This window comes from Pristis pectinata, chromosome 19, assembly GCF_009764475.1.
Source record: "Pristis pectinata isolate sPriPec2 chromosome 19, sPriPec2.1.pri, whole genome shotgun sequence".
Taxonomy (NCBI): domain Eukaryota; kingdom Metazoa; phylum Chordata; class Chondrichthyes; order Rhinopristiformes; family Pristidae; genus Pristis; species Pristis pectinata.
In genome coordinates, this window is record NC_067423.1 from 38156466 (window position 1) to 38228554 (window position 72089).

General features: G+C 43.9%; 1 protein-coding gene across 1 annotated transcript; it reads left to right on the plus strand.

The window, feature by feature from the left end:
* Positions 1-18409: 18409 nt before the first annotated feature.
* Positions 18410-54955, plus strand: LOC127580584 (N-acylneuraminate cytidylyltransferase-like). Its single transcript, XM_052034171.1, has 12 exons — positions 18410-18840; positions 22196-22338; positions 23653-23817; positions 28660-28790; positions 33434-33528; positions 35045-35186; positions 36428-36527; positions 37865-38226; positions 44813-44909; positions 47002-47360; positions 49097-49193; positions 51268-54955. The coding sequence occupies exons 1-12, from the start codon at positions 18584-18586 to the stop codon at positions 51612-51614; spliced, it is 2295 nt and encodes a 764-aa protein (XP_051890131.1). The 5' UTR covers positions 18410-18583; the 3' UTR covers positions 51615-54955.
* The last annotated feature ends 17134 nt before the right edge of the window (positions 54956-72089 follow it).

Consider the following 72089-nt stretch of genomic DNA (forward strand, 5'->3'; position numbering starts at 1 on the left):
GGAACCCAAGTAAGAATACCTTGTCATAGCAATGATAATCACATGGTTGTATCATGGTCTGGTTCAGCAATTCAAAAGGACAGGAACGTAAGAAACTGCAGAGAGTAGTGGACTCGGCCCAATACATCACGGGCACATCCCTCCCCACCGTCGGTAGTATCTACAGGAGGAACTGACTCAAGAAGCAATATCCATCATCAAAGATCCCCACCATCTTGGCCATGCCATCTTCTTGCAGCTACCATCAGGCAGGAGGTACAGAAGCCTGAAGTCCCACACCACCAGGTTCAAGAACAGCTACTTCCCTTCAACTATTCAGTTCTTGAACCAACTTGCACAACCCTAATCACTACCTCAGTACAGCGACACTGTGACCACTTTGACCACTTTGCACTACAATGGACATTCTTTTCTTTTTTTTTGTTCTAATTGTGTTCTTTCTTGTATAATTTTGTATAATTTATGTCATTATTTTGTGTTTTTCTTGTGAATGTTGTGTATCTGATGCGATGTGCCTGTTACGCTGCTGCAAGTAAGTTTCTCATTGCACCTGTGCACACATGTACTTGTGAATTTGACCATAAACTTAAACTTGACTTTGACTTTTAACTATTGGATTTTCATATAAAAAGCAATCTGATTCAGGGATGGAAATTGCTGTCCTTACCCAGTCTGGCCTGTATGTGTCTCTAGAGAGCCAGCAATATAATTGATTCGGAAATAGCCTTATGAGCTATTCCGTTGAGAAGTAATTAGGACTGGGTAACAAATTCTGGTCTTGCCAGCAATGGCTGCATCCCAAGAAATGAGTAAATAAAGAAAAACATGTTCAATTTGCGAAACAAAGATTTTCCAGTTTCAGGTGACCTAAAAACCCGGTGTCCTTCCACACACATTCACCTCTCCACTAGTTTTCTTCTCCCTTTTTGTTCATTTTTCCCTCACCCTACCCCACCTGGTCTATCTGCCCATCATTGCACCACCTCATCTGGTTCCACCAGCATCTCTCCCACCCCTCACTCATGCTGCAATATACTGGCAAGTCCTCCTTTTCCCTTCCAGTCCCAAAACAGGGCCTCAACCTGAAATGTTGACATACACCTTTTGCTTCCATAAATGCTGCTTGACCTGCTGACTTCTTCCATCGTTCTGTTTTTTTGCTTTTCTTGTACAGTGTTTGAAGTTAAACTTTACAGATTTTGTTCTGGTGCTGCTGTTCGGAAGAAATGAAACATCAATCCTCAAGGACAATGGAGCATTCTGATGCCAGCCTGCACAGACCATGGACACTATCGTTTTTTTGTGTGGAAGTGAAAAGCAAGTCCATGTGCAGACTTTGAACCTATCCATGATCCCGTGTCCGATGGATGATGTTATCGTTGCCATGGCAATGTATGAAATACAGCTCTGCCTTCAATACTATAATTCCAAGCAAACTCATCACCAAACTCCAAGACCTGGGACTCAACACCTCCCTCTGCAACTGGATCCTTGACTTTCTGACCAACAGACCGCAATCAGTGAGGATAGGCAGCAATACCTCTGGCACGATTATTCTGAACACAGGTGCCCACAAGGTTGCGTCCTCAGCCCCCTACTCTACTCCCTATACACTCATGACTGTGTGGCCAGATTCAGCTCTAACTCCATCTACAAGTTTGCAGATGATACCACTTTAGTGGGCTGTATCTCAAATAATGATGAATCAGAGTACAGGAAGGAGATAGAGAGCTTAGTGACATGGTGTCATGACAACAACCTTTCCCTCAATGTCATCAAACAAAAGAGCTGGTCCTTGACTTCAGGAAAGGGGGCGGTGCACATGCACCTGTCTACATCAATGGTGCTGAGGTCGAGAGGGTTGAGAGCTTCAAGTTCCTGGGAGTGAACATCACCAACAGCCTGTGCTGGTCCAACCACGTAGATGCCATGGCCAAGAAAGCTCACCAGCACCTCTACTTCCTCAGGAGGCCAAAGAAATTTGGCATGTCCCCTTTGACACTCACTAATTTTTATCAATGCATCATAGAAAGCATCCTATCTGGATGCATCACGGCTTGGTACGGGAACTGCTCTGCCCAGGACCGCAAGAAACTGCAGAGAGTTGTGGACACAGCACATCATGGAAACCAACTTCCCTTCCATGGACTCTATCTATACCTCTCACTGCCTTGGTGAAGCAGCCAACATAATCAAAGAGCACACCCACCCGGATCATCAGGCAGAAGATACAGGAGCCTGAGGGCACATACCACCAAGCACAAGGACAGCTTCTATTCCATGGTGATAAGACTATTGAATGGTTCCCCTAATACAATGAGATAGACGCTTGACCTCACAATCTACCTTGTTTGACCTTGCGCCTTATTGTCTACCTGCAATGCACTTCCCTGTAGCTGTGACACTTTACTCTGTATTATGTTATTGTTTTTACCCTGTACTACCTGAATGCACTGTGTAATGAATTGACCTGTACGATCGGTATGCAAAACAAGTTTTTCACTGTACCTCCGTACAAGTGACAATAATAAACCAATACCAATACCAAAAAGCCATGCAGTGCTGTTGCAGAACTTCAGCTCTCTGTATGTGCTGCCCTTATACCTGTTGCAATCTAGCGTCCAGTGAGGCTTTGTTGGACTCACAGCAATCCAGCCCAGGGCACCACGGAGAACAAACCTGCTGCACTCCCTCAGAGTACCACCATATGCCCATCTGTACCTACAACCCCAACGGTGCCCTTGCTCTTGCCTAGAAGTGACCAATCCCACACTGCTACCACACCTGCAGCAGGGCATTCTAGCTGTAGAGTTGCTCAAGTTTGTCCTTCAAGCCCATCTTGTGTTTCCTCCAGTGAAAGTCAGCAGCTTTCCACCTTCCATTGCATCAATTAATTTAAGAGGCATTTAGAGGCACTTAAGAGGCATTGAGACAGACACTTAAACAGGCAAGGCATGGCAGGACATGGTCCTAATGTGGGCAAATGGGATTAGTGTTGATGGGGCAAAATGTTGGCATGGTTGCGTTGGGCTGAAGGGCCTGTTTCTGTGCTGTACCACTCTATGACTCTGTTATGGGCCAGTTAGTTTAACATGTATTGTTAAAACAGTCAATAATCAAAGAAGAAATAGTAAAATAGAGTCATCAAAAGAGGTGCAGCATGGAAACAGGATCTTCCGCCCACCAAGTCCATATTGGCCATCAATCGCCCACTTACACCAATCCTACATTAATCCCATTTTTTTATTTCTTTCCATTTCCTCATCAACTCCCCCCACCCGTCCCCAGATTCTACCATTCACCTACACACTTGGGGTAATTTACAGTGGCCAATTAATCTTCCTGCCTACACATCTTTGTGGGGTGTGGGATGAAATCAGAGCACCTGGAGGAAACCCACACAGTCACAGAGAACGTGCAAAGTCCATACAGATAGCACCAAGGTCGTCACGGTTTTAAGAAAGGTAAAGTAGGTTTGACAAATTTCCTTGAATTCTTCAATGATGTAACAAGTGGAGTCGATAGAGAGGAACATGTAGATGTGATGTGTTTGAACTTCCAAAAGGCATTTGACAAGGTGCCACATAAAAGGCTGCAGCACATGATAAAAGCTCATGGTATTAGGATGGTGTGTTAACATGGATTGAATATTGGTTATCACCTAGAAGACAGATAGTTGCAGTTCAGACTGAAATGATGTAACGAGTGGAGTGCCTCAGGAATCAGTTCTTGGCCCTCAATTATTTATGATTTATATTAATGACCTTGAGGAGGAGACAGAAGGTAAGGTATCCAAGTTTGCCAATGACATGAAACTAGGTGGAAGGGTATGTTGCAATGTGGAAATCATGACTCTGCAGTGGGACAGAAATAGATTGGGCTGTGGGCAAAATCTTGGCAAATGGACTTTAACGTGAGGGGGGTGTGGGGTCATGCACTTCAGTGAGGGGAATCAAAAGGCGGGCTATTATCTAAATGAGGAGAGATTGCAAATGAGCGAAGTGGAAAGGGATCTAGGTGTTATTCTGCATAACTCACAAAAGGTTAGAAGAAGTAGTTAGGAAGGCAAACGGCATATAGGCTTTTATTGCAATGGGATTGGAGTTTAGAAATAGGGAAGTGTAGGTACAATTTTACAGGGTGTTGGTAACACCAGATCTGGAGTACTATGCACAATTTTGGTTTCCTTATTTAAGAAAGGATAGTAGCATTGGAGGCAATCCAAATGAGATTCACTATGCTACGTTCTGGGATGAGAGGGTTGTCCTATCACGAGGCCCTAAAGATGTTGCATTCGTTGGACTTGAGAAGACTGAGGGGTTACCTTATTGAAACATATTTATTTATTGGTCACATGTACATCAAAACACACAGTGAAATACGTCTTTTTGCGTTGCTAAGAATGTGCTGGGGGTAGCCCGCTAGTGTCACCACTCTTCCGGCGCCAACATAGCACGCCCACAGCTCCTAACCTGTATGCCTTTGGAATGTGGGAGGAAACCGGAGCACCCGAAGGAAACCCATGCAGACATGGGGAGAACATACAAACTCCTTACAGGCAGCAGCGGGAATTGAACCTAGGTCCCTGGCACCGTAATAGCGTTACACTAACCGCTACACTACTGTCCGAAGGGGCATGACAGGATATGTATTGAGATGTTTCTACCAGTGAGAGAATCTCGAACAGGGCACACAGATATAAGATAAGGGGGTAGTCATTTAAATCTGAGGTACGTAGAAATTTCTTCTGGAAGAGGATGGCGACTCTCTGGAATTTTCTGCCCTGGAGGGTTATGGATGCTGGATCATTGTAGGTATATAAAGTGGAGATTGGGGATTTGAGGGCTGTAGGGGACTGGCACACGAGAGGAGATAAGGCCGTGGCAAACCAACCATGATCATAATGAATAGCCTACTCCTGCACCTATTTTCTTGTGTTCTTGTATTGTTTCTCCCGCTGTTTGTAGAACTGAATTGTGCAATTCTGGTGCATGGGACAAAAATGCATAACAGATAATCGATAACATTGTTCCTTGTGTAACACCAGTTTGACACTTTCTCTACCAAAATGGGTCGTGTAAATGCACCAAACTCAATACGTGAATGTTGCACAAGGAACATGGCCTGGGAAACAATAATAACACTCTTCTTAAACCACATCCTGAGCTCCACTCATTAAATCGACCCACAAATACTTGCAGGTTTGCTGGAGAATGGAATGGAATTCAACTTGATTGAGTGAACAGTGCTGGAATGTTTCTCAACATAGTTGGGAAATTTGAGGTGAGTTGTGCACTGTAGGCCCCAAAATTGGAGCTGGCTGTTCAATGCAACAAATGTGAGAAGAAGACTTGAAGGCAAGGTCTCTTTGGCACCAGAATTGTGCAAAGGGCTCTCACCAGGAGGACCTATCCTGCAAGAGAGCAACCACCTTATAGAGCAGCAATGTATCGGTGGCTGAAATGCTCCAAGAAGGAAGTTACTGAGAAAGTGACGTCTTTTGCAGGCTGTGCTCAGCCCTGGGCTGTGACTGGATTGCACTGCTCTAGATCTACTGAGGTCAGCACAGTTAAGGGCAGCACAGTGGCACAGGGTTTCTCACCTCGTGTTCTCTCTGTGTGGAGTTGGCACTGTCTCCCTGTGACTGTGTGGGCTTCCTCCATGTGCTCCAGTTTCCTCTCACATCCTAAAGACATGCAGGTTGGTCAGTTAATTGGCCACTGTAAATTGCCCCCAGTATGTAAGTGGGTGGTATAATCTGGGGGGAGTTTTGAGAAAGCAGAAAATAAGTAGGATTAATGTAGTGCAAATTGGCTTCTTTATCTATTATCTTAAATCCGTGCTCATCTTCCTGTTAGTGGAAACACTTTTTCCTTGTTTATCTTTGCACAATAGAGGTAAGATACAATGACTGTTCACTATTATCAGGAGCTGTGCTAGTACTAAACCTGTGACCGAGAAGAAGTAATCCCTGTTCACATCGATTGATGTGTGCAATTGTTCAGTTATTTTAGTTACTTTGATTGATTTGGATTGGATTTTTTTTGCTACAAGGCTAAGATCAATTAAAAGCCTCCTAGATAATAAACAAAATGTTTGCCCATAACTGGTGGAGATACATTTGGCTAGCTTTCAAATTATTTGCATTTTGTAACAATGAGGAATATTTAATTCTGTTATCAATTCTTGACATACTTGACATACTTCCCTGGTTTGCACAATACCATACCGTAATAACAATTTTCTTGTCTTTAGGAACTATAGAGTCCTAGAGCAATACAGCATGGATACAGACCCTTTGGCCCAACCAGTCCATCCCAACCACAGTGCCCACCCAGCTAGTCCCAATTTCCTGAGTTCCACCCGTATTCCTCTAAGCCCTGCCCCTCCATGTACCTATCCAAAGTGCTTCTTAAATCATACTCTTGTACCTGCCTCAACCACCTCCTCTGGCAGCTCATTCCACATCCTCACCACCCCCTGCATGAAAAAGTTGCCCCTCAGGTCCCTTTTAAATCTTTCCCCTCTCACCCTAAACCTATACCCCCTAATTTTGGATGAGGATTACAAAAATTTTTTTTTTGCCACCTTCTCCAATGTACATTTTTTTCCTTTTTAATAATCACAACCTTTATTCTCACGTTGGCTTTGGTGGAATTTTATCTAAAGTGTCAGAAGTTGTATCTATGGTTTTAAATGATGTACGCAAGCATAACAGAAAGATATTGGTCCATCTCATTCAGCTTATACTGTTGAAATGTCAATGCTGTTTTCTCATACTTTGTTACTGAAAGATGTGCAAGATTTCACGTGAGCAGTCAAGGTCAGTAAGCATATATTCAAATGTAGACACAACAGACCGCAAATGTTGGAATCAAGCGAGAAAACAAACTGCTGGAAGAACTCATCCCTCACGTCACTTCAGTCCACTTATCACTTACCAGCCTCTGCCTCCCCCCCTGCCCCTCCCCAACTCCCCTTTATACTCACTAACTATCCTCCCTCTACACTTTCAGTCCTGAACCAAGGTCTTGACCCAGAACATCAATCATCCCTTTCCCTCCAGTAATTTCCCCGCCACTGATGTTAGGCTCACTGACCTGAAGTTCCCTGGTTCATTCCGGCAGCCCTTCTTAAATAAAAATACAACATTAGCCACCCTCCAGTCTTCCAGTACCTCAGCTGTGGCTAAAGATGATGCAAATATCTCTGCCAGGGGCCTTTCTCCCTTTACACATTCCACGCACACTGCCCCCTCCCAACTCAACCCATACTCCCCTCGAATTGCAAGTGTGATAAACATACCACCTTTCACTTTCCCCTTCACATTCCACTGCTTACCCTTACCTCTTTGCAATGTAAGGTATACAATGCAAATTGGCCAGGCATGGAGGAACAATAGGGAGTCAGTGATGATGAGGATCCGGTGTCACTCAATTTCACACAGGCACAAGCACAGATATGGCTCATTATTTAGGAGGTACCATTGAGGCATGATCCACGCCTGGTGAGACATTGAGAACAAGTAGCCTGAAGGCTACAAGGACAGCAAAGAGGGAAGCTCTCTTGAGGCCAAAGTTGCACATGAACTCAGGCACAGACTTTAGTCCGGCACACCATGCTGAAGGCATGGTGCATTTCACTGTCAAGGTGCAAGGAGGAGTCCGGCACCTTGCAGAGAACTCAGAGCCCATTCTTTCCAGCCTGGATGTGATGGTCTATGCCATTCGCACATCCATAGATCAAACCAGATGCTGCATCAATTGACTGACATCACATCCTTCATTGCAGTTCAAGCAACTGCCCTGTAACACCCAACCACAGCAGTAGAAGTTTAGGTTGGTCCTGGACTGTTAGCTGGTATCCAGACTCATGTCTTCAATCCTTTGATGTAGAAGTTAGTACTCCGAAGGGCTTGCAATGTCTCCCAGTAGGTCTGAGGAGTAGGAAGAAACCCTGCTGCTGTTCTTGTTAAGGGATCCTTAGCTTTCTGCAAAGTTGTTGGGAATCAACAGCGCGGAATTTTGGAGCAAAGAATGGGGAATTGGGAAACTGGTTTATTATTGTCACATGTACTGAAATACAGTGGAAAAACAGTTTTGAAAGCCATCCATACAGATCATTTCAAAATGTAAGTACATTGAGGTAGTACAAGGGAAAAGCAATAACAGAATGCAGAATATAGTATTACATTTACAGAGAAAGTGCAGTGCAGGTAGACAATAAGGTGCAAGGGCCACTATGAGGTAGATTGTGAAGTCAAGAGTACATCTTTAACGTACAAGAGATCTGTTCAAAAGTCTTACTACAGCAGGATAGAAGCTGTCCTTGGGCCTGGCGGTACGTGCCTTCAAGCTTTTGTACTTCTGCCCGATGGGAGAGGAAAGAAGAGAGAATGACCCGGGTGGAAGGGGTCTTTGATTATGCTGGCTGCTTTCCAGAGGCAGCGAGAAGTATAGACGGAGTCCATTGAGGGGAGGCTGGTTTTTATGATGGACTGAGCTGTGTCCACAACTCTCGCCAATTTCTTGTGGTCTTGGGTGGAGCAGTTGCCATACCATACCGAGATGCATCTGGATAGGATGCTTTCTATGGTGCATGGATAAAAATTGGTGAGGGTCATTGGGGACATGCTGAATTTCTTTGGCCTCCTGAGGAAGTAGAGATGCTGGTGTGCTTTCTTGGACTTGGCGTCTACATGGTAGGACCAGGACGGGCTATTGGTGATGTTTCCATGGAGGAGCTTGAAGCTCTCCACCATCTCCACCTCAGCACCATTGATACAAACAGGGGCGTGTACTCTGCCCCACTTCCTAAAGTCAATGACCAGCTCTCTTGTTTTACTGACATTGAAGGAAAGATTGTTGTCATGACACCATGTCACTAGGCTCTCTAGCTTCTTCTGTACTCTGTCTCATCATTATTTGAGATCCAGTCCATTATGCTGGTGCCTTTTGTGACCTTGTAGGTAGAGTTAGAGCAGAATCTGGCCACGCAGTCATGAGTGTATAGGAGTGAAGTAGGAGGCTGAGGACGCAGCCTTGTGGGGCACTAGTGTTGAGGATAATCCTGGTGGAGGTGTTGCTGTCTAACCTTACTGATTGCGGTCTGTTGGTCAGGAAATCAAGGATCCTGTTGCAAAAGGAGATGCTGAGTCCCAGGTCTAGGAGTTTGGAGATGAGTCTGTTTGGAATTGTGGTATTGAAGGCAGAGCTGTAGTCTATCAATGAAATGAAGGCTGTTGTATTTATGTGTCAAGAGATGTGCTTTAGCAGGGATCCTGATGGGTTTCCAGAAAGAGCAAGACCTGATGCCATGGGTAATGGACTGAGGCTGGAAGATATGATACCGTGAGTCTATATCTAGCCATTCACTGACTTGTATGTGGGACAGTCCTTATTTAATCCCAGTCCCCAGATGTTTGCAAGGTTGGCTGGGCTGGGAATGACTTTGCCGTGTCCAGATTCTGCTCCTAGGAGCAGCCTCAGGATCTGCAGTCAAGGCCACCTGTTTGCTAGTCCAATCAAGTAACAACTGCAGAATTGTTGAAAAAGCATTGAAAGAAACTTCTGATGATAACAGCTTTAAATGTAAAAGGCTAATTTAGAGCATTTTTGTGAGCATTTTCACAGTTCAGTTTGAGCACAATTCTTATCTGCAGTGTAAGGTGAGGTTCATGTTACCCACCATGTATCCTGTTTCTCCACCTGTTCAGGATACGAGTTAAGTTGCTCTTGTTTATTTGCCTAAATGATCAGGTCAAAGGTTCGGGATAGACACCTATGTGAAATGGCAGTACAGGCAGGGAGTGGAGGCACTGTTTGATCTCTCCAAGAGCACTGAACCCAGAAGGTATGAGCCATCTCTGGTAGTAGATCCTCTACCACTCCTTTCTCAATATGAAAAGAGGATAATTCCAGTCTGTCCAGAGTCCCATGTTAAAAGCAACAGCTCTTGAGAGAGTTCTACTTCTTAAGTCTTTAGTACCAGGAATTTGTTGCTTTTGTTTTCTATTTTGGAAATGAAGTACACTGTTTGATCAGGCATGACAAATCCGGCTCCTTAACAACAAGGAATGTTTATGCATGATGTGGGTCATGATTCTCATCCAGAATAAATAAAAGCTACAGGGCCATGAGGAGTGTTAGAGAACACACCTCTAGCATGTGCAAGCACTGCCATCTGAGCGTGACCATCCTGATGGGGGCCTTGGGAGTGGTTAGAAGTCAAACTACACCCACTTAGCCTGAACAACAACATGCCAGTTTGTCTGGTTGACAGGCCATGGTCGGACCTTACCTTCCCTCTATTTCCTCTTTGAAGTAGCTGTTGAATGAGTTGCACTCTCAGGCCTTTCCCTCATCCTTGTAAAGTTTCCCTTTTCAAATCAATTTACTAATGAAAATTATTATTAAACCCATTTCCACCCCTCTCCAAGGAACAGCATTCCAGAGTCCGATACCTTGCTACAGTACAATCAATTCTCCTCCCCTTCTTGCTTTTTTGCCACTAATACTAAAATGCAATCTCTCTGGTTACAGATCCTCCAGCCAGTGGAAACAGTTTAATTTTATTAACAACATCAAGCTCTTTTTATCCTGGACATCAATGCTCAGGAATGGAAATTGCCCCTGGTCCTTCAGAACCAATTGTGCACTTGTCCAATAGTTTTAATGAAAATATAGGTAACCTTGTGTTTCTGACACATTGTAAAGAATTTGCTGAAAAATTATCTCTCAAAATCTTCCATGAGATTTTGTCTGACAGCTGAAATAGTTGTGACCTTGCACCTTATTGCACTGCCCTTTCCCTGTAGCTGTGACACTTTACTCTGTACTGTTATTGTTTTTACCTGTACTACATCAATGCACTCTGTACTAACTCAATGTATCTGCACTGTGTAATGAATTGATCTGTACGATCAGTACGCAAGACAAGTTTTTCACCGTACCTCGGTGCAGGTGACAATAATAAACCAATACCAATACCAATGAGTCAGTTGAATCCCAGACTGCTCATTATATCAACATACAGCTGCAATATTCAGAGTCCTCTGCGAAATTGCATGGAAAAACAATGGATATATTTACAGCATGCAAAGTTATTTGTGTAATTATTCATTCCAGCTTCTGCCTCCTATAGTCTCCTCACCCTCCATCCATGTAAATGCCAATTTATATCAGTTCCTTATCCACTGTATATGCATTGCAGTGGAGGTCAACATTACAGTCACACAGTGTCAGTTTGTTGGCAATGGAAATTCCAGCTAATGCCATTTAAGCTCTGGATGCTAATGTGTAGGGCTCTAGCAATCATTTTTCCAACATGTCATTCCCTGAAGAGAACTGAGAGCCCCTGTATTTCCCCATCTCTACCACTCTCTTTTCTTGGAATGACTTGTTGTATCTACGCCATCTCTGCTCATGCTTGCTGCTGTCCTCAAGGGGAGTGCCTGCTAGTGGAATTTGATCTGGACACATCTTTAGTCCAACTAGAAATGAGTTCAGAATGTACCAGACCAACCCTTGTGGATTATTGGCTCTTATGCCAAATGCAGAGAATCCCAAAAACTCTGAGCTGTCATAATAAGTAAAAGGAACTAAACCAGTAATTAATGCTTGCTATTCCTTTCAAATGGCACTGGTGATAGGAATTTTTCAGGCTATTAAAAATCTTCAGCTGAGTGGACATTAAGAAAGGGCATTAGTTAGAATATTGCTTCAAAACAGCGGCACTGCTCTTAAATCAGCAAATAATCAGATTAAGAACCTGTTATTTTTTAAATTTTAAATTTTATTTACAGCGTGGTAACAGGCCCTTCCGGCCCAACAAGTCCACAGCGCCCATTTTTAAACCCAAATTAACCTACCCATACGTCTTTGTAATGTGGGAGGAAACCGGAGCACCCGGAGGAAACCCACGCAGACACGGGAGAATGTACAAACTCCTTACAGACAGTGACGGGAATTGAACCACGATTGCTGGTGCTGTAATAGCGTTGTGCTAACCGCTACGCTACCGTGCACAGTTTGTGTGCTGCTGATGATGTTAAGGTAGATCCTTAAGCACTCAAAGTTCGAGCAGGCCTAATTTTGCCTCAACTCATTATCACAGTTGCTGGGACTTTACGATGCAGGGGATCCATGATGGCTTTGTGGTTTGGATTCAGAATTGGTTTGCCCATAGAAGACAGAGGGTAGTGGTGGAAGGGTGTTATTCTAGTCAGGAATCCATGACTAGTGATCAATGCTGGGGCCTCTGTTTTTTGTGATATATATAATTGACTTGGATGAAAATGTCCCGAGGTACAGTGAAAAACTTTGTTTTGCGTGCCGTCCATACAGATAATTTCATCACATCAGTACATCGAGATAGTACAAGGGAAAAGCAAAACAGAATGCAGAATAAGGTGTTACAGTTACAGAGAAAGATGCAGTGCAGGCAGACAGACAATAAGGTGCAAGGCCATGACGTGGTAGATTGTGAAGTCGAGAGTCCATCTTATTGTACAAGAGTCTTATAACAGTGGGATAGAAGCTGTCCTTGAGCCTGCCCGTGAGTAATGCTTATGTCTTTATGTCTTGCACTGTACTGCTGCCGCAAAACAATAAATTTCACGACCTACGTCAGTGATAATAAACCTGATTCTGATTCTGGTGGTACATGCTTTCAGGCTTTTGTAATTTCTGCCCAATGGGAGGGCGAGAAGAGAGAATGTCCAGGGTCGGAGTGGTCTTTGATTACGTTGACTGCTTTGCTGAGACAGCAAGAAGTGTAGAAAGAGTCCATAGAGGGGAGGATGGTTTTCATGATGTGCTGAGTTGTGTCCACAACTCTCTGCAGTTTCTTGCAGTCTCGGCCAGAGCAGTTGCTGTACCAAGCTGTGATGGCTTGAATACTTTACCTGGTAATCTCTTCCCACAGCAGAGCTGGGAAAAAGAGTGTCTGTTTCAGGGTCTCCTGATGACCCTTCTAATGATGGGACTTAGATCCAAATGGTTAACTCTTTCTCTTTCCACAGAAGTTGCCTGACCTGCAGACAATTTTTTGGCATTATCTGTCTTTACCTCTGTTTCAGGAGTTTGGTGTTAAACATGCAACTCATGGGGCCTGCCCAATGTAGGCAATCAAGTGTAATTGGGCCTCAATGCTGTGGATTTTGGCCTGGGAGAAGACATTGATGCTGGGCCGCTTATCCATTGAATGGAATTGGAGGATTTTGCAGAGCCAGCATTAGTGGTATTTTTCCAAAGCCTTGCAAAGCCTGCTCAGAAGCACCATGAGTTTTATGCCAGGTCTGCGGTCTTGATTTGCAAATGTCCTTTTCTTCAATTCCTCAAAAGGACAGTAGCAGGACTAAACTGATATGATTTTCATCATCAATATCTGACTTCACTGAGGATCCTGGTGATGACTTTCCCTGTCAGACCCCTATGTAGTTACCACAGTTGGACTTGGTTCCGTTCTTGAAATTGCTCAAAACCACAACATCTCTTGAGGTCCCCACGTGTGTCCTCCTCTACCTACATGGGGGCAGTGAGGTTCTGAGTTTGTGACTGAAGGTTTTTGTGTCAGAGTTTTCAGTTTTTACCAGGGAGACTATATGGTCCTGAACCTTTTTGTTTAGTTGGGATGTGGCCAACTTCTTGTCGTTCAGACAGACTGATCCTCCTGGGAACCTTCAATGCCAGGATAAGAAGGGATGCAATCCTCTGGCAAAATAAGATTGGTAAGGAAGGAGTAGGAAAAACAGATTCCCTCTTTTGACAGAATGCTTGGAGCATGGCCTCATGGTAATGAAGATGTCATAGCAACTTCCCTGGCCTAAGATCTATATCATCTTTTGAGCAACGGACCGCAAAGATGTCCACGTCACTCATGCCATGATATGCACCAATGACTGCTGGGCAAGGCACCTCCTACTTCACACCCTCAACTCCATTGATCTGACCCCAAAGAATCAGTGTCAACAGAAATAATTCTCCAAGGTTAATGCTGAAATTCTCAAGGGCCCCTCAGAGGTAGCTCTTCTTGGATATTGCCCTACATGCAACCTTTCATCTCCTAGCCCAGAGGATGGGCAGCCCATAGGATGTGCAAAGTGCCCACATCCTATGGGCTGCCCTGAAATCCATTATAATTAGCACCAGTGAAGTGGCCATCGTTGCAAAGCTGCCATAAACAGTTTTTCATTACTGAACCAAAAAAGATAATATTCAGCTTATTCCAATATAATTGTTTCTTTCATTCACATTACATTTTTAGACAGCAAAGAGATTGCTGTAGTCATGTGGCTGATTACATGCATCAACAACTTGCTTGGATCTGCAGATTCCGACAGCTCCATGACATTTTTTTAGCCTTCACCAAGGACCACACCTATAAGGTGGTGGCAAAGAGAAGTTGTAGGGTTAGAGAGAGATATCATGCAAGGAGAGGGTGGTCTGAGATAAAAGTCATAAGACCATTTGTCAAATCATGAAACACTCAGGCAGAGTAAACACTTCTAGGAAGGGTAAATTATGTTTCACAAATGTGGTAGAGTTTTTTGAAGATGTAGAAAACAGGGCGGATGAAGGGATGTATCATGTATTTGGAAATCCAGAGGCATTGAATAAGATGCATTATAAAAGGTAAGAGGATTTGGGGGTAATGTATTGGGATAGAGAGGGAAGTGGCTGATTAACAACAGAATCAGGATAAATAGGTAATTTTCCTTCTGGCAATCAATAACTAGTGGGGTGCCACAGGAATTTGTGCCACAGCCTCAAGTGCTTATAATCTACATTAATGATTTGGATAAAAGGACGGAGTGTACAGTGGCCAAATTAAATGATGATATGAAAATAGGTGGGTGAGCAAATTGTGAGGAGGACACAAAGAGCCTGCAAGGGGAAGTAGATAAGTGAAGTGAGTTGCCAAGAAGTTGACAGGTGTAGTATTAATGTGAAGAAATGTAAGGTTATTCATTATAGAAGAAAGAATGAAACAGCAAATTATTATTTAAACTGAATGAGACCACAAAAAGTTGTGATACAAGCTAAGTGTCATGGTTCCAAGTACTGGCCTCAATTCGGTTCCATTGATGATGCCTTGTTGGGCAGCACATGGATTCCCTGCACGACTAATTGCATAATGACACACACCTGAGCCCCATCAGGGACCTAGCATAAGTACCCGGGTTTCTCTAGAACCAGTTGCCAGAGTATTGGTCAATCTTTGGGTACATTTTGTCTCCTGGCTGCTTAGAGTTGTCCTGGTTTCACTGTTCCTCTTAGGATATCCAGTTTTCATGTTGGGACTCCACCTCAGATCCCTGAGGCAAGATTCCTTCCGGTTGCTGCCTGTGGTTTGTTCTGAGAAAGCATCCTGACTCCAGTCTTGTACCAGTATGCTGCATGTGGGTTCTCTGTGAGCTTGCTCTTTGCTCAACATTGTGACACTAAGTTATTGTATTGTATACAATGCAGTATCTTAGCTTTGTACATACAGCATGTAATTAGGAAGTCTAATGGAAAATTGGCCTTTGTTATGAGGAAAATTTTATTGCAGCTTTACAGGGTGCTGGTGAGACCACACCTGGAGTACTGTGTACAATTTTGTTCTGTGTTTAAGAAAGGGTGTAGATGTATTGGAGGCTGTTGGGAGGAGGTTCACAGGGTTAATTCCAGGGATGAATGGGCCTTTACTCATTGGAGTTTCAGATAATGAGAGGTTGTCTTAATGAAATAAGATTCTGATGTGGATTGACAGGGTGGATGCTGAGAGGTGGTTTCCCTCAGATGGGTATCTAGAATGAGAGGGCATAGTTTCAGCATAAGGAGTCACCCATTTCAGACATGAGGAAAATTTTCTTTGAGGGTGGTGAATCTCTGGGAGAGCTGTGAAGGTTGAGTCATTGAATAAAGGTGGTGACTGACAGACCAACTCTCCCATTACTAATCTTGACTAACTTTTCCTCTCACTTTGCCAACTGTAAGGACTTCATTCCATTCTCCCAGTTCCTCTGTTTCTGTTGCATTTGCTCAGATGAGATTTTCTGCACAGGTACCTCTGAAATGTCTTCCTTCTTCCTGAATTGTGGTTTTCCCCTTCCATCATCATGGATAGAATTAGTGGGCACATCTTCTCTATTTCTAACACCTCTGCTATCCCCCCTTCTAGACAGCAGTAACAGAATTCCCCTGGCCTTTGCCCTTCTACCTCATCTGCCCCTGCATTCAAAGGAGCATGATTTCTGCTGGTTCCAACAAGGGGGCACAGTGGCACTGCTAGTAGAGCTGCTGCCTCGTGGCACCAGGGATCCAAGTTCAATCCTCCCTCAGGAGTTTGTGGCGATTGCTTGTTCTCCCTTCTGACCACATAGGGCTCCGGTTTCCTCCCACATCCAGAGGGTGTACTAGCCACTGTAAATTTTGCCTCTAGCGTGTAGGTGAGTAGTACAATCTGGGAGGAGTTGAGGGAGTGTTACAACCTCAGAAGTTGAGGGAGCTTGTGTGGAGAATAAGAAACAATGGGATTAATATCGATGGATTCCATCACCAGACACAAATACATGTTTAAAAAAAAACAAATTGCTGGAGAAACTCAGTGGGTTGAGCAGCCATCTTTTGAGGGAAAGGAATTGTCAATGTTTTGGGTCAAGATCTTGCATCAGGATTGAGAGGGAAGGCAGCCAGTATGAAGAGGAGAAAGGGAAGGGTGAGATAGAGGCTGGTGGGTGAAAGGTGGACTGAGGAAGGGTGAGGGATGATGGGCAGAAGGGGACAGGGAGGGCTGGAGTTGGGAGACAAGGGCAAGTGGCTGATAGGTGGAAGCAGACAAGGGGGACAAAAAGGCAGATGGAGCCAGGTTGGGGGAGGGGAGGGAGAAGGTGGAGACAGGCTGGACGGTGATGTGGGGACAAAATGGCCATAAGTGCTGATAAGTAAGGAAGGTGATAATGGAAATCTTTCGGGGAGAGATGAAGGGCAGATTGAACCCAATTGGGGAGGGGATGAGGGGATTCAGTGGGTGAAATGTCTGGGTGGTAGGTAGAGGGAACTGGGAGGGAAAGAGGAATGAAAGTAGGTGATGGGGGACTGAGGGTAGGGGGTGCTCCGAGAAGGGGAACAAAAAAGGGAGCACTGGAGGTGGATCTGAGAGAGAGGGGAGGACAGGGTCAACTGAAAGTGGGGAAAACTCAATCAGAATTAATGTTACTGATGTGGAACTGAAATTTGTTGTTTTGCAGCAGCAGTACAATGCAAAGTCATAAATATCTATAAACTACAAAAAATAATGAATAGTGCAAAAAGAAAGGAGTAATGAGGTGGTGTTCATGGACCGTTCAGAAATCTGATGGCAGATAGGAAGAAGTGGTTTCTGAATCGTTGACTTTGGGTCTTCAAACTCCTGTACCTCCTCCCCAGTGGTAGTAACAAGAAGAGGGCATGCCCTAGATGGTGAGGGTCTTTAGTGATGGATACACGAGAGACTGCAGATGCTGGAAATCTGGAGCAACACACAGAATGCTGAGGGGACTCAGCAGGTCAGGCAGAATCTATAGAGGGAAATGAACAGTTGACATTTCAGCCTGAGCCAGTCCTGATGAAGGGTCTTGGCCTGAAATGCTGACTGTTCATTTCCATCCATAGATTTTGCCTGACCGGCTGAGTTCCTCTGGCGTTTTGTGTGTTACATTAAAGATGGATGCCACCTTCTTGCAGTACCTCCTCTTAAAGATGTCCTGGATGGTGGGGAGGATTGTGGCAATGATGAAGCTGGCTGAGTCTACAATCACCGGGTTGTCGAGTACCCAGACAATGTGAGGTGCTACACCCACCAAGTGCTGGAGGGACCTGCAGATGCTGGAATCTGGGGCAACACCCACAAAGTGCTGGAGGGACCTGCAGCTTCCAGCATCTGCAGAATCTCGTGTCTCAGAATGAGTTGCAGTCCTTCTAGTTTGTGTTCGGCCTGGCCCCGGCAATGCACAGGGGTGAAGACGGACGGGAAGGGGAGTTGGAGAGACTTGCAGCTGGGAGCTCGGGGAGGCGGCGGCGGCGGTGGTGGTGGGCGGTGGGGTGTAGATGTAGCAGACGCAGCCTACTGGCTCGACGCCAGGGATGGGTGGCCAATAGCGGAGTGTCTGTACCACGTGTCGACGCCAGGACAACGCGCTTATTGGCTCGGCGCCAGGGATGGGTGGCCAATCGCGGAGTGTCTGTACCACGTGTCGGTGCCAGGACAACGCGCTTATTGGCTCGGCGACAGGGATGGGTGGCCAATAGCGGAGTGTCTGTACCACGTGTCGGTGCCAGGACAACGCGCTTATTGGCTCGGCGACAGGGATGGGTGGCCAATAGCGGAGTGTCTGTACCACGTGTCGGCGCCAGGACAACGCGCCTATTGGCTCGGCGCCAGGGATGGGTGACAAATAGCAGGGTGCGAGTATAACGTGTGGGCGCCAAGGCCACAGGCTTGAGGGGAGCGGACGGTGTCTCCCTCCTTCTGCGGACTGGGCCCCGGCCGAGGGGAGGCAGGGACGTTGCTGACCCGCGGAGCACCGGTTTCTCCCGGCTCACATCTGCGGCCTGTAAAGATGAGCTCGGCGTCGGCGAAGCGACGGAGGGCGGACTCGCAGCTCCGGCAACCCAGCCAGTCGCCGCCCCGCAAGAAGCTGCTGGACAAGCCGGCGGCGGCCTCGGCCTCGCCGGGTAGCAGGCGGCACTTCGCCGCCCTGGTGCTGGCCCGGGGAGGCAGCAAAGGGATCTGGCTGAAGAACATCAGGCTGCTGGCCGGCCGGCCGCTCCTGGCCTGGGTGCTGCTGGCGGCCATCGACTGCGGGCAGTTCGACAGGTGAGCGAAGGCTGGGAGAGGAGTTCGGGGGGAGGATGCTGTTGTTGGGGGGTGGGGAGGGTAGGGTTGGGGGTGGGGAGGGTAGGGGTGGGGAGGGTAGGGTTGGGGGTGGGGAGGGTAGGGTTGGGGGTGGGGAGGGTGGGGGTGGGGAGGGGGTATGGGGGTGGGTAGAGGTGAGGGGGTGGGGAGGGTGGTGAGATGGGGTTTGGGGTGGGCGGGTTAGCGGTGAGGTTGGTGGGTGGGGAGGGTAGGGGGTGTGGGGGTAATGGGGGTGGGTGGGGGTGGGGAGGGTGGTGAGATGGGGTTTGGGGTGGGGGGGTTAGCGGTGAGGTTGGTGGGTGGGGAGGGTAGGGGGTGTGGTGGGGGTTGGTGGGTAGGCTCATGTTGTTACATCCAGAGATGTATTGACCTTTTACTCATTTTCGTTCAGGAGAATGAGAGCAATACATAGTGCTGGAGGAACTCAGTGGATCAGGGAGCATCTACTGGAGGGAAATAAACAGTTGACCCGAGACGCTGCCTGACCTGAGTTTCTCCAGCGCTTTCTGTGTGTTGCTCCAGATTCCAGTGTCTGCAGAATTTTCTTGTTGCAGGAGAATGAGAGCTAGTCTTAATGAAATTGTTTTAAAGAGACGGTCTTAACGAAACACGTGGATTGACAGGGTGGATGTTGAGAGATGATTTTCCTTAGTTGGGGTATCTAGAAATTGGGTGGATGAGGTGGCTGCTGAGTTTCAACATAAGGAGTTGCCCATTTCAGACATGAAGAAACATTTATTTGAGGGTGGTGAATCTTTGGGAGAGCTCCACAACATTTGATTTCTCCAGTTTTAAGAAACCCCCCCAATTCCCCTGTTACTTTCCCACTCCCACCAGTCCCTTTTCCACCTATCACCTGCAAGTCGGTCTCTCCCTCTCTCCCTTCACCCCCACCCCGCCACCAAACTGGTTCAATGTGCTCTTCATATCCCTGCTCATCTGGTTCCAGCTATTATCTAATGGTCTCTCTCAGCCCTTCATCTCACTTCTATATACTAGTTATCTTGCCCCTAAGCTCAGTCCTGATGCAGGGTCACAACCCAAAACCTTGATCACTCCTTTGCCTCCACAGATGCTGCTGGACCTGAGTTTTTCCAATGGATTTTTTTTTTGTTTCGGGCAATTGTATTCTGCTAGGATTAGACCTCACTTGGGTATTCTTCACTGTTTGGCAATCTCTACTGCATGATAGATGTATTTATATGTCAAAAAAAATCAGGCATGATTTCATTGCACCAGTCAGTGCTGAGTTTTTCGGCTAAGGTCCATTTTCCTGCACCATCCCATATTCCTGATTTCTTAAAGTCTAGATTTCTGTTTTGAATGAACACCAGGACTGAGTTGGAGCAGGGAATTCCAAAGTTATACCATACTATATCCAAAGAAATTCTTCATGATCTTACTTTTAAATGGCCAACTCTGATCTGACACTTGGTTGTACATTCCTCAGCCAGAGATTTCATCTTTCCTCCATCCAGCCTGTTAAGTTCTGTAAGAATTTTATAGGTTTCAGTGAGAACTCAGTCTTCTAAGTTCCAGAGAATATAGGTTTGAGCTGCTTCATCTAAATAATAGCAAACTTGGATGCAATTTGAATTTAGGCTGCGCTTCCCTTGTGGCAGGTGTATCCTGTTTAGAACACTGTGCCTCTTTGGTCTCCCTACCTAACTGCAGTTTTGCAAGGGAGCTATCTAACTTCAGCAAAATATTTTTTTTTGCAGTACTCAAATTCTCAGTCAAGACCAGTGTATAACTTGGTGTACCTGCATGTTGACTTTCAGTGATTTATATACAAGTTCATATTGGTCCCTCTGGGCATTAACAGTACAGTCTCTCACAGTAGTGATGATGTGTCATTTGAGTAGTTTTTTAAATTTAATTTTTTGCCAACAAAAATCAGTTAAGGTAAAAGGGTTACTATTCTTATCAGAGTAGTACTTGGGAAGGTGTGTCCAGGTTTCACTTTAAAAAAAAAGTCATTCACAAACAACACCCAATGGTGGTTGGAAGCTGTGTCCTGGTTCTAGATAGTGAAGGGATTCACTTAGAGAAAAGTTCAACTGCTGTTGTGTTTTCATTTGTGTGGTTGTAACAAACATTTGAAAATGTGCACATGCATGAAAATGGGTATGTTGCTTGGGAGTGAAGCTTGTGATTGGGTTTCCCTACCCAGAACCCTGAATATATGAAATAATTGTATATACAATCAACTTTCCAATATGGAGTAGCTGAATTCTACACAGGCAAAATTCCAACATTTAAAATGGATCTCTTTGCATCTTTAAAATTAGTTCTGAATTTGCTGCTCTAATCTTGCCTTATTGCCTTGGAAATAAGGGGAGAGAAGCAGTAACAAATTATGGCTTCTCATGACTTTGGTACACTTCATCAGTGAGACTGAAGCTTGCCTGCAAGTGACCGTCCTCTACTCCTGCAAATTTTAACCTGTTGCCTCGCCCCAGATCTCTTTTTTGACAATATCCTTTGGTAGCTTTGCCTAGAACTACCTAGACTCAAGCATCTGGAAATCTTTCCTTGCCACTATTAATGAATGATTCGTGTACAGTATCTATAGTACTGAAGGCATCATTTGAAAATTTGGGAGTGAAGCCAGTGACTTAGTTTCCTTACTCAAACCTGAACGTAATTTTAATTAGTTTGGCATAACATCGTGGGCTGAAGGGCCTGTTCCCGTACTGTACTGTTCTATGTATGAAATAATTGTGTACGTTTAGCTGTTTACTATTCCCACAGATAGTCACTGTTTTGGGCACGGATGGGGATTAACCTTGGATGTGGTAATAGAAGACCATAAGCACCAGTTGAGAGCAGAGAATTTTTTTGAAAAAAAGATGAACATGCAAAAAGTCAACATTATGGAGTGATTTGTTAAATTGGTATTTTTGAATTAGAATCGTAGAAACCCAGGCACATCAAGTTTGTCAGAAATATTAACAAAAGCATTGCCACATCGCTTTCTAAGGCACTTTAATATCAGCAATAGATTGCAGAATTAAATTTGGTTGAAAATGTGGAACTTTCAGTTAAGCAAGTCTTGGTGCATTTCTGTCTTGGGCTTCCATTTTCTTGGGTTACTAAATCAGTTTCATTATACCTCTATAGTTAAAGGGGGTATAAGGAAACTGGTTAGTTTATTAATTCACTGTTTTTAAAAAAAAAATTAGTGTGGAATGTATATTTCAAGAAGTTGTACAGGTTTCAGAATTATACAGTTTAAATATCTATGAAACCATAGCAGCATCTTGGTTGATAATGAAGCATGCTGAAAGAACTCTCGTTTGTTTATGTCAAATAGCATATGGGTTTCAACTGACCATGATGAGATTGAAAAAGTAGCAAGAAAATATGGAGCTCGAGTACACCGTAGAAGTGCAGAAGTATCAACTGATACAGCAAGTTCTTTAGACACTATTTGTGAATTCCTTAAAAACCACAAAGGTACAGTAATTATCATTAACACCTAACAGCTATGGAAATAACAGGGATGGCTCTGCAAGTACGATCAGTTACATAAAATGTAACTTCAAGGCAGGCTGAGGTGTCTGTCCTTTGCAGAGCTGAAACCAGAGGGATGAGTGACGAGGAATGAACAGCACACAAGTGGCCTGTTTGCTCAAGCAGATTCATCCCATTCTTTTCACTGCATGTTGCAGCTTACCTCTTAACTCCTCTCAGCTGAACCTTGCAGTATAACAATCTATTTGTTTGTCACAGATTTACCTTCCTCCTCTTTTTAAAAACTGCTATACTATTTCTTTGCAACACATGTAGTGCTGGAGGAGCTCAGGGGTCAGGCAGCATCTATAGAGGGAAATGTACAATCCGCGTTTTGGGTCGAGACCCTTCATCTGGACACTTTGTTCTGCTCGGGAGTTCCACATTCTACTCCCTTGCGTTGCGTAGGTGCTTTTACTGAAATTCCTGCTGTATGGCCCTAGATTTGATTTGTCCACAGATAGAAATCTCTTTAGGCTTACCTCTTTGTATACTTGGTGGGGGGTGGGAGAAGAATAAGGTCCAGGGGATGCATTAACTGACCTGCAAATAGCTTAATAGAAAATGAGCACGCTAATTATTAATTTACTCTCAATTTAAACAGTTTGCTGGTTACTTAATGCATGAGTTGCTTCAGTGTGATTGATATATATTGGTGGTCTTCACTTTGTCCCCTTTTTCTTGCATCATTAAACTCCCTATTTATCTGGTGTCATTGCTGATGAAGGCTACCAGTCTGACATGTATTGTTTACGTACTGTAAAGATCATGAAATAAAGATCGAAGGTCTCTTGAAAGTAATGTTTTCGCTTTGACCAAAGTATTCTGGCATACACTGTAGCAAACATGTCAGTAAATATTAGATAACAAAAGAAGCAGAAGGCCCTTTTACCTTGTTTCTTTCCCCCTCAGTGATAAAATGAGGATACAATTTATGTATCTTTCTTGGACTTTGTATACCAATGTATACCCACATTATTTTCATTGTGTTTAGTTGAAATATTTCCTTAATATGATGCATGTGCAATTATTGGCCAGAGGATAACTTTGAAAAGACAGGTACTGCTTCTAACTTTAACCTCATTCTGAGTCGATGCCCATTAGTTAATTATGGTCTTCACTTATCCAAGTTAGAGCTGTTATTCTTACCCTAACACTGTTCACCCAAATGACTATCAAATTGCACATGACTGAATGAATGACTGTTTGCAATCTCCATTCCTCCTTGCATTTTATAAATAATCATTCTTGTATTAGATCCGGAGATACACATTGACGTGGTTGGTAATATACAGTGCACTTCTCCCTGTCTCCACCCTCATCATTTGACCGAGGTGGTAAAGATGATGAAGGAAAAGGAATACGATTCGGTATTTTCTGTTGTAAGACGTCATCAATTTCGGTGGCTGGAGGTACAAGCAGGTAGACCACATGCAGTTTATTATTAACTTTAAAATAAATTCTTGGCCTTGTAATTTTGTGTGTTCCTGTTTTAATTGATTACTGTTTTTAAATTCTTAAAATAAATGGGGTTAAAATAAAGTAAGCTTGTTAGTTAAAACTGCAGATGAGTTTCTTGATCATGTATTGTCTGAAGTTTACTTCTAAGATTCTGAGTTTTTGTCAATGTTTTATGAAACCTCTGTTTTGACCACGCATCCCTCCCACCCACTTGCCATTACCAGTGACATCAGTTCTCCACCTCCAGCCCCCACTCTATAAATGCCTTTGCCATTCCCAGCGCTAGCCCACATTCTGTTCCGATTTCCCAGTAGCTTTTGCGTATTCCCTTTGTGGCCCAGGGTCGAGGAGGAAGCTTTCACCAATTCATTTTCTTCCTCAATGCTGCTCTGCCTCAAGCATCCTCTCCAAGTCCTGCCGGAGCCTTGCTTTCTGCATTATTTTTAAAACTTTTGTTCTGAATGCTTTCCCTATCACTTGCCTCTATGTCCAACTCGCCTTCGAGTTTCTAGACCTTGGCACCATCTTCCCAATGTTACCAGGTATTTTCTTCACAATGGCATCATGTATTCTGTTTCAGGAAGTTGTAATGGGAGGCTCAGTAGCACAGCTAGTAGAACTGCTGTTTTACAGTGACAGCAACCTGGGTTTGATCTTTGGCCTAGAATATTGTCTTATGTGGTGTTTGCAACTTCTCCTTGTGACCCCATGGGTTTCCCACAGGCGCTCTCATGTGCTCATTGATAGGTTAGTGTATAGGTGAGTGGTAGAATCTTGTTTGTGGGGAAGAGGAGAAAGTTATTGAGGATGTGGGGAGAATAGCTTAAAGGGAAAACGAGTGGGAGAATGGGAATCTTTTGCGAGCTGGTGAGACTTGATGGGCCTAATGGCCTGTGTCGTAAAGAAATTTGGAAAATGTATTATGAGATGCACTTTTTAGACAATGTAATTTTTATAATGAATTAGTTTCTCTGGCAAAATGCATGTGACTAAATTCCAAGTAAAGGCAGTTTATGTTAAGATGAGTGCTTCATGGAACCTCTACTATTTTTCTCCAATAGTACCAATAAGTTGAGGAATCCTGCATAAACATGAATACTCAGAACACTGTTGTATGAATTAGCGGATAGTAGCAGGGAAACTGCTATTGTATGTGTACAGAGTCTGGGAGGGGTGCAGCACAAAATTGCCCAAACTCTCCCACATTTATTTATGCTGGGAAATCTGCTTCTGGATCCTGTATACAAAATCACGAGGGATGTAGATAAGGTGGACATCCAGTCCTTACCCCAGTGTAGGGGAGTCTGAAACTGGAGGGCTTGGATTTGAGGTGAGAGGAAAAATATAATATGGGGGGAGCAACTTTTCCCACATGGTGTGGTGGGTAAATGGAACGAGCTACCAGAGGAAGGTGTAGAGGCAGGTACAATTAGAATATTTAAAAGACATTTGGACAGATACATGGTTAGAAAAGTTTGAGGGTTATGGGCCAAATGCAGACAAATGAGGTTAGCTCGAATAGATGACATAGTTGGCATGGAGGAGTTGGGTCAAAGGGTCTGTTTCTGTGCCATGTAACTCTGATCCTGTGACCCTTTATCGAGTTTGCGCTGGCTCAGGATTCCCAAAGCCATTTGTTTGAATGCAGGTTTTCTGACTGCAAAGATGAGGCAAATTTTTAATTACTTGTGTTCTTAAAGTTATTTGATTTGAATGCTTCTGAATATCAGTAACGTTCAGAAGAATGGAGTAAACTTGACAGTTTGACAGCTATAAAGCTGTTGCCTTCTGTCAAAGGCCTTCTCAGCTAATTAATAGTTGGGGTTTATTTTGGCCTGCTTAAACAACCAAATTGCATTCTGCAAGGACCCTGCCAAGCTTGATGTGGTTGCTCTTGAGTAGCACGTTCATGCCTAAAGATACAGACAGACAAATGCAGGTCAATTGCATATCCTCAGTTTAGTCAAAATATTGAACATTACATAGTATAAAATGTGACCTTCATAATTCTGTGTAAAACATGAATTAGGATTTTCACACCACTTTTTGTTTAGGATGAAAATATCTTAAAAAAAATATTACATTTAAGTTCCTGAAAAAGCTCTGGGGTAATTGTTAAATAAGATTACATTTATCTTTGCACACAATGTGGGGAAATATCCTGTGTTTCTTAATTTGCTGCAATAAGTCTTACAGTAACGTCTGATAGTCCACTGGGGTCCACCAGCTGGTGGGATTTTCATTGGTATTTTTGGTCATCCAAGCAACCACTAAAAGTATTAAGAATCAACTCTATTGCTGTGTGATTTGTCATTTTACTGCTGTAAATTTGTTTGGCTCAAAAGGCAAATGAGCAACTGAACTTCTGTAATGGAATGGGTGCAGTAATACATTTTGGTAAGAAGTGAAGTTAACTTGTATTTCTTGCTATAAGAATCAGCAAGTCTGTGAAAAGTGTTGCAGTGAAGTAACCTAGTAGGATAATGATGGAAATCATTATAATTTTTTTTTAAATAAAAGGCAACATTCTAGTTTAATGTACAGTAGAACTGAAACCCAGTAAGGTCGTAAGTTGGATCTATAATGGTTTCACTTTGGTCTAGGTGTGCTGCAGAAGTGCTGGTAGTGATGAGTAGAATAGCAATATATTTCCGAGTCAGAATGGTGTGTGCTGTTTGCATGCTTCTGCAGCCCTTGGTAGTAGAGTTTGCAAGTTGCCAAGGTGCTGTCTGAGTAGCTTGGGTAAATATCTGAAGTGCATTTTTGCGATGGTGGAGAAGGCAATGTTCACTTGGGATAACAATGAAGTGGACTGCTGTATCGAAGATGGTGTCGAGTTTTCTTAGCGTTGCTGAAGCTGCTGGTCTAAACCTTGCTGGTGAAGTTGGTGTGAATCTTGCCTTCTGCTGGTTTCTCTCCTGCTCCGTTCATCTTGTCTGGGGGATTTGCACTCAGTTTGCAATGCACATTCCCACTAGACATGTCATTTCACTTCCTAGTCTCCATTATTAACTGTATTGTTAGTTTTCTTTTCTTGGGTACTACGCCCTGTCCTTCACATCTCTTCTCATTATCCCCTTTAAAGAAAAAAGCCTATGAAACAAATTCCCTACTTGCTGGCTCCATCAGGCAACATAGATGACCAAAATGGTGAATAGGACATATAGCATGCTTGCCTTCATCGGATGAGGCATTGAGTATGAGAGTTGGGATGACATGTTATAGCAGTATAGGATGTTGGTGAGACTGCACCTGGAATTGTGTGCATTTCTGGTTGCTATACTATAAAAAGGATGTGATTAAGCTACAGAGGATGCAGAAAAGATTCACCGGGGTGTTGCCAGAACTGGAGGGCTTGACCTATAAGGAGTGATTGGATAGGTTGGGACTATCCTCCCTAGAACGGAGGAGGCTGAGGGGTAACCTTAACTAGGTTTATAAAATCACTAGGGGCATTGATAAAGTGGATGGTCAGGTCTTTTTCAGATCATAGGGGAGTCTTAAAATTAGAGGTTGTAGGTTTAAGGTGAGAGGGGAAAGATTTAAAGGAGATCGGAAAGGCAAGTTTTTCCGCACAGGGTGGTCGGTATGTGACATGAGCAGCCACAGGAAGTGGTACAGGTGGGTACAATTACGATGCTTAGACATTTAGACAGGTTCATGGATAGGAAAGGTTTAGAGGGATATTGGTCAAATGCAGGCAAAAGTGACCAGCGCAGAAAGGTACTGGGCCTCACTCTGTGACTCATGAAGTTAAACCTGACTGCAAATGTGATCCCTGTGTTTAAGCCCAATTTGAACTTCAGACTATTTATCTATTTCCAAGACAGACTAATAATTTTTCCTTCCTTAAACTGCTGACTCAATGCTGCCCTCCTCCCATCTGATGTTCTGTTGCTGAAACGCTTCCTTGTTCTGTTTTCTCCACGTTTTGTTGTTGTTCTTGGCTGGCCTGCCTCCTTAATCCCATCCTCCACAATCACAAGGCCATCCAAACTCACTTGCCCCATGTCCCAACTTTCACCAACTGAGCAAAAAGTATTTGGAATATAAAATCATTCTATTTGTGATTAGCTTGTATGGAGGAGACTGTATTCTGAAGACTGTATCCTACATTAAAAGAAATACAAATCACTGTTTCATCTGGAACAAGTGTTGGGAGTTGTAGGACAGATGGCACTAAAAGAGCACATGCCCTATCTCATGCTCATTATGTGAAGGGATGGTTCAAGAGTGGACTAGTTTATCAGAGGGGCTATGATCTCTTCCAAGCTGCAAGAGTAGGGCAGAGTGTAATGCTTTTGTTGGAGGTATTGCAAATGGTAGAAGATAATTGAACATGGAGACAGGTGGGTGGAAAGTGAGGTTAAGGGAATTCTATTGCAATTTTGGAAGGAAGGGGAGAAAAACTGAGACCAGACGTGATTAAAATGAGAAATTCTGTCAAAGGCCCATTCAGGGGCAGGGAATCCTCAGTGGAGAATAAAGGAAAACATAGTGGCATCAGTGTGGAAAGCGGCATTGTGGAGGAGATGGTGAAACTGAGTGAATGAAATAGAATCCTTATTCTGGATTCAATCTGTAGTAAGAGAAGGAAGTGACCCCAAGACCATTGCCAAAGTACTGGAGAGTTGTGGGAGGGGACCTGACTTTGGGCTGGTAGAAAGGATGCCCATGAATCACATCAATAAGTAGATGGGGCAAGAATGTATATGGGTGCCTGCAGGGATGTTTTTGTTTTGAAGTTTGAAGGTGCAAGGAAGTTGATCTGATTTTTTTGTTTATGTATTTAACTGTCAACAGATGAGGTAACACGGCCTTTAAACTTGACTCCAGATAAAAGGCCAAGGAGGCAAGATTGGCGAGGAGAGCTCTATGAAAATGGATCGTTCTATTTTGCTACGACAAAATTACTTGAGAGTGGACATCTCCAGGTATGTGGCATGTTATAATGTTTTATTAAATGATTCATAACAGAATGGGAGTTGTATTCCTAACTTATTTCATGGCAATTGTTATCACCTAGGCAGTGGACAGATAGGTTGAGAGCTTCCTCTTGATGTGGCAGGATATGCACCTGGAATAGGTACAAGCCCAAGTTTCGTTACACCTCTTTTCTGATTTGAAGTACTCAAATAACAGTGACTTCAAATTTTAAAAGATAAAAACTACTCGACCTCTGCTAGATCCCTGTTGTAGACAAGAATACCAGGACTGGTTTAATGGTTTTCAGGATGTGGCAGGTCTAATTTAACAGTACAAGATTAGAAATATTTCCCTGAACTGTTAAATTTTTTACGCAAATTGCTTTGCTGTCATGTTTGTGATTAAAAGCTATGACATCTTCTTCTAAAAACATGTTTGTAGAATAAGCTTATTTAGAAAATTTTAGGTTGACCTAGGTCATTTCCAAGTGATAAATGATAAGTAACTGTTGCAGCACAAAAGTGTTAACAAAATGCCATCTCTAACGAGAGACTACCATCATTTGGCTTTGAAAAGCATGACTATCGCCAAGTACCTCACCATGAGCGTTCTAGGCACCAGCATGGAATGGAAACTTAGTTGAGTCAGCCACATAAACAATGTGGCTAATAGATCAGATCAGAAGCTGAGTAATTTTTGTCTTTAATTATTTCCATTCATAGTTTTTGGACATCTAAGTGCATGTGACTCTGCTTCTAAATTTGACAGGCTGGAGGGGTTGTTTGGTAATTGAGGAAAACCATATTATACAGTCATGATTTAATTAAGATTTAAATGCACATGCTCTAATTTTTTTATATACTAATTGGGTTTCTATTGTTATTGCAATTTAATACCATGTTTTATTGACAAATCCCTCAGTAACCTGAACAGTACAACATCCAGAGGAGCAGGCTAACTGTTCATGTCGATATTGTATTTGCTAACTAGTCAGTCTTCTGGCAAAAATTATGTTGTAAAATTAATATTTCAAAAATAAGGGATATAAAGTGAATGACTTTGTATTTTGAAAATTTATTTACGTTTCACCAACTTTAATTGCATCTGAATTTTCCATATTTTATTTAGTATGCTTATTATTTAAAGTGAAGTAAAAATCACTTTTGTAAGAACTCTTTAACATAAGCTGCTCACCTGCCTTAATGGTATCTTAGCTGCTGGGTGCCAGAGATCCTGTTGAACTGCCACCTTGAAGAGGGTGAAGAATTATCTCCCAGGTTGCTCTCAATAGCCTCCTGGCAATTCTTGGGCAATCAGGTTGCATGTCACTGACTACAAGCAATTTTTCAGATGCCAGGGTGCTATGGGGCACAACATGAGATTGAAGTGTATGTTGTGTGGGGGATATCTCAGCTGTGCTCATCAGCAGGTTGGGTGTACAGGTAGCTGTTTTTCAATGCTTCATGAGATGTGGATGTCCTTGGCAAAGCCATGTGTAATTGGAATACTTTAATTGCCACTATTCAAAAATGCATTACTGGCTGCACATCTGTCCCTCATGTAAAATGCAATATAATATGAATATTTTTCAAAATTGCTGTGCAAGTTACTTAATTTCCAGGTGGTATGATTAAGAAAATTTGCAGATGTTAAAATTGGTGGTGTTGCTGATAGTGAGGCAGGTAGTGTCAAGCTACAAGGTGATATTTTTTCAGACAACAGATGAATGGAACTTAATCTCAATAAGTGCAAGGTGATCCACTTTAGGAGGTCTAAGGGTGGGACATTCACAGTGAATAGAAAGACCCTAGAGTGTGTTGATGAAGAGGAACCCTGGTGTACATGTCCAAGGGGCACTAAAGGTGGCAGTACAAATAAATGGTGTATAAAGAATACTCTCATTAGCTGGGTCATGGAATATAAGAGTAGGGAGGTTTTGGTACAACTTTATAAAACATTGATTAGGCCTCAAATGGAGTATTGTGTAGTTCTGGTTCCTACATGATAGGAAAGACTTAATTCCACAGGAGGGTGCCGAGACCAGGATCTTGCCTGGAATGGAAATTATGAGAGAGCATGGATAGGTTGGGTGTGTTTTCCTTGGGGAGGAGGTGGCTGAGTGGGGATCTAATAAATGTACAAAATTGGGGCATATAGGGTAGATGGTTAGAAACATTTCCCCATGGCAGAGGTATCCATAATCAGAGGGCATAGGTTTAGGATAAAAGTTTTAGATCTGAGGAAGAACTTTTTTTCACCCAGAGGATGGTTGAAAGCTGGAATGCAGAGTCTGAGGGGCTGCTGGAGACCCTCTCCTCTGCAACCATCTGCCTATGACTCCATGCCAGTTCTTCCTCTGTTGGTCAACCTTCTGTGTAGTACCAGAATGTTTGATATCAAACATTTAGCACAACAGAGATGCTTTAACAGAGAAACATTTGAGTTCATCAGCAGTGTAAAACATACTAGCAAATATTTCCTCTGATATTCACACTCACAAATTTGGGGGCAGAACCTGATACAACAGATTAATTTTTTAAAAACTGCAAATGCCTGTCAGTCTTTCACTTGCACTTCCTCCAATCTAATGTATAGCATTTGGTGTTCACAATATGGTCTCCCCTACATTGGAGAAATTAAGTGCAAACCGGGTGTTCACTTTGGAGAGCCTGAGCTTTTTGTTGTCTGCCACTTAATTCTCCATCCCATTCCTACTCTGACCTATTGGTCTGTGGTCTCCCGCACTATTATAGTGTGGCTCAACGCAAGCTTGGGGAACGGTACCTCATCTTCCTCCTGGGCATGTTGTGGCCCTTGCGACTCAGTATTGAATTCAACAACTTCAGTTAACTTGATTTCTGTCTGTACCAATCATCCATTGATATTGGCTTGGTTTGTTTTGTTTTCCTCCCTTTTTTTCCCCTCTGGGAGTGGAGGTTGTGCCCAGTCTAACCTGTTGGGAATGTCTTCCTGCTCTCCATTTTGCACTTCAGTCTTTGTCTATGTTCTCTAACTCCATTCATTGACCATACAATATTGTTTACTGTTTATCCCCAGGTTTACCCTATCAGTCCCTCCTCTCCCAGCCTCCCTGCAGCTTAACCATCTTCTTTTGTCTCCTTCCCAGTTCTGAAGAAGGGTCTTTGACCCGAACCATGAACTCTGTTTCACTTCCCACAAATGCAGCCGGACCTGCTGAGTATTTCTAGCGTCTTCTGTTTTTATGTAGAACTGATTCATTTTCTTACTTAAGCCATGAATTTATACTTTAGGGACATTGTGTCCAGAAGAAATGCTCATATTTGAGTAACAATCTTTTTGGGCTTTCCTTGCCTGCTTGCAGCCTGTCTGTAAAGTTCTTGTGTGCTTGCTGCAATTTGTCAGTGGTAGAGGTAGCCATTTGCAAGGTGCTGTCAGGCCTTGGACTTTAAGTTTAAGTCATTTTTTTCTTTCATTAGAGTATCTATGTGAATACCATCTGATAGTCTTGAAAATCTGCTTGTCCAACACCAAAATACCAAGCATGCTGCATTAATGGGGTTTTATTCTAATAATGTGGTATGTGAATTGGACACTCTCACTATGACTGGACAGTGGCAAAGGGAAGGAATGTTTAGGGTAATACATGGGCTGTCAATCAAATGAATTGCTTTTTCCTGTATGCTCTTGCTGCTTAAATATTGCAAGATTTGCATTAATTCAATCTAGTGGAGAAAACTCCTGACAGCTACCTTGTAAATGATGGAAAAGTTTTTGGAATGTTAGGTTTTGGCCTCAAGCTTTCTCTTGCAGCCTCCTTTTATGTGGCTGGTCCAGTTCAGCTTGTCAATCACAATCTTTGGATATGGATGCTGGAGGATTTGGTAATGCCATTGAATGTCAAAGGCAGGTTTTTAGCTTTCTGGATAAGGTCATTGCCTGACACATTAAGGTGCAAATGTTATTTGTCACTTATCACACTATGCCTGGATGTTGTTGTCATCTTGTTGCCTGTAGGCAAGAATTTCATCAGTTTCTGTGGAGTTGTAAGCATTGTGCAACCATCAGCAAATCTTCCCAGTCCTGACCTTGGGATGGAAGGGGGCCCAATCATGAAGCAGGTGAAGGTGGTTGAACTTGGATGCCTGTACCAAGGAATTCCTGCAGCGATACCCAGGAGCTGGATGTATAGTAAAAGATCTGTAGACTGTTTTGAAGAGGAGTAGGAATTTGCTGTGTAGGAATTGCTGCTGTTTTTTGCACTGCAACGATAACTACAAATCAAAAGTACATTCATTGAGAAGAATGTTTAAAAAGCAAGAATGCAGAGCTAGATGAATTTAGGGAGGCATGTGGAAAGTGAGACTAAGGTAGTTTTAAAAACTGGGATAGAGTAAAGCAAAGTGGAGGCTGAAGGAAGGGCACCAGACTTGAGATAGTCACTGAAATGTTACTTTTACTAATCCATTAAAATGAAGCAAATATCTCCACTAAACCAGAGAAATGTTGCATCAGTGGTTGGATATTGAAAGAGCTTTAATCCATTAAAGTAATATGTTCTTTGTTTGCTATGAAGAGGGTGTCCTTTTGGGCAAAACAACCATAAAATGTATTTTAGGCAGTGGCATATTGATTATCTAAGATCTTGACCATTTATTGTCTTTCTAACCAGGGTGGTAAAATGGCTTACTATGAGATGCAGCCGGAGTATAGTGTGGATATTGATGTAGACTTTGACTGGCCCATTGCTGAACAAAGAGTTAAAAGGTAAATTTCACACGCAGCAGCTGAATTATTATCTGTGAGTATGAAAAGTGTTTTTGGGAAATTGTTATCTAGTACCAGATTTCTGTGATGTTGGAAAATTAATGTCGAACAGGAATATTATATTCCTCCACCCAGTGAATGTTTGGAATAATTAAAATTTGCCTGGTTCAAGGTTTCTCACTGCTTAAAAATATTGGAATTGGAGTGATAGTGATTCTTGAAGTATTACTGGTTAAAGCCCAGAAGAATACCTTCACTTTTTTTATCCAGTATGTATCCTAGAGCCTACTTTGCTGGACCAGATGATCAATATTTTGTTTGAGGGAGTTCAACCACGTGTAATTTGCCTACCTTATAAATGTCACTACCCTTCCACAATACGTCACTGGCGGAACATATCTGTCCCTTGTATAAGGTGTAATATAATATGAATGTTTTTTCCAAATAGATGTGCAAGTTACTTAATTTCTAGTAACTATAGTGCATTGTATTGATATGAAGGGAGTGTCTAGTTTTGCACTGAAGCACAGATCCATCTTTGACCTTGTTGACTTTCATTTGCTTTTCTCCCTTGCTCTGGGTTCAAAACAAAATGTGCATAATTGCCTTTGAATCCATTTAGTTTTACTTTTCCATTATCTTGGTTAGCCACATAATTCCTGTTAAGTGTTCCATAATTCCAATTTTGATCTTTTATTCCTCATTGCTTTACCTCTTTCCCCTGTTCTGCACCTCCCACTTCAACGGTCATAGAAGAACCTTGTTGTCTTGGCCCTTTCATCTAAAATTTCTTGCCCAATTCCTATCTTGCTGTTTTCTCCACTTTCAACTTTTAAAGCAACAATTGCTCAGCAACACAAGTCATTTTTTCCTTTTAAACCTCTTTCTAGTGCTTTCCATCCTTCAGTGGAGAAAGTTGCCATGAAGTTGTAGTTTTAATATGTGACTTAAAACAACAAGGAAAATCTGTGCCAGATTTTCCCTCTTAGAATAGAAAAAATAGAAATAATACAAAAATAGAAAAAATACAAATAGAAAAATGCCAGAGATACTCATGTCAAGCATCATCTGTGAAGAGAAACAACTAAGGAAAGGTCAAGGATCGAAAGTGTTAGCTTTATTTCTGTCCCCAGAGGTTTCTGACCTTTTGAATATCTCCAGCACTTTGATTTATTTCCAGCATCTGCAGTTTTTCTTTGTCTACATAAAACTGGGCCGGTAGTCTCTTAGCCTCATTGCTGTATAGCAGCTCCTAGCATTTAATGTACTGTACCATCTTTATGATGCCAAGGAGATGAGGCAGCTAATCATGAAGCTCTTCTCCTAAAGAAGGAACTGAATTGTTTTAACACTGAAAATAACAGGCCTGAGGTGAAATTATCTTGGTTTTGCTTTGGTGAAGAGGCAAACTTATATTTGTGGTAGAGATTCAATCAAACAGCTACATTCTATTGATGATCACTTAATATTGCTGCTTGCCTTTTATTTTTAAGCTGACCATAATTTTTTTTGGTAGGTATGGTTATTTTGGGAAAATGAACAAAGTAAACCTTGTGGTTTGTTCCCTGGACTCGCAGCTTGAATGTGAATGTCAAAATCGAGGGTATGAGTTGTCAGATATGCCAAGAATAAAAAAAATGAAGGACAGCAACATTCGGGTGAGTATGTTTTGTTTTACTAACTTTGAAATTTTCTAAATGTGGTTTTGAAATTAAAGCTTGATTTTTTTTTGTCTGTGGGATAATTACAAAATAATTGGAGGTTTTCACTACATTTACCATACTGGATTTGTATTCCTATCATGAGTTAAGGCTCTTTACCTGTGAACATTCATTCCTTCCACTGGTGCAACACAGTGGGTATCATCTGCGAGATGCACTGCAGGAACTTGGCAAGTAATAGAGCATCTTACAAACATGACTGCTGCCTCTTCAAACGACGGGGCACAAATAGAATCATTACACCTACAAAAAGCAGGCATTTGGCTTATTGTTTCCATACCAGCCAGTAATAGATTTTATAAAATCTATCAAGGAACTACTTGACTGAAGGTGCTATTAAGACTCAGGTCAATGGAACTCAAAGGAAAAACATTTCAGTGGTTGCAGTTGCACAGTGGGAAGGTGGTTGTGGTCATTCCTGCCTGGCCCAGGGCTTGACCACTGGAGTTAATCAGGGCAGTGTCCCAGCAACCACCACCTACAGATGTTTCATCATGAAATTGTGATGAGTCTGTGGATAAAGCAATTTTAACTAAATGGTAAGAATGAGAGGCCATAAAGATTAAATGGAAGTGTACTTGAATGGTTGGAGGGGCTGTTTTTTCCATTTTCTATTTGAGACATTGAAATGTTAATGTTGACACACAGTCTACTTAAATCAGTAGAATGAAGGAAAAGGATAAAAAGGTGTGCCCTCTTCATGAACATGCAGCTGTAATGCTGATGACAGCCACTCCCACCCCCACCCCCCCCCCCCCACCCAATGAGTTATCTGTTTGTGTGGTCTATAAGTCTTCACAGCCCACTTTCCCCAGCTTGTAACCCTCTGTAGGTTCACGGTGTCAATTCAGAGGCACAATCAGTTTTCATGTGCCTAGAATGGGAAATGCAAAAAAAAATGGCCATGTTTAAAATGCATGGTAATACTAACAAAGAAACACAGATGCACTGCTTCACATTGCTGTGCTCATTGAACTGTTGGTGATTAGTTATGGAGCTTGGAAACAGGCTCTTTGATCCATGGTGACCATCAAGCAACCACCTACATAATTCCATTTTATTTTCCCCATATTTCCATTCACTCAAGCACAGATTCTGTCACTCACCTACACATTAGGGGCAATTTACCTCATTTAATAAAAACAAATTTGATGCAGTTGTTTGTTCTGGAACTACAGGTAGAATTCATTCCTGTCTTTGATAAACAACAGAAGAAAAATACCACAGAGAAATGGCTGAAAGAAATGGGCATCTGTTGGGAGAATGTGGCTTACTTTGGTGAGTGGTTCTATCATAAACCATTGTGCAACCAGTGCAAGTGGGTTAATCTGTCTTGATTTAAACATTAGAAAATAGGAACAGGAGAAATGGCAGCTTGAGCCTGCTCAACCATTTAATGTGATCACAGCTGATTCTCGGTCTCAACTATACTCCTGTTCTCTCCCTGTAACCCCCTTAATGCCTTCTGTATATTGAAATCTTTCTACCTCCTTTTGTAAAATATTCAGTGCCTTGATCTCCACCAGCTCCTGTGGCAGTGAATTTTACAGGTTCAGCATCCTGAGTGAAGGAATTTCTGCTCCATCTTGGTTCAAAATGTCCTACATTTTACCACGTGGCTGAGCTTGATGTCTTTGTATCCAAAATAACTAAACATAGTGAAACTGCATAACTTGTGCAGTGTGCTAGGTTGTCCCTGGGACTTAAGCCTGTGTGTGTCCCAGTGCACACAGGAAGTGAGTGTATAGTGTGTTCCACACTACAATGGAATTGTGCTTGAATAAGAACCATTGGGGTGCAGAATGAATAACATCCACTTTTGAAGTGCTACAAAGCCACTTTGCACTTGCTATGTTACGCAGGAGTTTGGGACATCCAGGGGAGACGGCAGTGAGGTCCCAGCTGTTCAAGTCAGTTTGGAAGTGGTGCAGAGTTATCCTGTTTATTGCCTCCTTGTTTTGGGTGTTTGGAGGTCCTGCTCTATGACTGGGAGCTCAGCCAGCTGGAGAAGGTAATCTGACTGAGGCTTTTGAAATCAAAGCTGTTACAAAGAGTACATATTTCTACTTGAAGGGGCATAATAAGGTCACCTATCCTATATTGATGGCGTTGAAGCTCAAGAAATTGACAACAAATGTCATTACACAAAAGGGTGCTAAAGTGGAACACGGGTACTGATTGAAGTGATTAGTGCAGATATATTTAAGAACAGGCTGGATGAGGATATATTCTGGGGGGGGGGGGGGGTGTGTATGGACTGGCTGGGCCAAATAGCCTGTGTCTGTGCCATGTATGCTGTGTCAGTGGGCATTGATATACCCAGGGACCCTGAGGGAGGGGAAGCACGGCTTGTGGCTGTGGAACCTCAAAGTAGACATTCCTCCCTCCAGCTCCCAGAGGCAAAATGTATCCAGTGGTTAAGGTGCCTGTTGGAGCAATTGTCCAGCTGAAGAGTTGTAGTTAGGAAGAGAGATGATCCAGGCTGGGATTGTTTTCTCTGGAATAAAACGGGCTACGCCATGATTAAATTGTTCAGTTCATGCATTGACTGTCATTTATACAACAACCCGCAGAGTAGATGCTAATATTGACAAATCTTTGTTCTGCCCCAAAAGGAAACGATGACTCTGATCTCGAGTGCCTGAAGAAAGCTCACTTTGGAGGTGTTTCAGGTTGTGCAGCATCCCAAGTTCGGGAAGTGGCGGACTACATCTGCAGCAGCAAAGATAGAATTCATGATGTGGGGGAGTTTGTTGACCATGTGGCACAGCTCATGGGAAACTACAGAGCTGAGAACCTGGGAGAGAGCAATGCATCTGAAAGCATGAACACTGAAAGTAATATAAGAACCAAAATGAACAAAGTAAACCTTCTGGTTTGTTCTCTGGACTCGCAGCTCGAATGCCAATGCCAAAACCATGGGTATAAGTTGTTAGAAATGTCAGAAATGGAAAAAATGAAGGAAAGCAGCATTCGGGTTAGTATGTTTTATGATTTATTTCGCATTTTTCTAAATATGGCTTTGAAATTAACGCTTATTTTTTGTAAGAGGGGTAACTGCAAAATAATCTGAGGTTTTGACTGCATTTGCCTCTCAGCTCTTGCCTTCATCCCTTGAGATAAGCTCCTACACCTAAGAACATGCATTCCCTCCACTAGTAACACACGCTGCAGTGAGTATCATCTGCAAGGTGCACTGCAGGAACTCTGCAAAGTCCTCTTGCAAAACTGACCATACATATTCAAAGGACAAGGCAGAAATGGAATCATTACACTGCTAGCACAGACAGCAGGTTTTTTCCATAGAACCATACAGCACAAAACAGGCCCTTCGGCCCACCATGTCATGCTGTCCATCAAACCAGCCTCACACTATCTAACCCTTTCCTCCCCCATATCCCTCTATCTCACATTCCTCCATGTGCCTATCCAACAAACTCTTGAACCTGTCCAATGTATCTGCCTGCACCACCCCCCCAGGCAGTGCATTCCATGCACCAACCACTCTCTGGGTGAAAAACCTCCCCCTGACATCTCCCTTGAACCTCCCACCCATAACCTTAAAGCCATGCCCTCTGTCTTGAGCATTGGTGCCCTGGGAAGGAGGCGCTGGCTGTCCACTCTATCTATTCCTCTCAATATTTTATATACCTCTATCATGTCTCCTCTCATCCTCCTCCTTTCCAGTGAATAAAGCCCTAGCACCTTAAGCCTGTGCTCATATTCCATACACTCTAATCCAGGCAGCATCCTGGTAAATCTCCTCTGCACCCTCTCCAACGCCTCCACATCCTTCCTATAATGTGGCGACCAAAACTGAACACAGTAGTCTAAGTGTGGTCTAACTAGAGTTTTGTAAAGCTGCATCATCACTTCACGGCTCTTAAACTCTATCCCACTACTTATGAAAGCTAACATCCCATAGGCCTTAACTGCTCTATCCACCTGTGAGGCAACTTTCAGTGAACTGTGAACATGAACTCCCAGATCCCTCTGCTCCTCTACACTGCCAAGTACCTTGCCATTTACCTTGTACTCTGTCCTGGAGTTTGTCCTTCCAAAGTGTACCACCTCTCACTTCTCTGGATTGAACTCCGTCTGCCACTTGTCAACCCAGCTCTGCATCCTATCAATATCCCTCTGTAAGCTCTGACGGCCCTCCACATTATCCACAACACCGCTGATCTTAGTGTCGTCCGCAAACTTACTAACCCAGCCTTCCACCCCCTCATCTAGAACCATAGAACAATACAGCACATAACAGGCCCTTCGGCCCACCATGTTGTGCTGACCTTCAAACCACACCTAGGACTATCTAACCCCTTCCTCCCACATATCCCTCTATCTTAAATTTCTCCATATGCTTATCTAACAATCTCTTGAACTTGTCCAACGTATCTGCCTCCACCACCACCCCAGGCAGCGCATTCCATGCACCAACCACTCTCTGGGTGAAAAACCTCCCTCTGACATCTCCCTTGAACTTCCCACCCATTACCTTAAAGCCACGTCCTCTTGTATTGAGCATTGGCACCCTGGGAAAGAGGTGCTGGCTGTCCACTCTATTCCTCTTAGTATCTTGTATACCTCTATCATGTCTCCCCTCATCCTCCTCCTCTCCATGAGTAAAGCCCTAGCTCCTTTAGTCTCTCCTCATAATCCATACTCTCTAATCCAGGCAGCATCCTGGTAAATCTCCTCTGTACCCTTTCCAATGCCTCCACATCCTTCCTATAATGAGGCGACCAGAATTGGACACAGTACTCTAAGTGTAGTCTAACCAGAGTTTTGTAGAGCTGCATAATTACTTCGTGGCTCTTAAACGATCCCACGACTTATGAAAGCTAACATCCCATAAGCTTTCTTAACTACCCTATCCACCTGTGAGGCAACTTTCAGGGATCTGTGGATATGAACCCCCCAGATCCCTCTGCTCCTCCACACTACCCAGAATCCTGCCATTTACCTTGTACTCTGCCTTGGAGTTAGTCCTTCCAAAGTGTACCACCTCACACTTCTCTGGATTGAACTCCATCTGCCACTTGACAGCCCCGCTCTGCATCCTATCAATATCCCTCTGTAAGCTTCGACAGCCCTCCACACTATCCACAACACCACCGATCTTTGTGTCATCTTGCCCATGGTGTCTACGTGGTTGGACCAGGACAGGCTATTGATGATGTGCACTCCCAGGAACTTGAAGCTCTCAACCCTCTTAACCTCAGCACCATTGATGTAGACAGGTGCATGTACACCACCCCCTTTCCTGAAGTCAGTGACCAACACTTTTTTTTGCCGACATTGAAGGAAAGGTCATTGTCATGACACCATGTCACTAGGCTCGCTATCTCCTTCCTGTACTCCAACATCGTTATTTGAGATACGGACTACTACAGTGGTATCATCTGCAAACCTGTAGATGGAGTTAGAGCAGAATCTGGCCACGCAGTCAATGAGTGTATAGGGAGTAGAGCAGAGGGCTGACCCCGCAGCCTTGTGGGGCACCAGTGTTGAGAATAATTGTGCTGGAGGTATTGCTGCCTATCCTCACTGATTGCGGTCTACTGGTCAGAAAGTCAAAGGTTCAGTTGCAGAGGGAGGTGTTGAGTCCAGGTCTCAGAGTTTGGTGATGAGATCTAAGTCATCTATAAATATCACAAAAAGTAGAGGTCCCAGAACCGATCCCTGCGGGACACCACTAGCCACTGCTCTCCAATCCGAGGGCACTCCTTCCACCACAACCCTCTGCTTTCTACAAGCAAGCCAATTCCTAATCCACACAGCCAAGCTTCCGGATCCCTTGGCCTCTGACCTTCTGAAGAAGCCTACCATGAGGAACCTTATCAAACACCTTACTAAAATCCATGTAGACCACATCCACTGCACTACCCTCATCAATCTTCCTTGTCACCTCCTCAAAGAACTCTATCAGGCTTGTGAGGCAAGATCTTCCCTTCACAAAGCCATGCTGGCTGTCCCTAATCAATCCATGATTCTCCAGGTGTTCGTAGATCCCATCCCTTAGAATCCTTTCTAACAGCTTACCCACCACAGACGTAAGGCTCACCAGTCTGTAATTCCCTGGACTATCCCTACTACCATTTTTGAACAAGGGGACAACATTCGCCACCCTCCAATCCTCCGGCACCATCCCCGTGGACAACGAGGACTCAAAGATCCTTACCAGCGGTTCAACAATCTTCTCCCTTGCCTCTTGAAGCAGCCTGGGGAAAATCCCATCAGGCCCCGGAGGTTTATCTGTCTTAATATTATTTAACAACTTCAACACATCCTCTCTCTTTATCTACAACCTCGAGAACATTACCCTTACCAGCACTCCCTTCCGCGTCATCAAGACCCCTCTCCCTGGTGAATACCGAAGAGAAGTATTCATTGAGAACTTCTCCCACTTCCACCACCTCCAGGCACATTGTCCCACCTTTGTCTTTAATTGGACCTACCTTTACCCTAGCCATCCTCCTACCCTTCATGTACGTGAAAAAGGCCTTGGGATTTTCCTTAACCTTACTAGCCAAAGCCTTTTCATGTCCCCTTCCAGCTCTCCTCAGCCCTTTCTTAAGTTCCTTCCTTGCTACTCTATATTCCTCATGGGCCCTGTCTGAACCTTGCTGCTTATACCTTACGTATGCTACCTTCTTCTCCCTAACTAGTCGTTCCACCTCTCTCGTCACCCATGGCTCCTTCACCCTGCCATTCCTTCTCTGCCTCCCCGGGACATATTTATCCCTAATATCCTGCATAAAATCCCTGAACATCGACCACATCTCCATGGTACATTTCCCTTCAAAAAGGACATCCACTTTACACTCCCAAGTTTTCTCCTTATAGCCTCATAGTTCACCCTTCCCCAATTAAATATCTTCTTGTCCTCTCTGCACCTGTCCCTGTCCATGACAAATTTAAAGGTTATGGAGCAATGGTCACTGTCCCCCAAATGCTCACCCACCAATAGATCATTCACCTGTCCTGGTTCATTTCCTAAAACTAGATCTAGCACGGCATTCCCTCTAGTCGGCCTGTCAACATACTGTATCAGGAATCCCTCCTGGACACATTTAACAAATTCCGTCCCATCTAAACCTTTGGCACTAAGCAGGTTCCAGTCTATATTTGGGAAATTGAAGTCTCCCATTATAACAACCCTGTTATTTTTGCTTCTCTCCAAACACTGCCTGCCAATCTGCTCCTCCATATCCCTACTGCTACTGGGGGGCCTATAGAATACTCCTAGTAGAGTAACTGCTCCTTTCTTGTTCCTTACTTCCACCCATACGGACTCTAGAGAGGATCCTTCTACAACATCCATCCTTTCCACAGCCGTAACAGTGTCCCTGACCAGTATCGCCAACCCTCCTCTTCTTCCCCCCTTCCCTATCCCTCCTAAAACACTGAAAACCAGGAATATTCAATATCCACTCCTGCCCTGACGTCAGCCACGTCTCAGTAATAGCCACAATGTCATAGTCCCTCATACTTATCCAAGCCCTCAGTTCATCTCCCTTATTCCTGACACTTTTTGCATTGAAGTAAACACACTTCAGTCCATCTACCTTAGTACTTTAATAGCCTGTATTCTGCTTCTCCTTCCCCAAAGCCCCTCTACCTGTTTGATCCAACTTTTCCCCATCCCCTTCTTCCTCTGACCTACTCCTCCGGTTCCCTTCCCCCTCACAAACTAGTTTAAACTCTCCCGAACCACCCTAGCAAACCTAGCTGCAAGGATATTGGCCCCCTTCTGGTTCGGGTGTAACCCGTCCTCTCTGTACAGGTCCCACCTTCCCGAGAAGAGATCCCTATGATCCAGAAATCTAAAATCCTCCCTCCTGCACCAACTTCTCAGCCACATATTTATCTGCCACCTCCTCCTGTTCCTGCCTTCACTATCGCGTGGCACCGGCAGCAATCTAACTTTGAGGTCCTGTTCCTCAGTCTTCTGCCTAGCTCCCTGAACTCGCTCTTCAGGACCTCATCCCCCTTCCTACCTATGTCGTTGGTGCCAACATGGACCACAACTTCTGGCTGCTCTCCCTCCCGCTCAAGAATCCTGTGGACCCGATCAGTGACATCCTGGACCCTGGCACCTGGGAGGCAACATACCATCTGGGGTTCATGCTCACTGCCACAGAACCTCCTATCTGTTTCCCTGACTATTGAGTCCCCTATCACTACTGCATGTCTCTTTCCCACCCTTCCTTTCTGAGCAGCAGTACCGGTCCCAGTGCCAGGGGCCTGGTTACTGCAGCTAGGCCCCTGCAGGTCATCCCCCTCAACAGCCTCCAAGGCGGAAAACCTGTTACTGAGGAGAACAGCCTCCAGGGTTCCCTGCCTTGTCTGCCTGCTTGACTTCTTCCTCTTCCCTCCCCTGACAGTCACCATTCTATCTGCATCCTGAACCTCAGATGTACTTGCTCTAAGAGGGGTGACTGCCTCCTGATGGACCATGTCTACGTAACTCTCTCCCTCCCTTATGCTGCGCAGTGTTTGTAGCTGCGACTCCAGCTCATCAACTCTGAGCCGAAGTTCATCCAGCCTCAAGCACTTACTGCAGATGTGGCCATTGTGGACCACAGCAAGGCCCACGAGTTCCCACATCAAACAGCTGCAGCATATGACCATGTCCTCCATCTGACTACCTTGTTTCTTTCCCCCTAGTTAATCCCACCTACAAATCTATAGTAGACAACAGGTAAACCTTGCCTTTACCTACTTACCAGCTACTTACCCTCCTTGCCCCCTTACGCTGAAGCCCCTTGAGCCAAAGCCCGACCACTCTGCTGCCTCTCACTCCGCTGCCCGCTCTACAGGCTGTTTGCTTTTTTAAGCTGCCCGCGCCGCGCCTGCGCAGTCCAGCCCCCGCTCGACTAATTAGAAAAAACTTCTAAAACACTTACTAAAGAGAGTTATAAAAATCTAACCCTTACACTTAAAACCCTAATAAAAGTGATAAACAGAGAAAACTTAGCTGCTCCGAAGTTCTCCGAACCGAAGCCCTTGAGTCCTACGAAGATTTTTTTCTCTCTCCTTTTTTAAGCTGCCCACGCCGCGCCTGTTCCTTCCAGAACAGCCAGTAGTGGACATTGATGAGAGCGATGTCAAGGAACCACTTAACTGAAGGTGGTATTAAGACTCAAGTCAGCAGGAATCAAGGGGATAAACGGTTCAGTGGTTGGAATCGCACTATGGAAGGTGGTTATGGTCATTCATGCCTGACCCAGGGCTTGACAACTGGAGTTAATCAGGGCAGTGTCCCAGGCCCAACCCCCTTAGGGAATGGGTGAGAGAATGCAAGAGAAATGGCCATGTTTAAAATGCATGGTAATATTAACAAAGAAACAAGTAGATGCACTGCCTCAAATTGCTGTGCTCATTGAACTGTTGGTGCTAAATCATGGAGACTTTTAATCCATGTTGACCAAGCAACTACCTACACTACTTGCATTTTATTCTCCCCACATTTCCACTCACTTACCTACACATTCTGTTCAATTTATCTAGATTAATAAAATACATTTAATTGTAGTTGTTTGTTCTGTGGACTGCAGGTAGAATTGATTCCTAGCTGTAAACAGTGGAAGAAAAATCTCGTGGAAATATGGCTGAAGGAAATGGACATCTGTTGGGAGAATGTGGCTTACTTCGGTGAGTGGTTCTACCATAAAACATCGTACAAACATTGCAAGTTGCAATGTTTGTAAAGTCTGTCTTGATTAAACATGAGAAGATCGGAGCAGGAGAAGGCAATTTGGCACCTTGAGCCTGCTCAACCATTCAATGCGATCAGAGCTGATCCTCAGAGGGAGAGAACAGGAATATGGTTGAGATTAACTCCTTGATGCCTTTTGTGTCTAGAAATTTTTCTACCTCCTTTGTAAATATATTCAACACCTTGGTCGCCATGATCTTCTGTGGCAATAGATTCCACAAGTTCAGCATCCTGAGGAAAGAATTTTCTGCTCCATCTTGGTTCTAATTGTTCTACTCTATTTTGAGACTGTAAAACCCACCCCCCACCCCTTTTCAAATCACTCTCCTGTAACCCACAGCCAGGAAAAGCATCCTTGCTGCATCCAGTCTGCCTAGCCCTGTCAGAATTCTGTATGTTTCATTGAGAACATTTCTCATTCTTCTGAACTCCAGTGAATATGGGTCAAGAGGACGTGATCTCATAAAACATTACTGCCATTCCTGGAATCAGTCTGGTGAACCTCTACTGCACCCCATCCATGGCAGGTAAATCCTCTCTTGGTTAAGGAGATCATAATTGCGCACAATACTCCAGGTGTAGTTTCACCAATGCCCTGTATAATTGAAGCAAAATATCCTTGCTCTGTTCAAAACAATTTGCAATGAAGGCCAATGTACCATTTTGCTTTCTTAACTGCTTGGTGCACTGCCTGTTTGCTTTCAGTGGATGGTGTCTACGAGGGTAGCCTGGTGGGCCGAAGGGCCTGTTTTGTGCTGTATGGTTAAGTAATCCGCCTTTCTGTTTTTCCTGCCAAATGCACAACCTTCACTGGTTCTCCCTTATCTCTTTTACTGGTTGCATCCTAAAAATAAACTCCAAGTGCCCTTTCCCTTTCCTAAATCCCTATTGACTTTTTGAATCCCACTGATATTTTCTGTCCTAAAATCACATCCTATATTGTGATTTTCCTTGCTACTGATGTAGCACTGTTTGCACTGCACGAAGATTTTACACCCTACATGACTGAGCTCAATGTTGTTGTGTCCAAAATGTTCAAACCTTGTAAAACTGCATAAGTTGTGCAGAGTGCTAGATTGTCCCTGGGACTTCAGCTTGTGTGTGTCTCAGTGTACACAGGAAGTGAGTACAAAGAGCAAAGGAATTGTGCTTAAATAAGAACTATTGGGGTGCTGAATGAATAGCATTCACTTTTGAAGTGCTACAAAGCACTTTGGAAGTCTCAACTCCTGCATAACGCAACAAGTGTAGAGGAGACAGCAGTGAGATCCCAACTGTTCAAATCAGTTTGGAAGTGGTGCAGTTATCTCCTCAGTTACCACCTTTCTGTGGGTGTTCTTGTGGAGGTCCTGTTGAAGGACTAGGAGCTCAGGTAGCAGGAGAGGATGAACAGATGAGGGATGGAGGTGCGGCAGGGGGAATTGGGAGTGACTTGACTGAAATGGTGAAGCTTTTGAAATGGTAAAGGCTTTCGATAGCACGTTTCTACTTGTGGTGAAGCTCGTAAGGTATTGAGAAGAAACTTAATGTGGATGGGAAAAGTTTAATGCTCTGAGGTGAATTGTGCAGATATATTTAAAGGGAGGTTGGGCAAAGATATGCGAGGGGAGTGAAGTGAGGGTTATGCTGATGGATGTAGATGAGGAAAGATAGGAGAGGGCTTGAGTGGAGCATAAACACCAGCATGGACTGGCTGGACCAAATGGCCTGTGTGCCATGTACACTGTCAGTGGGTATTGCAGATATGCCCAGGGGTCCTGAAGGAGGGCTTGTGGCTGTGGAACCTCCACTAGAAGCAGACATTCCTCCCTCCAGCTCCTGGAGAAGAAATGTATCTGGAAGTTGAGGTGCCTGTTGGAGGAACTGTCCAGCTTGAGAACCACGGTGAGGCAGAGGGATGATCCAGGCTGGGATTGTTTCCTCTGACACAGGCAGCTGTGCTATGATTAAATGTTTAGTTTGTACATCAGCCATTCATACAACAACCTGCACAGTGGACACTAACAAATCCTTGTTCTCTCACAAAAGGAAACAATGTCTCTGATCTTGAGTGCCTGGAGAAAGCTGGCATTGGAGGTGTTCCTGGTGATGCAGCATCCCAAGTTCTGGAAGTGGCAGACTACATCTGCAGCAGCACAAGTGGAATTCCTGATGTGGAGGAATTTGTTGGGCACGTGGAAAAATACAGACCTGAGATCCCGAGAGGGAGCAAAGCGTCTGAATGCACGAACACTAAAAAACATCTGAACACAACAATGAATGAAATAAACCTTGTGGTTTGTTCCTTGGGCTCGCAGTTTGAACATGAATGCCAAAATCGAGAGTACAGGTTGTCAGACATGCCAGAAGTTCAAAAAATGAAGAGCAGAGGTGGTAGCAGCATTCGTGTAAGTACGTTTTGTTTTTATTTGTGGCATTTTTCTAAATGTGGCTTTGAAGTTAATGCCTAATTTTGTCTGTGGAACACTTGTGAAATAGTCAGGTTTTGATTGCATTTGCCATGTAGCTGTTGTGATCTTCCCCCGAGAATGCCCACTGTATGAGAACACTCATTCGCTCCACTACTAACACAGGCTGCAGTGGGTATCATCTGCAAGCTGCACTACAGACACTCAACAAAGTACTACAGCATCTTGAAATCAACCATGGCCTCTTCAAATGTCAAGGCACAAATGGAATCATAATGCGTGCAGAGAAATCAGGCATTTGACTTAGTTTCCATACCAGCCTATAGTAGACATGAATCTCAATTGCATTTCCCCTTTTTGTTTTAGTAGATATAAGCCCAGCCAAGGCGTTTGCTGTTAATTCTCCAGCCCTGGTAAAATGCTGTAAAGTCCCTCTAATGTAATCTCAGACTTGCATGGTATGGTGACCAGGTGTACACAATTCTCTAGATTTTTTTTTGCAATGTTAGCATAACTGCTCTTATCCTGTATTACAGCAGCATAGTATACATTTTAGGTGCTGCCTTGGTCACATCTATCCATCAGCCCTGTTATCTGCCACAATTTGGGGATCCTCTGTTCCTCCCCATTTCTTAGGACTCTGGAACTAGCCAAGCTGTTTCAATACAGTTACAGTATTGGCACCTATTGGACAATGTGGAAAACTGGCCTGGTATGTCTTGTGCACAAGGAGCAGGGCAAATCCTGCCTAGTTAATTGTCACCCAATCAAGTCTGCTCCCTGTCGTTGGCAATGTGAACTAAAGGTTGTATCAACAGCACTGGCAAGCAGCATTTATTCTCCAATAACCTGCTTGCTGTTTTGTCACAATCACTGTCCCAGACTTTATCACTGACTTTGTCCAAAGGTGGACTGAATTCCAGAGATGGTGTGATGATGTGAGTTCAGTGGAATCAAAGGGAAAAACATTTCAGAGGTTGGAATCACACAATGGAAGGTGGTTGCAGTCATTAGTGCCTGGCCCAGGGCTTGACTACTGGAGTTAATCAGGGCAGTGTCCCAGCACCCACCACCTTCAGCTGCTTCATCGTGAAATTGTGATAAGAGGGGTCTGTGGATAACACAATTGTAACCAAATATTGAGTTCGGAATGAAGGGCCATAAATAAAGATTAATTGGAAGAGTGTTAGAATGGAGGGAGATGTGGAATGTTAATGGTGGGTGCAAAATCTACGTTGATCACTGGGAATGAAGGGAAAAGGATAGCATGGAGTGGGTAAACATGATCAGCCTTCACATGAACAAAAAGCTATTATGCTGACAGTGGTCTCATCACCATGTTAACTGTTTGTGGTCTACAAGTCTTTACAGCCCACCCTCTGCAGAGTCAAGGTGTCAATTCAGAGGCACAATCAGTTTTAATGTGCCTGGAATTAGGAAATACAAGAGAAACGGTCGTGTTTAAAATGCACAGTAATACTAAGAACCACATGATTCACTGCTTCAAATTGTTATACTTGCCGGGCTATTGGTGATTAGTCATGGAGCTTGGAAAAAGGCTCTTTGGTGACCATCAAACAACCATCTGCACTAATTCCATTTCATTCTCCCCACATTTCCATTCAACCCCTCACAAATTCCACCATTCACCTACACATTTGGCACAATTCATCATGTTTAATAAAATTTGTGGTTGTTTGTTCTGTGGACTACAGGTAGAATTCATTCCATTCTTTGAACAATGGAAAAAACAGACCATGGAAACGTGGATGAAGGAAATGGGCATCAAATGGAAGAATGTGGCTTACTTCGGTTAGTGTTTCGATTGTAAAACATTGTACAACCGGTGTAAGTGGCAAGTGGGTTAATCTGTCTTGTAGGAGCTAGAGAATGCCTTTTGGCACATTGGACCTGTTTGACTTTTCAATGGAATCATTGCTGATTCTTTGTCTCAACCATGTTCTGTCCCTGTAACCCTTTGTGTCTAGAAATCTTTCTACCTCCTTTGTAACTATATTCAGCACCTTGGTCTCCACTGTCTTCAGTGGCAGTGAATGCCACAAGTTCAGCATCCCTAGTGAAGAAATATCCTGCATCATGAGACTGACCCCTTCTTCCAAACCATTCCTGCAACCCTCTGCCATGAAAAGTATCCCCATTGCATCCAGTCTATCTGGTCATGACAGAATTTTTTGTTTCATTGAAGTCTTCAATTCTTCTGAACTCCAGTGAATATGGGTCAAGTGGGCATATCTCTCTCATCAAACATTACTGCCATTCCTGGAATTAGTTTGGCGAAACTTTACTGCACCCACTCCATGGCAGGTAAATCCCTTCTTAGTTAAGGAGATCATAATTGTGCACAATACCCCTGGTCTGGTCTCATCAATGCCCTGTGTAACTGAAGCAAAATATCCTTGAACCTCTGCTCAAAACCATTTGCAATGAAGGTCAATGTACCATTTGCTTGAATTGCTTGCTGCACCCATCTGTTTGCTTTCAGTGGATGATGCTGATCCCCTTTTTCATTAGCATTTCTCAGTCTCTCAGTATTACATAATGTCATCTTTGTTTTTCCTGCCAAATACACTACCTTCACTGTTTTTCTATTTTGCCAGTTGCATCCTCAAAAAGGCTCCAGTAAGTTTGTCAAGCAGTTTCCCTTTCACAAGTCCCTGCAGACTTTGTCACATACCATTGATATTTTCTGCCCTAATATCACATACTGTTTTATAGATGCAAGCATTTTCCCTGCTACTGATGTAGTTGGATTAAAACCTAGAGGTTAACTGGGGCACTCTTTGCACTGCACAAAGATTTTGCACTTTATATGACTGAGCTTCAATGTCTTTGTGTCCAAAATGAGCAAACAGTAAAACTGCATAAATTGTGCAGCATGCTAGATTGTCGCTGGAACTTCGGCCTGTGTGTGCAGCAGCACGCACAGGGAGTGAATGCATGGAACAATCCTTACCTGCTGCAATGGAATTGTATTCAAGTACGAACCTTTGGGGTGCTGAATGAATCGCATTCACATTTGAAGTGCTCTGAAGCCACATTGCACTTGGTGTGTTAGGAGGGAGCTTGGGGAGATGACAACATACCAATCACTTCTGAAGTGGCACGGAGTTATCTCTCCACTTATCACCTCTTTGCGGATGTTCATTTGGAGGACTTGCTGTATGATTTAAGAGCTCTGCCAGCAGAGGAGGAGGACCAGATGTGGGGGGTGGGGGGGGGGGGTTAGTTGGAGGTGGGGGAAATGGTTGGTTGGGGGGGGGGTGTTGACCTGACTGAAGCTTTTGAAATCATAAAGGCTTTTGACAGAGCTACTTTCTACATAAGGAATTGAGAAGAAACTACTTTATACAGGAGTGGCTCTGCCACAGGTACTGATTGAAGTGAATAGTGCAGATATATTTAAGGGCAGGCTGGGCAAAGATGTGTGAGGGAAAAGAACTAAGGGCTATGCTGATGGATGTAGATGAGGAAAGATGGGAAAGGGCTTGAGTGGAGCATTAACGCCAGCATAGACCAATTGGGCCAAAGGGCCTGTCTGTGCCATGTATACTGTATTTGTGGGCATTGCAGATATACCAGGGATGTTGAAGGAGGGAGGACTAGTGCCTGGGGAACCTCTACCAAAGTCGACATTCCTCCCTCCAGCTCCCAGAGGAGAAGTCAATCCAGAGGCTGAGGTGCCTGTTGGAGGAATTCTCTCAGCTGGAGAACCATAGTGAGGAAGAGATGATCCAGACCAGGATCGCTTCCTCCAGAAGAAAGGTTGTGCTGTAATTAAATGTTCTGTTCATGCATCAACAGTCATTCATATGACAGCATGCAGAGTAGATGGTAATGCTGACAAATCTTTGTTCTCCCACAAAAGGAAATGATGTCTCTGATCTTGAGTGCCTGAAGAAAGCTGGCATTGGAGGTGTTTCTGGTGATGCAGCATCCCAACTTCGGGAAGTGGCAGACTACAGCTGCAACAACAGTGCTAAAATTAGCGATGTGGAGGAATTTGTTGACCATGTGGCACTGCTGATGGAAAAATGCAGAGCTGAGAACCCAAGCAGGAGCAAAGCATCTGAAAGCACGATCACTCCCAATGTTAACACTCCCAATCTTGGAGTCAACAGTTTAAAATGTGGGCCTGAAAATACTGAGGGGGGAGAGAAGGGGAATGGGGTGAAGGAGCAGAAGAGGAGGGGGAGGAGTAAGGTGGGAGATTAATATTGCAGTTTGGTAAACTGAGTCATACAGCAATGAAGCAGGTCCTTTGGTGAACCCTGTTCATGTCGGCCATCGATTGCTGATTACTAATCCCAATGTCCAGTACTCAATCTGTTTGCCTTCTGTGACACTTGAGTCTTGATGTAAATTGTATGTAATGTTGTAAGAGAGTCCCCTCCTTTCTCTCCCACTCTCCAATCATTCCACAACCATTTTTATCAGGACACGTTAAGGTAATTTGGTTCTTGGAGCAGCACACAAAACGCTGGAGGAACTCAGCAAGTCAGGCAGTATCTGTGGAGGGAAACGAACAGTCAACGTTTTGGGCAGAGACCCTTCATCAGGACTAGAAAAGAAGAAGGCAGAAGCCAGAATAAAAAGGTAGGGGGAGAAGCATGAGCTTGGGAGGTGATAGGTGGAAGAGGACTGAGGGAGGAGGAATCTGATGGGAGGACAATAGACCGTGGAATAAAGGGAAGGTGGTGGGCAGGTCATGAGGGTAGGGGAGGGGGAAGAGAAAGGTTGAAGGGGAGACATGAATGGGGAAAACAAAGGGTGGTGTAAGGAAAACGGGGGTGTGGTTACTGGAAGTTAGAGGAATCAAGGTTGATGCTGTCAGGTTGGAGATTACCAAGACAATGAGGGTTTGCTCCTCCATCCTGCGTCTGGCCTCATTTTGGCAGTAGAGGAGGCTGTGAACAGACATGTCAATGTGGGAATGCAAAGTGGAATTAAAATGGCTGTTGTAGCAGAGGTTTTGTGAAGATGCTTGACGAAGTGGTTCCCCCCAATCTGCATCAGGTCTCACCGATGTAAAGGAGGCTGCACCGGATGCAGTAAATGACACTGATAGATGTGCAGGTGAAGTACTGCTTCACCTGGAAGGACTGTCTGGGGCCCTGGATGGTGGTGAGGCAGGCGTAGGGACTGGTGTAACACTTTGCACGGTTGCAGGGATGTGTTGGGAGGATGATCAGTGGGGAGGAACAAGCAGACAAGGGAATTGCAGAGAGTGATCCCTGAGGAGGGGAGGAGAAGATGTGCCTGGTGGTGGGACCCCATTAGAGATGGCAGAAGTTGCAGAGAATGATGTGTTGGGTGCAGAGGCTAGTAGGGTGGTAGGTGAGGACAAGGGGAAGCCTATCCCTGTTGTATCGGGGGTGGGGATGGAGTGAGGGCAGACATGCTGGAAATGGAGGAGATATGGGTGAGGGCTGCATTGATAATAGTGGAGGGGAAACCCATTTTCTGAAACTGTTGTGTCATACCTGCCCCTACACCACCAACTCCACCACCATTCAGGGCCCCAGACAGTCCTTCCAGGTAAGGCAGCACTTCACCTGTGACTCTATCGGTGTCATTTATTGCATCCGGTGCTCCCAGAGCAGCCTCTACATCAGTGAGACTTAATGCAGATTGGGGGACTGCTTTGTCGAGCACCTTCATTCTGTCTATCCGCTGGAACAGCCAGGATCTCCCCGTGGCTAGCCACCTCAATTCCACTTCCCATTCCCACACTGACATGCCTATCCACAGCCGCATTGTCAGGTGCAGGTTGGAGGAGCAACACCTCATATTCAGCCTTGGTAGTCTCCAACCAGGTGGCATGAACATTGATCTATCTGACTTCTGGTAACCTCTCCCTTCAGAATTTTTCTTCTGTTTTCTACCCCCCCCCCCCCCATTTTCCCTCATTCCTGTGGCCCCTTCACCCTTCTTTCCCCTACCCTGCCCTCATGACTTGCCCACCTCCTTCCCTTTTATTCCATGATCGACTGTCATCTCATCAGATTCCTCCTTCAGTCCTTTGCCCCTTCCATCTATCACCTCCCAGCTTCTTGCATCGTTCCCTTTTACCCCCCCTCCCTCACCTACCTACCTTCCCCCTCTTGCCTGTCACCTGCCAGCCTGTGCTCCTTCCCCCTAACCTTTTATTCTGGCTTCTACCCTCTTCCTTTCCAATCCTGATGAAAGGTCTCGACCTGAAGCATCAACTGTTCATTTTCCTCAGTAGATGCTGCCTGACCACCTGAGTTCCTCCAGCATTTTGTGTTGCTCCAAATTTCCAGCACCTGCAGAATCTCTTGTCTCCATTAGGCACTTAGAGTTGTGGAAATCAGTCCCCTCATAATCAGTTGTTTAACTGTTTGTTCCACAGTGGCTTTAGGACCTGGGGGAGTCTTGGCTCAAGAATGCCAAGAACGGCAGCTGAATCAAAGGCAGAGAGAGTTGGGCTGTACACAGTAAGAGGGTCTTTTGTGTCATAATGGAATCACAAAGGCCAACTTAAAGTAGCCCTCACACCCAGCTGTGTGCACACAAGCCCTGTGTATAGATGCAGGACTGGGAGCGGCACAGTTCGGTTGTAGATGTTGTAGTCTTGCACATATAGGGACGTGTTTTAATCATGATCTCTGGTGCTGTCTGTGTGGAGTTTGGACATCCTCTGTGACCATGAAGGGTTCCCCAAGTGTTCTGGTTTCCTCCCACATCCCAAAAATGTGTTTTCTCTTGAATTTCTGCTGGATTAATCAGCCACTAGTGCTGGTAAGTTGCAAAAGAGTGCAAAGGGGACAAGAAAATAAGAGGGAGAATGGGATTGCTCTGTTGGGAGCTGGCATGGACAATGGATCGAACGGGCTTTGTGTTGTAACAAGTTAAATGACTCTGATGCTTCTGAATTAGCCAGAACTGTCAAAGCTGTCCAATGCTTAACATTTCTGAAGTGTACAAAAATTCAAACATTTGTGATCTGGTTACATTTTTTAATTTTAATGGATGTTGGTAAGTATTTCTACACTAAAGCCTATATGACCTTGGGTTGATTGGCTATTAAATTCCCCCCTGGTGTGTAGTTGAGTAGTAGAACCTGGGGGGAGTTGATGGAATGTGGGGAGAATTAGTTTAAGTGGCTACTTGATTGTCAGCACAGATTCAATAGGCTGAAGGGCCTCTTTCTGTGCTCTGACTAAATACATGCCTGGAGCTCTTGCAACTCATCCCTTGATTTTTTTTTCTTTCATTTGTGTGGTGTCTTGTTCAGGAACTTTCAGCAAGTGTGTGTGTGTGCGTGCAACTATTGGGTGTACGCAGTGCATGCACAGACTGGCTGCAGTACAATATGATTCTCAATACTGCAGCAATATATGGTGAATATTTGAAACAAAGTGCAAATACAATGTACTGCAAATACTTGAATCTCCCATCACTGCTTCCTTCCTTTTCCCTGTCACTTCCCTACCCCCTATTTATTAGGAATAGTTAACTGTTTAAATCAATGATCTTCAAGCAATGTAATTATTACAATTGTCAGATGAATGTAGTTCATTTGGAAACATTTGAAATAAATCTTATCATACTGTTTGTTCTCTCTTAATTCTCCATTATTATCACTTAATATTTGGGACACAGACAAGTCTGCAGATACTAGAGTCTGGAGCAACACGAAAAAAACCAGAGCAGATCAGGCAGCATCTATGGAGGAAAATGGACAGTCAGTGTTTTGGGTTGAGACCCTTCATCTGGACCTCCACTACCAGAGTTCCTCCAGCTTTTTGTGTGTTGCTTGATATTTGGGGCATGTTCCTGCAATATTTAATTCTTCTAAAAGTTGGAAGCATCTCCCTTTCTCCCTTAATGATGGGAAGGATTTGGTTTGGGAGATTTGCCCTGCACTACCACTGTTTGTTCACCTTGCTTCTAACATCTCCCCTGGTATGGTCACTGCTCCTGTAATTGAATGGCTGAGGGCTGGAGACCCTGCACACTTGGGACATGCCTGGCCATTCATTGCTTCATCTTTCTCAGCCATTCCAAGCTAAGGTGTTGCTCTCTATACCTTGTACTAAATGTTTAAGATCACTTTGCTTGCCCTCAAGTGTCAGTCTGTAACTTGAAGTGAGGGTTTACAGTCATGGTCCTCTTGATCTCGCTAACCCCTTTACCATTTGGTCTCTTCAGTACTCTACTCTGATTCCTTCTGTTACCCAGTTCCAACCACTCTGTTCCCCATTTGCTGCTGATTGGTAGTGGTAACCATTTACACTAAGACCTGACCACTTCAGTCAACCTCTGAATTGCCCACCTTTTTTTTACCTTTCTCCTCCTCTCCTCCCCCCCCCCCCCCCCCCAAGTTTTGCCTTTCCATTCCAGATTTATATTTTTCTACAGCTCCCTAGTCAAGTTCTTCTGCTTTACTACAGTGTAGGGTGTATGTTGATTCATTCAGCATTGATCTCTCCTGCAGATTGTGCCTATAATCTGAATCTTTACAACATCCAGTCACCCCTCTACCAGCTCTCACATCTGAGTTGCTTTGAATTTGCTCCTCCCTACCACAAGTATACTGAGCACAGCTGTCAGTGGTTACCTTTCCCATGCATTCATTTACTTTGTTGGTCAACCTCACTGTCCCATTCTTCTTATTCCCATCTGAAGGTTCTCCCTTGGCAATAAAGTCCACATTCTGGTAAGATAATTCTCAAGGAATCATTGAATGGTTACAGAACAGGGGCCCATTTAGCCCATTCTGTTTATACCAGAACACCAAAGCAACTTGTCAGCTCTCAGCCATTCCCTGATTACTGTGTAGAGTGAATCAAATTGGCTGGAGACTGGCTTCTGTGATAGTGGGGATCTCAAAAGGAAGCAGAGATGGATTAATAGCTTGCATCATCCATAGCTATAGTCCCAATGAAATTGCTCCCTTTTCCCTGCACTGACACCAGTGATCTATGAGTAGAAATTCCCATCTCCAACTCTCATTCAACTCTCTTAACCATTTGACTCTAAGCAAATTTGCACATACCTTGGATAACAACAGTCAAGAGATTTAATGCATTGGGGGTTCTGTATTTTAATGGCAACTCCTCAATCACTGAATACTATATAGCCAACAGCTGGATCCTCAGCCTTCCACTCCAGTCCAAGATCCATTAACCATAGAACTGGGAGACCTGCAACAACAGAGCTGAAACCACTCCCTCCCACAACCACATTCCCCAGGAAATGGTTCTTGCCTTGATAGCAATGAACATATTATTTGACACATCCATGACATCGAAGCTTCCAGCATATCACCCTGCATTAGCAGAAACACATCATGCATCTCCACAATAGTATCCCTCCCATGGTACTAAGTGAATCAAGGAATAAAATCTATGTGTCAGTGAAAGATGATTACAACAATGATTTTAAAGGAGAACCATATAACCTACTTAAGTACACAGTTATCCAGCACTTTTAGTAAATAACAGGATTTTTTTAGACTCAACCTCAAGCACATTTGTATACAATTAAGCTAGCACCCAGTGTCGGATGTGCACTTGAGAAGAAGATTTGTCCTGCATAATTTCCTTAGCATTTTGGAGGGATTGGCATTCTAAATGCTTTGTGGGTCATTGTCACATCTAATTTAGCTAAAACTAAGGTGAATACTTCTGTGAGAGAGAGAGATGGCAGATTGGGGAAAGGAAGCCAACTTTCCTTGAACACTAGTTTACTGTGAAAACTTGGTGAAACCAGGCAGCTGAATAAACAGTCACCAGATCTTAAGGGTCCTTCTGCTTTTGTGGTCAGAAAGGTTACTAAATTAAAGGCAGATAAGGAAACAATGGAGCAAATGTGTCCTTTTTATCTGACCCTCGTGTGTCTGATCTCAGATCAAGATGTCTTGGCCCTGGTATGGGGGAATTGTGTAACCATGTGTACAACTGCAAGACCACGTCACAGGAAGCAGAGACTCGAGACTGCAGGTGTAACACACAAAGCACTGGAGGAACTCAGCTGGTCAAGCAACATCCAAGGAGAGAAATGGACAGTTGAGTTTCAGGTCAAGACCCTTCAGCTAGGCCCTTAGACAAGGTAGGGAGAGAGGGTGAGCCAGCCTGAGGTGAGAGGAACATTAGAAAACAGTCTGGTAATTCGACAGAACAATTGCATATATGAAGTAACTGCAACATCATCTCTTTAATTAGCTTAATTGAAATATAATGGTCCTGAACCTTAAGGAGAAAACAAATAAAAGAAGGGACATTGAGCACATGGAGAGTGACAACTCAAGTACTACCATTGGCCCTGAGTTCAGAACTCGTAGGAGACGACAACCTATTGGAGTGTGGGTGGCCATTTTATCTTGCATGCATTGTAAGCAAATCCACACTGGGTCCTGACCTGAAGCTTTGTCGCCTGCTTTTCTCCACAGATGCTGCCTAGCCTGCTGAGTTCCTCCAGCATCATTGTGTTTTTCGTCTAGATTCCAGCATCTGCAGTCCTTTGTTTCTCCACACTGAGTTTTGTGATTTTAAGTAGCAAGATGGAGCAGCAAGCTAAATACAAAGCCAATAAGTTACAAGAATTAATTGAACACCCTTTATACTTTTAAGTGTTGTGAGTATTTGTACTACACTTTAGTCGCATATCTTTGTCCACCACATTAGTTGACACCATATGGAGTCAAGAAGGTCAAAAAGGAACACTGACAGGCTGTTGTCTCTGTTCTAAAGCCCCTGGGTTTGACAAGTGGACAAGAACAGGTGATCCTGGGGGTGGGGGTGCCTGGGCAGGATTCTGCCACTTGTTGGCCTGGCTTTAAGAGTTTGGTTAGTGGGCAAGGCTGACAACTAAAGTAACTGCCTGGTCACCCTAAGACAAGAGGTATGGGGTAATGGAGAGAGTTCTGAGGTTTTGCTGGAAATTCTGATCTCGATACTCTTAAAACGGCTTCCAGTGATCATGTGTCCTTGCTCTCTAGAAGGGAGGGAGTCTTTTCCGGTGTTTGGTTTTCAACACAGAAGTGGATCACTGGCCTTCTCTAATTTGTGCAATTCCATAAAGAGCAGAACTGTTCTTCTTCAGACCTTTGGGGATTTCAGAAGGATTTGTTCTGCCTTGGATGGCCAAGTCTGGTGTTGACACAGCAGCTGTGCTCAGGTACCAGGAAGTGCCCAGCCCCCACCTTCCACACACACCGAAGTCCAGTGCCTGGGCTTCAGATCAGGTCTCTTGGGCTCAGGCAAGGACAGAGAACCACTCATGTACAGCATATTTATGTGATTTGCCAGCCAGTTAAGATTCCTGTCAACATGCTTCTTGAAATGGTGATGAGTCATCCACTAAGCATCTGTTGATGACATCTGGACTATGGTCAAAGTCATAATCTTGTGCAGCAGTTAATTTTTTTATTGCCCATCCTTAATTGTTTGTGATAAAGTGATCATGAATCATTGCTTTCAAAGCAGGTGGGGATACTTTGCACTCCTATTCTTAATGTCCTCTCTCTGTCTTGTGCATTCCTGATTACTCTTGAACTGAGTGGCCATTTAAGAGAGCATTTTAACACCCTACCACCTCAGTGGCTATGGAGCTACATAATGACTACACCAGGAAAGCATCAGTCTCCTTCCCTAAAGAAAATGAGTGAACCTGCTAAATACTCATAACAATCCAATTGTTTTGGATTTAACAATCCAATCCAGTAATTATTAATGAATGCCCCAGCGATCATGATGGGATTTGAACTTGCATCTCATGACTATTAGTCCAAGTGTCTCGATTATTAGGACAGTACTTTAACCATACTCTGCTTGAACAAGTGTTCCATTATTTAAAGGCAGCAACATTGAAGGAACAATCATTTATTTTTTTAGATGATGATAAGATTTCTTTATTAGTCACATGTACATCAAAACACACAGTGAAATGCATCTTTTGTATAGAGTGTTCTGGGGGCAGCCCACAAGTTTCACTATGCTTCCGGCACCAACGTAGCATAGCCACAACTTCCTAACCCGTACATCTTTGGAATGTGGGAGGAAACCCGAGCACCCGGAGGAAACCCACGCAGACACGGGGAGAACGTACAAACTCCTTACAGACACTGGCTGGAATTGAACCCGGGTCGCTGGCGCTGTAAAGCATTACGCAAACTGCTACACTATGCTACAGTACAGGTTAGAGTGGAACTTTGAGGTGGTGCTGCTTCCACACCTTCCTGTTCGTGTCTCCAACAGTGATGGAAGTGGTGAGTCTGTGAGGTGTTGTCAAAATAACCTCAGTAAGTTAATGCAGAGCATCTTGGAGTTGATATGAGGCTGTGAGTGTTTAAGGTGGTGAACTAGATGCCAGTCAGGCAGGCTGTTTTCTATTTGGCATTGCCTAAGGAACTACATTCATCTGGGCAAATCCCATCACAGTCTTGACATGTGCCTTGTAGATGGTGAAAAGTCTTGTGGAGTCGGGAAGTGAGTTATTTGACTCGGAGTAACTCCTCACAAGCTAGTGTAAATACTCAGGCTGGACTGGTTGAAGTGCTGGTCAGTGGTGACTCCCAGGACATTGCTGGTAGGCACTTGCTGATAGCAATGAGTTGAACATAAAGGGAGGTGATTGAATTCTATCTTGTGGCACCTTCATGGTTACCGGTTACCAGCCCAGGACTCAGAGTTGTACAAGTCCTGCAGCAAGAGGCGTGGACTATTTCATTATCTGTGAACTGAATTGAATTGAACATTGAAATCATCAGGATACATCTCCACTTCTGCCCTCATGGTGGAGGGGAGATCATCGATGAAGAAACTGCTGGAGCCTAGAACACTGACCTGAGTAACACCTTCAGTGATTGGGACTGGGATAATGGCTCCAACGTACACTGGCATTTGTGTGAGGTAAAACTATTGCCAATAGGGAGTATCCCCTCTCATTCTAATGGTTTGATGTTTCAATCAATCAAAAACCAGGAACAAAAGAAACTAATAAAAATCTACTCTGACTACCACTCAGGTAACTAAACTAATTCAGTTGATCACGTGGCTAATACACACATTTACTGTTACACACTGTTGCTCCTCTAACCTTCTGTATGATGTGTTTCTGGGGTGGGCACCTACCTATTTATGGTGTGTGGGGAAATAGCAGCCAGCAACATATTCTAGAGGCCGTCAGTCCAAGTCTGCTGTTATTCGCTCCTTTGGGAAGGGGTGTCTTCATTGTTTACACCCCTAGGCAGAGGTAGGTCCGTGGCTAACCAGTGGGTGGGCAAACAGCATCCATCATACACCTGAACCAGCCTTCTAAGCCTTCGTGGATTGCCTTGTAACCTCAACAGATATGGTGATTCCCATTGGGAGAACCCAAAACATTCAATGTATAATTAGTATCAATTTGCAGAAAGTTCAACTGGTACTCAGTTACTGCAAAAAAAAGAGAAGTGAAAATAAAAGAAAGCATTGGAGTACACTTAGTGCTGTAATAAGACTTTTATTCAGGTGCCAAGCGGAGTCCACTAGCTAATTTCAGAGTTGTGCAGATTCAAGATAATCTGCTGCATTTAACAAAAAGGTTGCTGGCAGGGCAACGAGAATGAATACTAGTTAGAAGAGAGTGGGAATGGCATGAAGTGAAGCATCACGCCTGGGTAGGAACATCAGAGATTTTCTAAGGTCACCTAATTATGTTGGATGTAGAAACCTGACAAACATTATCTCAATTTGTAGATGATGCCATTCCAAATGGGGCAGTGGATCTGTAAAAGGCAGCTCAGAAACTAGAGAATGATTTAGGAAAGAATAAACAAATAATGTCAAATGAAACTTAATACAAATAAATATAGATAGGAAGGACACTCAATGATTCACGAACAGCCTCTTCCCCTCCACCATCAGATTTCTGAACGGTCCGTGAACAATGAACGCTACCCCATTATTCCTTTTTTTTTGCGCTATTTATTTATTGTGTAACCTATAGTAATTTTTATGCCTTTGCACTGTACTGCTGCCACAAAAAGACAAATTTCACGTCATGTAAGTCAGTGATAATAAACCTGCGCTCCTCCCCCTCCCCCGACCTTCTTATTCTGGTTTCTGCCCTCTTCCTTTCCAGTCCAGATGAAGGGTCTCGACTAGAAACGTCGACTGTCCATTTCCCTCCATAGATGATGCCTGACCCGCTGAGTTCCTCCAGCATTTTGTGTGTGTTGCTCCAGATTCCAGCATCTGCAGAATCTTGTGTCTCAGTGATAATAAACCTGATTCTGAAATAATCGAGATATGCTGCAGAAATATCAAAATTGGAATGAAGCAAAAAGACATGTAAGACTCTTCTTAGCTGCAATAACAGTACTGACAATGAATAATATAAGTGAGATCCCTGTAACCCCTATTTTTCAGAACTGAGTTCCTGACACAAACTTTTGGAAAGTAATTAGAATCTGAGAACATATGAACGAGGAACAGGAATGGGCTATATAGTCCTTCAAGCTTGTTATTCAGTGAGATCATGACTGATCTGTGACCTACCTCTATTTACCTGCCTGTTCCCCTTATCTTTTCAATACCCATGGTTAAGAGCAATATATGAATCTCAGATTAAAAATTAACCTAGCATATTAATTGGTGTCTGCAGATGAAAGTCCCAAACATCCATCAACTTTGGCATGAAGGGTTCTCTCACTTCATTCCTGAAAAGGTTGGTTTCAATTCTTAGGCCCTGCCCCCAACTCTGCAGCCAACAGAAATTGTCTCTCCCTATCTACCCAGTCAGTTTAATATTTCAAAAACATCAACTAAATCACTTGTTAATCCTCTGAATTCTAGGAAATGCAGTGTCAGTTTCTGTGCTTTCTTATAATTTAATCCTTGCAATCTAAATAGCATCCGGGTCAATCCCACAGTTACTTCCTCGGATGGGGTGCCCAGAGCCGAGGTTTCATCTAACCAGAAGTTTGGACAACTGCAATATATCTCCTTCCCATTTGTACTCCAGTCCTGTTGGCAGCTCTCCTTTGAAGAACATGTTATGTGCAGCTATAGAAAATAATTAATTCGATGATTTTTCCACACACGTCCCAAGAGTCTTTGGATGCTGTTGTTTCCAGGTCCTTAAAAGTTTAAAAACTGTAATGTTTGTCATTGTTAGATCCAACCTCACACTTGTCTCAACCTTTTACCACTAATTTGCCCTATCCCTTAATTTCTTTTTATGTAATTTAATGTTTCCATCAGCACTGCTGACAATATTGGCTATGTTTGTGTCATCAGCAAAATCAACATGAAAATTTCTATCCCATTATCTAAGCCTGAAGAATAACCGCAAGCCAACCTATATCCTGATGGGGCACTGCAAGGCATATCCTGCCAATGAGAATACCCAACTCAGTCAGATTAACAACAGGCAAGGGTTGCAGAAGGAAAATTTGTATTTTGATCATTATTTACCAGTCAATGAATAAAAGACTAAATCATTTACTAGTATGAAATTGTTTTCAATTTCTGTTGTGCTCAATTAAATATTAAGTTTATAGTCAAAACTTGAACAAAATATTAAATGAGCCTTTGGAAAAAATAAGTAATTTAGTTGAAGCAATACAAAAAAATTGACTATCAATCAAATGCAGGTCATGAGCCTTAAAAGCTGCAGCACAATCATTTAAATGAGCCCGTTTCATTGATGAGCACCAGCAATATGACCTGTTTCTTGGTGAGAATTGTTGGCAGTTTCACATGAAACTTTGGTACTTCTTGGTATAAAGATCAGGAAATTTATGAATCCCACAGTAGTATCATTTAAGCAGCACTTGGATAGGTACATGGAGGGGTGGAACTTGGAGGGCTACAGGCAGAAAATTGGGACTAGCTGGGTGGGCACCATGTTTGGCAAGGACTCGTTGGGCTGAATGGCCTCTATCTGTGCTATATTGCTCTATGATTAAAAGCGAGTTATTTTCATTTCAGATTGGCGTGTGACATGAATGTGTGGGAGTTTCTACATCCTCCTTCTAGATGATGGAAGTCATGACATGGAGAGGTGCTATCAATGTTACCTCATTGACTTCAAATTCAAGGATGTGCTCAAAGCCTTCTTGAAGAAATGCAACATCCTCTCTGACTTCTAGGAACTTCCAGCCCATGATTGTTCAAAGTGGAGGAGCAGCATTTGGGATGGAATTGGGAATCTCGAGGCCATCCATCAGGACCACACAGTATCATGAGTGGACTGCCTCACAAACTACCCACCTGCCTCCGCATCAGCCACCTCCTGGAAATTCTGTAGTTCCCACCTTAGCCTCATCAGTCACCTCAGAAAACCAGTGTGAAAGAAAATCGTCTTCGATCTCAAGGAACTGCCAAGGAAGTGAAGACTGAGTTCATTGAGAAGCTGGTTCAGAATTGTCAAGGGAATGATCCTACATAGCCTCTTTGGAATCCACTGCACCACAGTTGCCAGTTTCAAATTGGCGCAGGGTCAATAAGATCAGAGAGTTAAATGTGTGGCTCAACAATTGATGTGAGAGAAGTGGGTTTGAATTTGTGGGACATTGGCACCAGTATTGGAGAAGGAGGGAGCTGTTCTGATGAGACGGGCTCCACCTGAACCATGCTGGAACCAGGGTCATGGCAAATTACATAACTAGGGCTGTGGATAGGGCTTTAAACTAAATAGTAAGGGGGGGGGCGGTTCAACAGATTGGAAAAGTATGGATAAAGTAAAAAGGAAAGAGAGTGCAGGAGAGGTTACTGAAGTCTCCAGAATAAAAAATAAGACAGAAAGCTTAGAAAGGGATAAGAATTTAACTTCAGGCAACATGGAGACAAATTTGAGAAGAGGGGTGGTGAATACAGGACTCAAGGTGTTATATTTGAAAGCACGCAGTATGCAAAATAAGGTAGATGAGCTCATAGTACAGTTAGGAATTGGCAGGTATGATGTTGGGAGCTAAACATCCAAGGATACACATCCTATCAAAAAGACAGGCAGGTGGGCAGAGGGGATGGGGTGGCTCTGTTGGTAAAAAAATGAAATCAAATCCTGCAGAATCAAATCAGAAACTGCAAAGGTAATAAGACCCTGATAGGAGTTATATACAGGCCTCCGAATAGTAGCCAGAATGTGGGCTACAAATTGCAACAGGAGATAGGAAAGGCATGTAAGAAAGACAATGTTACGGTGGTCATGGGGGATTTCAATATGCAGGTAGACTGGGGAAATCCGGTTGGGACTGGATCCCAAGAGAAGGAATTTGTAGAATGCCTACAAGGTGGCTTTTTAGAGCAGGTTGTAGTCAAGCCCACTAGGTAAAAGGCAATTCTGGATTTGGTGTTGTGCAATGAACCAGATTTGATTAGGGAACTTGAGGTAAAGGATCCCTCAGGAAGCAGTAATCAGAATATGATAGAATTCACCCTGCAGTTTGAGAGGGAGAAGCTAAAATTGGATGTATCGGTTTTACAGTTGAGTAAAGGTAACTACAGAGGCACGAGAGACGAGCTGGCCAAAGTTGATCGGAAGGGGACCCTAGCAGGGATAACGGTAGAGCAGTAATGGCAGGAGTTTCTGGGAATAGTTCATAAGACACAGGATCAGTTCATCCCAAAGAAGAAGGAGCATTCTAAAGGGAGGATGAGGCAACCGTGGCTGATGAGGGAAATCAAAGGCAGCAAAAGAGAGGGTATACAATATTGCAAAAATTAGTGGGAAGCTAGAGGATTGGGAAATTTTTGAAAACCAACAGAAGGCAACAAAAAAAGCAATAAGGGGAGAAAAGAGGAAATATGAAGGTAAGCTAGCCAATAATGTAAAAGAGGATACCAAAAGTTTTTTCAGATATATAAAGAATAAAAGAGGGGCAAGAGTGGACATCGGACCACTAGAAAATGCACTGGAGAGGTAGTAATGGAGAATGAAGAAATGGCGGATGAACTAAGTAAGTATTTTGCCTCATTCTTCACTGTGGAAGACACCAGCAACATGCCAGAAATTCAAAAGAATCAAGGGGCAGAAGTGAGTGCAGTCACTATTACTAAAGAGAAGGTGCTTGGGAAGCTGAAAGTTCTGAAGGTGGAAAAAGTCACCTGGACCGGATGGACTACATCTCAGGGTTCTGAAAGAGGTAGCTGAAGAGATTGCAGAGGTATTAGTAGTGATCTTTCAAGAGTCATTAGAGACAGGAATGGTTCCAGAGGACTGGAAGGTCACAAATGTCACTTCACTCTTTAAGAAGGGAGGGAGGCAAAAGACAAGAAATTATGGAACGGTTAGCCTGACTTCAGTGGTTGGTAAAATTTGAAAAGTCCATTATTAAGGATGAGGTTTCAGGGTGCTTGGAAGCACATGATAAAATAGGCCAAGGTCAGCATGGTTTCCTTAAGGGGAAATCTTGCCTGACAAATCTGTTGGAATTCTTTGAGGAAGTAACAGGCAGGATAGACAAAGGAGAGTCAGTAGATGTTGTTTAGTTGGATTTTCAGAAGGCCTTTGACAAGGTGCTGCACATGAGGCTGCTAAACAAGTTAGGAGCCCATGGTATTACAGGAAAGGTACTAGCATGGATAGAAGATTGGCTGACCGGCAGAAGGCAAAGAGTAGGAATAGAGGGGGCCTTTTCAGGTTGGCTCCCAGTGACTAGTGGTGTTCCGCAGGGGTCCACTACTTTTCATGTTATACGTTAATGATCTGGATGACAGAACTGAGGGCTTTGTGGCCAAGTTTGCGGATGATACAAAGATAGATGGAGGGGCAGATAGTGTTGAGGAAACGGAGTCTGCAGAAGGACTTGGACAGGTTGGGAGAGTGGGCAAAGAAGTGGCAGATGGAATACAGTGTAGGGAAGTGTATGTTCATGCACTTTGGTGGAAGGAATAAAGGCATAGACTATTTTCTAAATGGGGAGAAAATTCAGAAATCAGAGGTGCAAAGGGACTTGGGAGTTCTAGTAAGATAAGATACAATAAGATAAAGCAGGATTCCCTAAAGGTTAACTTGCAGGTTGAGTTGGTAGTAAGGACGGCAAATGCATTCATTTCGAGAGGACTAGAATATAAAAGCAAGGATGTAATGCTGAGGCTTTATAAGGCATTGGTCAGACCACATTTGGAGTATTGTGAACAATTTTGGGCCCCCTATCTAATGAAGGATGTGCTGGCATTGGAGAGGGTCCAAAGAAGGTTTACAAGAATGATCCCAGGGATGAAAGGGGTAATGTATGAGGACCGTTTGATGGCTCTGGGCCCGTACTCGCTGGAGTTTAGAAGGATGAGGGGGGATCTCACTTAAACCTACCAAATATTGGAAGGTATGGATAGAGAGGACGTGGAGAGGATGTTTCCAGTAGTGGGAGAGTCTAGGACCAGAGGGCACAGTCTCAGAGTAGAAGGACGTCCCTTTAGAACAGAGATGAGGAATTTCTTTAGCCAGAGGGTGGTGAATCTGTGGAATTCATTGCCACAGACAGCTGTGGAGGCCAAGTCATTGGGTATATTTAAAGTGGAGGTTGATAGGTTGATGAGTAAGGGTGTCAAACGTTACAGGGAGAAGGCAGGAGAATGGGGTTGAGAGGGATAAATAAATCTGCAATGATCGAATGACAGAGCAGACTCGATGGGCCAAGTGGCCTAATTAATTCTGCTCCTTTGTCGTCTTATGGTCTATCTGGTTGGGTTTGTCCATTTTAATACTTACAAGTGATTAAGTGTCCAGGAAACAGCAACAGCTACAGATTCTGACAAATACTGACTTCACTGGAAGTAAAAGCTCCCCCTCAGTCTAGCTGTGATACTCTTATCAACCAGGAACACAGAATTTGCTCAGATATGTCCAAACCACAAAAGCAACTTTAAATTTCACTCTCTACTCTCTCCGCACCAACCCCAAGCTCACCATCAAACCCACAGACAAGGGCAGTGCCATTGTAGTCTGGCCGACTGACCTCCACCTTGAAGAGGCAAACGGCAGGTCTCGGACATCTCCTTTTAATTACCCCTGAACTAGAACCCCACTCAGGATCATCAGGCCACTGTCTCCCTACTATCACCAACCCCATCACCTCCGGAGATCTCCCCTCTACAGCCTCCAACTTCCTTGTTCCCCAATCCCACACCACCTGTTTCTACCTTCTACCCAAGATTCACCAACCAAACTGCCCTGGTAGGCCCATTGTTTCTGCCTCCTCTGTCATCCTGAACTCATGTCCTCGTATCTTGACTCTATCTTGTCCCTTCCCACCTACATCTGTGACACTTCGCATGCTCTCTCTCCACCACTTCAACAACTGTCAGTTCCCTGGCCCCAACCATCTCATTTTCACTATGGACATCCATCCAGTCTTCTATCCCCCATCAGGAAGGCCTCAGGGCTCTCCATTTCTTGCTGGATAACAGACCCAACCACCACCCTCCTCCGTCTGGCAGAACTGGTACTCACCCTCAACAACTCTTTCGGCTCCTCCTGCCTTCTCCAGACCAAAGGTGCAACCATGGGCATTCGCATGGGCCCCAGCTATGTCTGCCCTTTTGTTGGCTACGTGGAGCAATCCATGTTCCAAACCTACACCGATAACTCCCCAACTCTTTCTCCGCTACATTGATGACTGCATCGGGGCTGCTTCCTGCACCCATGTGGAGCTCAATTTCATCCACTTCGTCTCCCAACTTCCACCCTCAAATTCACAGTCCATCTCCGACACCTCTCTCCCCTTTCTTGATCTCTCTGTCTCCATCTCAGGAGACAGCTTATCCACTGACATCTTCTACAAACCCATTGACTCCCACAGTTACCCCGACTACACCTCTTCCCACTCTGTCGCTTGCAAGGTTCCCATTCCCTTTGGTTCGTTCCTCCATCTCCGTCGCATCTGTTCTTGCTTTCCACTCCAGGACATCTGAGATGTCCTCCTTTTCAGAAAATGGGGAGTTCCCCCCCCTCTGCTATCAATGGAGCGCTCACCAACACCTCTTCCATTTTCCTGTACATCTGTCCTCACCCCATTCCCCCCAGGGATAACAAGGATAGAGTGTCCCTAGTCCTCACCTACCACCCCACCAGCCTACACATCCAACATATCATTCTCCCCAACTTCCACCATTGCCAATGGGATCCCACCACCAGGTACGTCTTCCCCTCCCCTCTCCACTTTCCGCAGGGATCACTCTCTTCGTGACTCCCTTGTCCGCTCATCCCTCCCCAAAGATCCCCCTCCAGGCACTTATCCCTGCAACTGGACCAAGTGTCACACCTGCCCCTACACCTCCTCCCTCACCGCCATCCAGGGCCCTAGACAGTACTTCCAGGTGAGGCAGCCCTTCACATGAGAGTCTCGGTGTTATTTATTACATCCAATGCTCCCGGTGCGGCCTCCTTTACATCGGTGAGACCCGACGCAGATGGGGGGGGACCGCTTCGTCGAGCATCTTCGCTCCGACTGCCGTACCAGCCGGGATCTCCCGGCCAGCCATTTTATTTCCACTTCCCAGTCCCACACCGACACGTCTGTCCTTGGCCTCTTCCACTGCTGAGTTGAGGCTAGGTGCAGATTAGAGGAACAACACCTCATATTCCGCCTGGGCAGTCTCCAACCTGATGGTATGAATATCGATTTTGCTAACTTCCAGTAACTACTCCCCCCGTCCATTTCCCTCCCACTTTTTTTCCCTCCTGATCCCACTGGCCCCCACCACCCTATCCCCTCCCCTACCCTCTCCATCTGTCCATCACCCACACACCCCTCCCACTGGGTCCCTTCCCCACCTCCCTCCCTTTATTCCGTGCCCCACCTTCCTCTCCTATCAGATTCCATCATCTTCAGCCTGTTGTCACTTCTACCTATCACCTTCCAGCTTCTAACATCATTCCTACTCTCCCCTCCCTCATTTGTCTTTCAACCCCCCACCCAGATCCACCTATCACCTGCCAGCTCTTGCTCCACCCCTTCCTTCCACCTTTTTATACTGGCCATCTCCCCTCTTTCTTTCCAGTCCCAGTGAAGGGTCTCGACCTGAAAAGTTGACTGTTCATTTCCCTCCACCAATGCTGCCTGACTCGTTGAGTTCCTCCAGCAGTTTTTGCGTTGCTCCAGATTTCCAGCATCTGCAGTCTCTTGTCTCTGCTTTAAATTTCACCCACCCAATCACTGGACGAACAACCTCCTCCCAATCCTTAGCTAATGAACAAGTTTTATAACTTGGGCTGTGGATAAGAATTTAGACAAAATAGTTCTGGTGAAGGGGAATCTAGAAAGTTTAACAGAAAGGACTTGAGTAGTAATGATAGAGTCCATAAGAAAGAACAGTGATTTAAAACACTAGAGTACACCAATTGAAGGCACAGCAAGGAAATAGTGCAAAGATAAAATTGAAGGCTCTTTATGTGAATACATGCAACATTCATAATAAGGTGGATGGATTAGTAATATCAACCAAGATAGCCTATTACAGAGATATGGTTGCAAAGTGGTCAAAGTTGGGGTTAAAGTATTCTGGAGTACTTAATTTTTTTAGAAGAGAGAGGCAAAATGGAAAAGGAGGTGGGGTGGTGCTGGTTTTAGAGAGAGAGGTGTAAAAGCAGTGGAGAGGAAGGATCTTCACTCAGAAAATCAAGAAGTAGAACCAGTTTGGCTGAAGCTAAGCAAGAGTGAGGGGCAGAAAACTTTGGTGGGAGCTGCCTCTGGGCCCTCAAATATTGAGGACAATGTAGATCAGCCAATTAGAGGTGCATGTAATAAGGCTAATGCAATAATAAAGAGAGATCTCAATTCACATTTAGACTGAGCGAACAAAATTAAAAGCAATGGTGTGAAGGATGAATTCATAGAGTACATAAGAGATGGTTTGTTGGGAAAAGGCAAGGGAGCCAGGTATTCTGGACCTAGGATTCTGAAATGAGAAAGGATCAATCTGCTAGCTCAGGGGACACTAGGGAACAGTGTCATAATATGATAGATTTTTAAACAAAGGTTGGAAGTAATTTAGTTCAATCTGAAGTCAGGGTCTTACAAATGAATGAGGCCGACTTGGTGATGGTGGTTTGGGAAACTATATTAAAAGTTAAGGCTGTGAACCACCAATGGCTAAATTCTGTAGTTTACAAATAATCTACATCCCTATAAACTAACAGGAAAAGTGGTCCAGGTGTGGCTATCAAGAAAAGTTAAAGATAATGTTAGATTAAACAAAAATAAACTATAATGTCAGAAAATACAGCATGCCTAAGGATTGTAAAAACTGCAGAATTCAGCAACAGAGGATAAGGTATTGATAAAGACAGGTCGAATCTGAGAAGGGGCTATTGAGAAACATAATAGCAGGCTGTAGGAGCTTCAATAGATATGTACAATGGAAAAGGTTAGTAAAAATTAATACGGGCTCCATACACATTGAGACAAAACAAATTATATTGAGAAATAGGGAAATGAGAGATAAATGAGCAAATATTTTATGCCTGACTTCACAGAGGGAAATATCGAAATCCTCCCAAAAGTCATGGTGGGTTACAAGCCTAGAGCAAATGATGAGCTCAAAGCAATAAACATCAGTAATAAACCAGAACTGGAGAAATTAATGGGACTGAATCTGATGATTATAGCCTTTTGAAGGGGGAGACTACCGAGACAGTGAACACACTAGTTGTAATCTTGAAACTACTGTAGATTCTGGAATGGCTTCCACAGATAGGAAGGTAGCAAATGTAATCCCACTTTTTAAGAACAAGCAAAGAAGAATTGATCAGTAGCCTGACCTTAATAGAAGGGAAATTGCTGGAATCTATTATTAAATTATAACAGAACAATTGGAAAACAATCCAGGGGCTCCCTGGATTATAAATGACAATGACTTACAGAAATTTGTCTTTACACACATTCTCCCAGACATCTTAGAGCATTTTTTCAAGCTAATAATAATACAATGTTTCATTGTATTCATTAATGACTGGATACCATATATATTCCATTAGTTTAATTATGGGTAGTTTTAGGGTGATTATTCAATTAAATCTGAATTAGTCAGAACTGTTAAAGCTGTCCAATACTTAAAAAAAACATTTCTGTAAAGTGTACAAAAATTCAAAAACATTTCTGCTCTGCTTACATTTTTTAATTTCAATATATGCTGATAAGTATTTCTGCACTACAAACCCATATGACCTTGGGTTGATTGGCCATTAAATTCCCCCTGGTGTGTAGTTGAGTGGTAGCATTTGGGGGCAGTTGATGGAAATGTGGGAAGAATTAGTTTAAGTGGCTGCTTGATGGTCAGCACAGACTCAATGGGCCAAAGGGCTTGTTTCCCTGCTCTATGATTACTAATAAAAAAAATTGAATTGTAACATGTGTATGTAAAATGATGTGACTTGGGTTGCTATAGAAAACAGACATTTCTGACTAACAGAGAAATGACCTTACGGACACTTGTCAGGAATGGGAGGCTTTCATAACCTGGGAACTGCCTGTAATAGGAATGGGCCGAGTCAATGTAGCTTTCTGAAAGGGAACACATGCTCTACTCAACAAATCCGTTGGAATGCTTTGTGGTTGTAACTAGCAGAATGGGCAGACATGGTAGTGTAGTGGTTAGCGTAACACCATTACGGCGCCAGCGACCCGGGTTCAATTCCGGCCACTGTCTGTAAGGAGTTTGTACGTTTTCCCCATGTTTGCGTGGGTTTCCTCCGGGTGCTCCAGTTTCCTCCCACATTCCAAAGACATACGGGTTA

What these genes read in the sequence shown, in the direction of transcription:
- LOC127580584 (XM_052034171.1), top strand. Translation starts at nt 18,584, where the DNA reads ATGAGCTCGGCGTCGGCGAAGCGACGGAGGGCGGACTCGCAGCTCCGG. An exon ending in GACTGCGGGCAGTTCGACAG is followed by an intron (nt 18,841 to 22,195) that starts GTGAGCGAAGGC and finishes TATGTCAAATAG; the next exon opens with CATATGGGTTTCAACTGACC. An exon ending in GTGGCTGGAGGTACAAGCAG is followed by an intron (nt 23,818 to 28,659) that starts GTAGACCACATG and finishes AACTGTCAACAG; the next exon opens with ATGAGGTAACACGGCCTTTA.